Source organism: Chlorocebus sabaeus, chromosome 4 (genome assembly GCF_047675955.1).
Source record: "Chlorocebus sabaeus isolate Y175 chromosome 4, mChlSab1.0.hap1, whole genome shotgun sequence".
Lineage (NCBI taxonomy): Eukaryota > Metazoa > Chordata > Mammalia > Primates > Cercopithecidae > Chlorocebus > Chlorocebus sabaeus.
The window spans coordinates 84,180,175-84,251,789 of record NC_132907.1 but is presented as its reverse complement, the minus strand read 5'-3'; the positions used below and the strand labels follow the sequence as shown (position 1 = coordinate 84,251,789).

The 71,615-nt window shown below is 43.4% G+C and overlaps 2 protein-coding genes and 1 pseudogene across 6 annotated transcripts; 1 reads left to right on the top strand and 2 right to left on the bottom strand.

Annotated features, from left to right (window-relative positions):
- Nucleotides 1-23,250: 23,250 nt before the first annotated feature.
- On the bottom strand, nucleotides 23,251-24,482 carry LOC103215001 (ferritin heavy chain pseudogene; annotated as a pseudogene).
- ATPSCKMT (ATP synthase c subunit lysine N-methyltransferase) lies at nucleotides 23,251-47,359 on the bottom strand. Of its 5 annotated transcripts, none has more exons than XM_073014838.1 (5): nucleotides 47,273-47,359; nucleotides 36,462-36,751; nucleotides 33,873-34,010; nucleotides 32,589-32,639; nucleotides 23,251-24,676 (listed from the first exon to the last, which is right to left on the bottom strand). In XM_073014838.1, the coding sequence occupies exons 2-5, from the start codon at nucleotides 36,516-36,518 to the stop codon at nucleotides 24,506-24,508; spliced, it is 417 nt and encodes a 138-aa protein (XP_072870939.1). In that variant the 5' UTR covers nucleotides 36,519-36,751; nucleotides 47,273-47,359; the 3' UTR covers nucleotides 23,251-24,505. The 5 variants fall into 5 exon arrangements, with proteins under 5 accessions (XP_072870939.1, XP_072870938.1, XP_007959394.3 ...); XM_073014837.1 differs by lacking the exon at nucleotides 47,273-47,359 and adding an exon at nucleotides 43,661-43,984; XM_007961203.3 differs by lacking the exon at nucleotides 47,273-47,359 and adding an exon at nucleotides 47,196-47,226 and having other exon boundaries at nucleotides 24,546-24,692.
- Nucleotides 47,360-47,568: 209 nt separating this feature from the next.
- CCT5 (chaperonin containing TCP1 subunit 5) lies at nucleotides 47,569-62,662 on the top strand. Its single transcript, XM_007961197.3, has 11 exons — nucleotides 47,569-47,763; nucleotides 51,513-51,573; nucleotides 52,039-52,203; nucleotides 53,327-53,525; nucleotides 55,770-55,962; nucleotides 56,045-56,194; nucleotides 58,411-58,530; nucleotides 59,179-59,364; nucleotides 60,073-60,210; nucleotides 60,728-60,908; nucleotides 62,242-62,662. Exons 1-11 carry the CDS (start codon nucleotides 47,659-47,661, stop codon nucleotides 62,367-62,369), a joined length of 1,626 nt encoding a protein of 541 aa, XP_007959388.1. The 5' UTR covers nucleotides 47,569-47,658; the 3' UTR covers nucleotides 62,370-62,662.
- Nucleotides 62,663-71,615: the final 8,953 nt, after the last annotated feature.

The following is a 71,615-nucleotide window of genomic DNA, read 5'->3' as shown; positions in this document are numbered from 1 at the left end:
ACAGATTTTAATTTCATCAAAAGCATCAGGTACCCAAATAGCTTCATTGGTAAAAACTACCAAATGTTTAAAGAAGAATTAACATCAATCCTTCACAAACTCTAAAATAAACTTCAAAAAATTGGAAAGGAGGGACACTCCTGAACTCATAAGCCCAGTATTACTCTGATTCCAAAAACAGGTAAAAAAAAAAGTCACAGGAAAAGAAAACTACAGATGAATATCCTTTATGAGTCTAGGCATAAAAATCCTCAACAAAATACAAGAAAACTAAGTCCAGCAACATATAAAAAATTATTTACCACAACCAAATGGGCTTTATCTTACGAGTATGAGTTGCTTCAATATATAAAAATCAATGTATTAAAAACACACCGTACTACTTAATTGAAGAAAAAAACACAATATGATCTTCTAACAGAAACAGAAAAAGTATTTGACAAAATCTAACACCCTTTTACAATAATGATGTCCCATAAATCAGGAATAGAAGATAACTTCCTCATCCTCTTACCACTTCTATTCAACATTGTATAGGAAGTTCTAGCCAAGGCAATTAGACAAGAAAAAGAAAAGAAGACTCCAGATTAGATGATATTATAGGAAATCCTAAGATATCTACAAATAAACTATTAGATCTAATAAATGCGTTTATAAAGGTTACAGGATGGGGCATGGTAGCCTGAGCCTATAATCCCAGCACTTTGAGAGGTTGAGGTGGGAGGATCGCCTGAGCCCAGGAGTTTGAGACCAGCCTGAGCAACATGGTGAGACCCTATCTCTATAAAATATAAAATAAAATAATTAGTCACACATGGTGGCACACGCCTATGGTCCCAGCTACTCAAGAGGCTGAGGCAGAATTGCTTGAGCCAGGGGCTCAAGGTTCCAATGAGCTATGACTACGCCACTGCACCCAAGCTAGGGTGACAGAGCAAGACCCTATCTCAAAAAGAAAAAAGAAAGGTTACAGAATGCAAGATCAATATGCAAATTGCATTTCTATACACTAGCAATGAACAATCTGGAAAAGCAATTAGGAAAATAATTTATAACAGTACATATTTAGGAATAAACTGAACAAAAGAAGTGGGAGATTTGTATGTGGAAAACTATAAAACATTGTTGAAAGAAATTAAAGACCTAAATAAAGGGAACAACATCCCATTTTTATGAAGCATAAGACTTAATATTGTGAAAATCTGGTTATGTTTAAAAAAGTGTGTAGGTTACAGCAGTCAAGCAAAGATGAAAATGAAAACTCTAAAAATCATACTTTGATTAAAGTCACATCTATTTTACTTAGGGAAACAATTTTTATCATCACTTTTCTATATCATACAGTGTTAACATAAAAATCTATCACATCAAAGCTACATTTCTGTAGGGTAATGGCTAATAAAATGACCCCAAATATCATTCTATCTTCCTCTTTTGTTAGGATAATTATAATAAAATATTCTGCAATTATTTGTTTCATTAGTAGGTAAATCACATTCTTTCGTTATTATTATTATCATTATTACTATATTATGTAGAGACACGGTCTCACTCTGTCACGCAGGCTGGAGTACAGTGGTATAATCACAGGTCACTGCAACCTCAAACTCCTGAGCTCAAGTAATCCTCCCACCTGAGCCTCTCAAGTAGCTGGGACTACAGGCACACAACAACATGCCCAGGTAGATTTTTTTTTTTTAGAAATAGGATCTCACTAAGCCCTCCAGATTGATCTTGAACTCCTGGCCTCAAGCGATTAATTTTGCCCCACTGACTCCCTTTTCTCAGCAAGCTTTACCATCTTACAAAATATTAATATTTGATCAGTGATGTTTAAATAATGTACCAGCCATAGTTATGACAGTATCTTCAGAGACGGAGGTCTTTTCTTCAGTTTCTGCATCTTACATCTATTTACTGACTCATTGAAAATTTTACACATTTTACAAATTTTACTATTTACACATACTGTGTGTGTATGTATGTGCTTAATTTTGGAAAAACAATTACAATCAGGTCAAGGAAATAACTGTAATCTAATGTTCATTAAAGTGAAGATCAATCTCAAAAGATAATAATAAAAATACAGCTTAATTCTCTCATAACCTCAGATGTACAAATTGATCTACAAATCTAAAGACCAATCTGTTATTCTTCCCCAAATGGCAGTGAAAAAGACTAAAGAGGCTCCTGAAGATTTAAAACACTGGAGGATAAAATTTCCATTATGTTTAATATCATTCTAGCAGTGATACTCTGGGTCTCTGATAGATTTTAGAGGGCACTGAACATATTGGATTTGAATTATAATGATCAAATCTATCAATCATTATCATAATAGGTTTCTTAATTAAAATACATTATAACTATAATGGTTATAATACCTTTCTTATAAGAAGCTTGCTTTTCAGACTTCCTTCACTAATCCATGTAAAAGGAGGGAGGCAACAGATACTATTAATAATATCTCCATTTCATATTTTAAATAGACAGAAATGAAATGCTTAGCACAATGTCACCTGACATGACAAACATTTTTAACACTAGGCCAAAGGAGAGAGAAAATAAGCTTAACAAACTAAGCATTTGGCACCTGTAATTTAGAGACTAAAAATTTCTACTCTAGGTCAAAGATTTTACAGGTTGAATGTGAACATAACAGTATTAAAGCTCATACAAGTATCTCTGAATTGGAATGACATTTAGATGTTACTAATACAAATGGGATAAAAACACTGAAAATGTCCTCTTTGAAACAACAGCAATGAAAAACATAACAGTTCCTACGAAGTTTAAGAAAGTTGTTCATAAGGGCCAGGCATAGTGGCTCAAGCCTGTAATCCCAGCACTTTGGGAGGCCGAGGGAATTCAAGACCAGCCTGACCAACGTGGAGAAACCCCATCTCTACTAAAAATACAAAATTAGCCGGGCATGGTGGCGCATGCTTGTAATCCCAGCTACTTGGGAGGCTGAGGCAGGAGAATTGCTTGAACCCATGAGGCGGAGGTTGCGGTGAGCAGAGATGGCGCCATTGCACTCCAGCCTGGGCAGCAAGAGCAAAACTCCATCTCAAAAAAAAAAAAGAAAGAAAGTTGTTCATAAAGATTTTAAGTTGTCAACAGGAGAATTTTTTGAAAATAAAGGAGATAAAGAAAAAAATATTTAGAGCTAGCACATCCCTACTTATTTTCTCACCATCCCACTATCTAGCATACAGAGAGCTTTTTTCTGCAAATGGAAAATTTGACATGAATAAGGCAAATTGGAAACCTAATTCAGTGATGACACTATTTTCGCACTTTTTTAATTTCTTATGGTATTGATAAAAGATATATTTATTCTAGTAGGTGTCTTTATATATTAATAGTGCCTTTACATACCTTTCTTCTTACCACTTTACTATCTGCTTTTCAGTCTTCACTGGAATGCTTTGACTGACACATATTAGCTATATAACAAGAAATGGTCTTTTACCATTTTCCCTTTTCTCTCTTTTTTCCTATATCTTAATAACATTTTTTCAACTTTATCAGAACCTATGACTTTTGCATGTTTTTTTTACTTACATTTCCACTCTAGTTTTAGTCTTAATTCTACAATAAAATACATTAAATTGCCATCATTAGTCCTTTTGCTAAAATTTCCCTAGTTGTTTGTAAGTTTGATGAAGCTCCTCTTCTGGTAGATACCTCAGAAAAGATTCCTGAGTACAGTATTATTCCCTGAGTTCCTGTACATGTAGAATTATTTTTATATAGCTTTGATTCTTAATGAACAGCTTAACTGAATGTAAAATTCTTGGTTTGCACTTTCTTTCTTTGAGCTTCTTAAAAATGTTGCTTCACTGTTACTTTGCTTTGTACATTGTTATTGAGAAAGCTAATGCCAGCCTAATTTCCTTACCCTTCTAAGTAATACTGTCTTTTTGCATGGAGGCCCTGGGGAAGTTTTTCTTTGTCTTTAAAATCTAAAAATTTTACTATACTATTATAACCTAGAGTTGATTACCCCATTCCATTGTTCCAGGCATATCATAGGCCATTTCAATATTTAGATTAAGGTTTTCTCTTATTTCCAGAAAGTTTTCTTGAAATATAGTTTTAAGCTTTAGATCTGTTTCATTGTTTTATTTTTCTTCTTCTTCAAATATACTTTCATTTATTCTTCTTTCTTGAAACATAGTTTTAATATTAGTTCTGGTCCATGGGTGGTAGTAAATCTTCTCTTTCTCCTCCTTGGCCGCCTCCTCCTCCTTCTTCCTCATTATCATCTTCTTCATCTTCATTGTCGTCTTCGCCTTCCCTCGCTCTTCCTCTTCTTCAGTTTTACAAATGTTAGATCTGCTTTGCCTCTCTTCCAATTCAATCACTTTCTATCTGACCCTTTTACTCCTGTCTTTCTCTCATTGTTATATTCTTGGTTGTTTGCCTACCTTTATTTAATAGTTTTATTAAAATTTCCAGGTACAAATGGCTTCACTAATAAATTTTACCACCGCTTAAAGAAGGAATAATAGCATTTATGTGTCTAATTCTACATAAACTCTAGCAGAAAAGAGAAAATAAGGAAACACTCCTGAACTCAAATGGCCAGCACTGCCCTGATACTAAAACCCAAAAAAGACCTTTGCAAGAAAAGAAAACTAACGATCACTATTCTTTATGAATATAAGATACAAAATTTATCACCAAAATATTAGCAAATGAAATCAAGTAATCACAAGAAAGATTATTCATTATAACCAAGTGCAATTTATCTGTGCAGTATGCAGCTAGTTCAGCATTCAAAAGTCTATTAATGTCATTCATCATGTCAGCAGACTAAAAAAGAAAACACGCGATCATCTTGACAGAAACAGAAAAAGCATTTTGAGGAATGCTTTTAATCAAATGATTGACATCAATTCATTATTTGTAAAACCTCAGCAAACTAAGAATATAATAGAACTTTCTCAAGCAGATAAAGATCATGCTCAAAAAAGCTACAGCTAAAGCTAACATAAAGCTTCATGGTGAAAGACTGAATACTTTCTTCCTAACACACAATAAAAGGCATGAACGTCTTCTTTCCCCACTCTTATACAACATCAAAGTGAAGATTTTCACCATGGCAATAAGGAAAAAAAAAAGGCATACAGATTAGAGAGGAAGAAATAAAACTGTTCCAATTTGTAAACAAAATTGTGTACACTAAAAATCACAAAGACAGCTTGGCCATTGTGGCAAAACTCCATCTCTACCAAAAAATACAAAAAATTAGCTTGGTGGCATGTGCCTGTAGTCCCAGCTACTTGGGAGGCTGAGGTAGGAGAATCACTTGAACCCAGGGACTGAGGTTCCACTGAACTGAGATCACACCACTGTACTCCAGCCTGGGTGACAGAGTGAGACCTTGTCTCAAAAAAAAAAAATCATAAAGAATCTACAAAGGAACTACTAGTAAGCTTAGCAAAGTCATGGTCAATATATAAAAATATATAAATATATAAGTATGTAAAAATCAGTTGTAATTCTATGTACAAGCAATAAAACAATTCTAATCATAAGCTGAAGTTTTTTAAATACCATTCACAATAGTGCCCAAAATATAAAATACTTGGGTACAAATCCAAAAAAAAATGTGCAAGATTTATATACTGAAAACTATAAAACACTGATGAAAAATTTTAAAGACCTAAATAAATGTGAGATAGACCACGTTTATAGATTAGAAGACTCAATATTGTTCAGATATTAATTCTCCCAATTTAATAGATTTAATGTAAACCCTTTCAAAGTCCCAAAGACTTTCTGGTAGAAATCGATAAGAAATGCCAATGAAAAGACAAAGCAATTTCAATATCCAAAACAATGTTTAAAAGGAACAAAGTTGGAGATGCACCATCCAATTACAAAATGTACTATAAAGTTGCAATACTTAAGACTGCATAGTATTGAATAAAGGATGGACACATAAATCAGTGGTACAAAATACACAGTTCAGAAATAGACTCACATTTACTTTGGCCAATTAATTTTCAACACAGATGTAATGGCAATTCAATGGAGAAAGAATAGTCTTTTGAACAAATAGTACTGTACTAATTCGAACAAATAGTACTGTACAGTACTAATAGTACTGTAGCCACATGCAAAGAAATAAACCTTAATTCATACCTTACCCCATAAAAACTAACCCAAAACAAATCATAGACCTAAACTATAAAACCTAAAACTATAAAACTTCTAAAATTACACATAGAAGAAAATCTTTGTGACTGTAGCAAAGATTTCTTAGATATGACACCAAAACACAATTCATAAAAGAAAAGATTGATTAAATTGGACTTCATCAAAATTAAGGACTTCTGCTTTGCAAAAGACACTATTAAGTGAACGAAAAGAAAAACTAGGCTGGGCACCATGGCTCATACCTGTAATCCCAACACTTTGGGAGGCCGAGGCAGGAGGGTTGCTTCAAGCTGGGAGTTCAAAACCAGCCTGGGCAACAAAGCATGACCCCAGTCTCTATTTTGAAAAGAGAAAGGAAGAAGGGGGGGAAAAAAAAAAAGAAAGAAAAGCCCACAAACTAGGAGAAAATATCAGCAAAACACATTGGACCAGGCGTGGTGGCTCACGCCCAGCACTTTGGGAGGCTGATGCGAGCGGATCACCTAAGGTCAGAAATTTGAGACTAGTCTGGGCCAACATGGTGAAACCTCATCTCTACCAAAAAAAAAATTTATATATACAAAAATTATCAGGGCGTGGTGGTACACACCTGTAGTCCCAGCTACTCAGGACACTGAGGCAGGAGAATTGCTTAAACCTGGGGGGTGGAGGTTGCAGTGAGGCAAGATCGGGCCACTGCACTCCAGCCTGGGCGACAGAGTGAGATTCCATCTCCAAAAAAAAAAAAAAACATGTCTGATAAAGGATTTGTGTCCTAAATACATAAGGAATTATCAAAACTCAACAGTAAGTAAACAAACAACCCAATTTTTAAAATAGTCAAAACATTTGAACAGACACCTCACCAAGGAAGATGCATAGGCAGCAAGCAAGCATACAAAAAGATGCTCCACAGAGTACATCATTAGGAAAATGAAAAATGAGACCCTAATAAGAAACCAGTACAGCAGGACAGAAGGGAGAAAACTAAGAAAACCAAGAGGTGATGAGGAAGCAGAGCAACTTGAGCTGTCACACGCTGCAGGTGAGAATGTCAAATGGAACAGCACACTCAGGCAGCTTGGTGGGCCAGGCCCAGGGGCCCCCTGCTCTGTGCAGCCTGGGGTGGAATTATACGGTTTGGCTGTGTCTTCACCCAAAATCTCATCTTGAATGGTAATCCCCATAATCCCCACATGTCAAGGGTGGGACCAGGCAGAGGTAATTGGATCATGGAGGCAGTTTCCCCTATACTGTTCCAGTGATCATGAGTCTCATGAGATCTGATGGTCTTATAAGCGTCTGGTATTTCCCTTGCTTGTACTCTGTCTCTCCTGCCCTGTGAAGAAGGTACCACTTCTTTTTTGCTTCCTGCATGATTGTAAGTTTCCTGAGGCCACCCCATCAATGTGAAACTGTGAGTCAATTAAACCTCTTTACTTTATAAGTTACCCAGTCTCGGGTATTCTACATAGCAGTGAGAGTGCGGACTAATACAGGTAGCAAGCAAGCATATGAAAAGATGCTCCACATAGTATGTCATGAGGAAAACACAAAATGAAAGCCTAATAAGAAACCAGCACATTAGGATAGAAGGAAGAAAACTAAGAAAACAAAGTGCTGATGAGAATGCAGAGCAACTGGACTGTCACACACTGTGGGTGAGAATGCCAAAGGGTACAGCACACTCAGGCAGCTTCTCATAACGTTCAAATACAACCCCACTTACTTACCCAACATCAACAAAAACTCATGTTCACAACAGAAAATCTCCATGCAAATGTTTATAGCGACCTTATCCATAATCATCAAAACTGGGGAAAACCCAAATGTTTTTGGATTTTCCAAAACATCTAAACTGGTGAATGGATAAACAAACAGGTACATCCATACAATGGATCGCTACTCATTGATGAAAAGTAATAAACATGCAACAACGTGGATGAAACTCAAATGCATTATACTAAGGGAAAGAAGCTGGACTCAAAGGGCAATTACATTCTGTGTGAGTCCACCTACACAGCATTATAGAAAAGGCTAAACTAATTGCACTCTAGCCTGGGCAATAGAGTGAGACTCCATCTCAAAAAAAGAAAGAAAGAACGAAAAGGCTAAACTATAGGGACAGAAAACAGATCAGTGGTTACCAGGAAGTAGGAGCTAGAGAGGAGTGACTTCAGAGGACACAATGGAATTTTGTGGATAATGGAATTTTTCCACCTCTTGATTGTGGTGACAGCTATGTGACTGCATGAACTGTCAGAACTCACAGCACTGTAAACCAAAAAGGGTGAATTTGTCTCTATGTAAATCATACCTCAATTTCTTTAAGTGTATGACTTTCATATTCTTCCATTAACACCTGGAAACATTAAACTAAAACATTCCTACATAGCACTTACATAACTTATCATTATCAACCTACATGCAGAAGATATTTCTATTTTCTCAAGACAGAATATTGGTTTTTCTGAACGAAGGATTGAAAACTGAAAGAAAATACTATCAAGCCCACTTTGAAACTTTCTCCTGCTGTGGGGGAAAATTGCCTATAAATTGCAAATCACTGTCCATCATTTCCCTTCACACACAAATTGAGCAGTAAAATCCTCTTTCTTGTTTTAATTTCAGCAATAGTTCATTTGCTTCTGGGAAAGAATTTATCATAATCAATCTGATTATTTTCATGTTTGCTAGCAGGTTGTATGATTTGACCAATAGTCATATGGATAATTTGAAATATTTGTTTGTTCATATCAGTCTAAACATTATCCATTGTGTTCTGTAGCAAAGTAATTCTTTATGCCTGAAAAAAAAAAAAAAATCAGAATCATCTGTTTCAATGAAAACTCCCCTGATACAGGATAAAATTCCTGTCTCAAATGGCATTGAGTAAAACCAACCTGAAGAAATAATCACCAAACGACTGAAGACACAAAACACCTACACGTGAGCCAAACTGTGAAGCAGAATAAAATACAAATCTATCACGCACTTATCTCATCTCAGAGAACTGCTGAGCACTCAAGTGCTTCTTCTTTTTGCCTAAGTGGGTGGAAATGTTTTCCTTTCATTTGCTGGAAACAAAAGTGATGCCGCATCAGCAGATAGACTACAAAATGAAACATTTAAAAAAAAAAAAAAGGGTTGACGCCTAGTTAAATGTAAACAAGGCACACGACAGGAGACTCCATTAGGGCATGAATTTTGCAATCAAAAACTGTATTGGGGGCCGGGCTCAGTGGCTCACACCTGTAATCCCAGCACTTGGGGAGGCCGAGGCGGGCGGATCACCTGGGATCAGGAGTTCAAGACCATCCTGGCCAACATGGTGAAACCCCGTCTCTACTAAAAATACAAAAATTCGCCAGGCATAGTGGCACGTGCCTGTGGTCCCAGCTACTAGGGAGACTGAGGTAGGAGGATCACTTGAATCTAAGAAGTGGAGGTTGCAGTGAGTCAAGATCACACCACTGCACTCCAGCTTAAGTGACAGAGTGAGACCCTGTCTAAAAAAAAAATAAAAAATTGTATTGGGGAAAATGTAAATATGGAAGGAAAAGGCCAATGATCCTATCAAGGACAGAAAGAGCACACAGCACATGCCAGGACCCACAGGGCCCAAGAGGCAAGACAGATAGGACAGTCAAAAATACACCAAGTTAGCGGTGGAGCGAGGACAAGAGAAGTCAGCTCAGTCAACCAGTGAACAGGAAAAAACCAGTTAGTGGAAAAGAATTCATTAAATTGTAAATAAAATCAGAAATATGATCAATGTGAAATAAATAATTGTATTTTTGGAACACCCCCTCCCCAAAAGACATGTTTTGACATATCATAAATGACAAATGTTAGTAGAGTGAAATGTTCTCTCAATTAGTCATTATGCTAAGAGAAAATTTGCTATTAAAACTTCCAGTTTGGACTAATTGGACTTTAGGAAGGTCCTTATGGTCAAAACAGAGAAACAGAAGCTAGAAGAGAGCATCATTGAGTAGATTATCAGCTAAATCAACAATCAGCCAGGTGCGGTGGTCCCAGCCCTTTGGGTGCCCAAGACAGGTGGATCGCTTGAGCCCACGAGTTTGAGACCACCCATGGGCAATATGGAAAAACCTTGTCTCTACAAAAAAAAAAAAAAAAAAAAAAATGCAAAACTTAGCCAGGTGGTGTGGTGGTGTATGCCTATAAGTCCCACCTACCCAGGAGGCTGAGATGAGAGTATCAATTGAACCCAGGAGGTAGAGGCTGCAGTGAGCCATGATCACACCACTGCACTTCAGCCTGGGCAAGAGAGGGAGAGCTGTCTCAAAAAAATAAGTAAGTATATAAATGAACAATCTCCTAAGAGCGCTTAACAACAGCACAAATTAGATACAATTTGTCTGCTAGAGAGGTCTCAGGTGTCTGATCCCAGCCCTGTCTCAAAGTTTGTGTCTGTTCCTCTCAGACAACATAGACAAGAACACTGATCGCATGGTTATTAAAGTCGCATGTGGCATAAAGTACACAGAGATAACCAAATGATTGATTAAATTTACACCCAAAAAGCCCTAAATAACCCATAGCAATGGGGCAAATCTAACATGATGAAATTTAAAAAGGAATATATTTCAGGTTCCTCACTTGCTTCAAAAACATAAAACCCACTCAGGTCAAAAATAACTCCACTTACGTGGTTTATATAAGATATATTATGTAGTATATGTAGCTTAACAGAAGTATAAGCAAACGTTCCACAGAAGTTGAGAGTATGATGTTCCAGCCTCATTCAAAAGCAAGGAAATGGGTGGTCTGTTCTCTTCTGCACTAGGTGGGCCACACCAGTGGCTGTGTCTGGCTCTAGGAGCCACATTCCAGAAAGATGATTTACAACCTAGCTTCTGTTTAGGAGAGTTACCAGCCTAGGGGACCACTGGGTTACATAAAGAACTGTAAGAACAGAAGATTGACTGGGGAAACGAGAGACCTTCCGGTATTCCAAGTTTTAGCCCATAGTGAAAGTGTTAGATTTGCTCAGCGTGGTCCCCAGAGGGTGAAATTAGGGCCAGTGGGTGGCAAATGCTAGAGAGCCAGGTTTTAGCCAGGTATAGGAAGACATTTCCAAGGTAGGTGTGGTCCCTATAATCCCAGCACTTTGGGAGGCCAAGGTGGAAGGATCACGTGAGCCCAAGAGTTCAAGACCAGCTAGGCAACATAGTGAAATCCCTTCTCTATAAAAACATTTTTTTTTAATTAGCCAGGTGTGGTGGTGCATTCCTGTAGTCCCAGCTACTCAAGAGGCCGAGGCAGGAGGATCTCTTGAGCCCAGGAGGTCAAGGCTGCAGTGATTGCACCACTGCTCTCTAGCCTGGGTGACAGAGCAAGACCCTTTCTCCAAAAAAATAAAAAAGAAAAGAAAAGCGAAAAGAGAAAGACATTCTGACAGGGGTGCCTCAAGGTAAAACAGGCTGCCTTAAGAATTGGGAGCAAATGGCCTGTTTCTGGACACATTTCTGCAGGGACTCCAAAACCACAAAAGAAATATTTTAGATGAGGACTGATGGTCATTTGGGGTTAGGAACCTAAAGGTTCCTCTCCGTGCTGTTTGTGTGCATCATGTGCTCTTCACGCAATATGTCCTCTTTTAGACAATACAAACAGCAGAAGAGAACTTGTGTTGGCTTCTATCCTGCTGTCAAAATCTGGTGCGGGACATAACCAGTTCTAAAAGGTAGCACTAAACTTTCAGAGAAGTCAAGAAAGGACAATGGGGGCCAAGGGCAGAGGGAGGGCCGCTGGAGACCAGGCATCACCCACCGCAGCCAGGGGATGGGAAGGACCCACCCAGAAGGGGGGTTCTGCCCAAGGCTGCTCCCTTGCTCCTCCAGGCTGAGTCCGACGGCCTTTCGCTGCCCACCCTCTGTCTGCCTCTTGCTAACTTTTTTGGTTCTTTAAGCTGTTGGCCTAAATCTCACAAATAGTATGTTTCTGTCTTTTTCTTTTATTATAAAAACATAACAGAAAGAAAAGGGGGAAAGACACAGAAGCTAAAAAAAAATCACATCAGGAACTAACACTATTTACCCAATGCAAGTCATCTGAAATTCCCTTCTCCATCTTCAGGAAAGCTTCACTCTGAATGCTAATGGATTTGTCCTGAAGTACCCTGGCTCTGATTTCCGGAGCATTATTTACTACTGTACATGGTCAGGATAGTTCAGTCTATTTCAGTCCCACAGCGTCGCTGAGTATTTCTCTCTTCCATACCTGCTTTAAAAAGTTGTATCTCGGCCGGGCGTGGTGGCTCACGCCTGTAATCCCAGCACTTTGGGCAGCTGAGGCAGGTGGATCACGAGGTCAGGAAATCGAGACCATCCTGGCTAGCACGGTGAAACCCCATCTCTACTAAGAATACAAAAAATTAGCCGGGCGTGGTGGCGGGCACCTGTAGTCCCAGCTACTCAGGAGGCTGAGGCAGGAGAATGATGGGAACCTGGGAGGCGGAGCTTGCAGTAAGCCGAGATCGTGCCACTGCACCCCAGCCTGGGCGACACAGCGAGACTCCATATCAAAAAAAAAAGTTGCATCTCATACGTGAATCAAAGCTAATCTTCTATTCAAATGTGCAAGTCTTCAAAAATTTTTATTTGAAAAGTCATAGTTAAACACAGTAAAAAATGCAAAAATCATTTTAAAATATATAATGAAGAAGAAGTCTTCCTCTCGGGTCCCAATCCCCATCCACCTTCCCCACAGGCACAAGTGATGACCAATTTCCTGTATTAATCTATGCATAGATTATTCCTTTATTTATTTTTGTTCATTTTGAGATGAAGTTTTGCTCTTTTACCCAGGCTGGAGTGCAGTGGCACAATCTCGGCTTACTGCAACCTCCACCCCTCAGGTTCAAGCGATTCTCCTGCCTCAGCTGCCTGAGTAGCTGGGATTATAGGCGCCCACCACCACACTTGGCTAATTTTTGCACTTTTAGTAGAGATGGGGTTTTGCCATGTTGGCCAGGATGGTCTCGAACTCCTGACCTCAGGTGATCCGACCGCCTCGGCCTCCCAAAGTGCTAGGATTACAGGCGTGAGCCACCACACCCAGCCTGCACAGATTATTTCTAACACGATATGCAAGTGCATGTGTATGCTCACACAAGCACACATATACGTGTGCATGCATCAACATGTGAACACTCTTCTTCACATAAATGGAAGAAACTCTTACACTGTTCTGCTCTTGTTTTTGCACTCAAGGTCTGCTGTGCTACAGCTGTCACTATAACACCAATTAACACACACCACTGGCAGGCAGAGGAATGATGTCAGAGTAACCTGAAAGTTGTGTTGGTTCACAGGCAATTTTTCCTAGGCAAGGGGAGCTTAGCTTTGAATTACAAGAGTAGAATTAGAACCTTCAGCAAGAAAGGAAATGGCTCTCCACATGAAGATCTTTCAGTAGTGTCTTAAGAAAACGTAAAAGGAGTGCCTGCACGGCCCCAGAGAGGGGCACCCCACCTTGCCAGTCCTCACCTTGTCGGTCCTGGGCTTGCAACGAGGTGTAAATCCTTCAGTGCTCACGTGCCTGTCATCCCCAAAGCAGCATCCCCACGCCATTTATCATTAGTAGTACTATCATCCCCTCAAGCAGTTTCAGCTCCCCTCAGCTACCCGCCTGGACTGCCCAAGTTACCTCCCTATGTACCAGGATCGCTTCTGTCAGTGCTCAGGTTTGGAAGTTGCACGTGTCTTGAGAGGGGTCCCAATAACACTGCCTTGTCTGTAAAGCTGGTTACATTTAACCTGTGCCGGGCAGAGTGCATGTGATAGCAGAGAAGGCTGCATCTGGGGAATCCCCCATGAACTGGTGCAGGTCACTGGACAGTCTTCCTCACAGCTGCTCCATAAACTAGCAATGTACTTCAATAGTCTCCAACCAATACCCGTCTAGGCTGCATGCAGTGACTTACTAATTAAATGATGCTGTAATTAACCTAGGAAGGTGTGGTTACGAACTGAATTGTGTTCCCCTCCAGCATTCATATGCTGAAGTTTTAACTCCCAGTACTTCAGATCGTGACTGTATTTGGAGACAAGGCCTTTAAAGATATAACGACGGGGCTGGGTGCGGTGGCTCACACCTGTAATCCCAGCACTTTGGGAGGCCGAAGCTGGTGGATCACCTGAGGTCAGGAGTTCAAGACCAGCCTGGCCAACGTGATGAAACCCTGTGTCCACTAAAAATACAAAAAATTTTGCCAGGCATGGTGGCGGGCACCTGTAATCCCAGCTATTTGAGAGGCTGAGGCACGAGAATTGCTTGAACCTCGGAAGTGGAGGTTACAGTGAGCTGACATTGTGCCACTGCACTCCAGCCTGGGCGACAGAGTGAGACTCTGTCCCACAAAAAATAAAAATAAAATAATAAAGATATAATTAATATAATATATAAAATATAATAAATAAAAATAGCAATATGTAATCTAACACTTAAATCAAAGATCAGTGGGCACGTGAAAAAAAAAAAGCCATGTGATAAAATCACGAAGGGTAAGTGCCTGAGATGAGGCGTAGGAAAGCAGAAAGGGAAAATCCCCTGCAAGGTGGAAGCTTTACCTGCCTCACAATCCTGCTAACTGCTAGCTGTGCTTTACCTAGATTCAGCCTAATGCATCATGTCACCCTGTCCCTCCTTTAACTCTCACAGTCCACACGAGAAACACTACAAAGCCATTTCACAGCAAACCCTATCAGACCGTGCCACTTTCATGTACCACCCAGTGTGGGATACATGTGCATTTTGTGGAATTATTCTGACATTTGGATTCTTTTAAAAAAGAATTGTGTGGCCCACTTTTTCATCCCACAATATTACAGAAAAGAAAACTAACTTGATTCCTCCCTTCCAGCTTCAAATTAAACCTAGCGATCAATGAACTATTGTTTTATCAATCCTTCCTGGATAATGTTCACACCATAATATTAAATTAGAAAAAGAAGACATCTAATTTCCCTCACCTATAAAAGTTATATGATCTTTCCGCTCATGTTCAATTTGCATCAGTCCATTGAGTCACAAGTGTTCCAACTCCAATATAATCGTAATGTGTCATTACTACAGGAGCACCTCATTCTGAAGGAATAAGGTGTTCTGCCTAAGAGGAGTCCCAGATAACTCAAGTTTGCTATTTGAGCACAGGAACCTTACTGTGTTATTTAAATGCAGCTATTCTTACATGTATATAAATGTACATTTTTCTATTTAAATATATAGCCCGCATGGTCTTTGGGGGATAATAAGTTCTTTGTGTTTAATAATTGCCGTGGCAAGTGGTATTTCCATTCATCATAAAATCACTTATTTCGTAAGTGGAGTTCTTCCAGGAACATGACACTCAATGGAATCAGATGAGGAGACAGGCGGAGACATTCTGAGGTTCAGCAGCAGCTCTGCTCCTGCTGAACTCACGGCCCAAGGCCCCACTGGCCAGTGGATGGAGTGAGCCCCTGGCATGGTCCTACCCCTCAGGACAGTGGCCTGCTCCCTGGACTCAGAGAAAAGCCTGACTGTTCTTCCCCATCTCTCTCACAGCCATTGTCATTCCTCTGGCCTCAGTCTCATGACGTTAATTCTATGTGCCCAATCTTTCTGTTCCCTAAATTCTCAACATGGAAGCTGCCATCTCATCTCTTCCTGCCGGCCACTTTGCTGGCCAGCCTACAGCCTGGCTTGCTTTGGCTCACAGGCCCAGCACTGATCCCATCTGTTGGGAAAGGGCTGGGAAGGGGCAAGGGTTGGTCCTCATAAGGCTGCTCCCTTGGCAATGAAGCAGTGTCACTTAAAAGAGGATGAGACACCACTAGTGACATATTCCCACCAGGGGCTTCAAGAACAGTCCCCCAGTTCTAATTGGCATGGAGTAAGCATCATTGTGTTAGCTCCAGCTGAACCCTCTGGGATCTGACAGACTCCAGCTTTCTCTTCTGAGCATCCACACTTCTGGCTGGATTCGGATACCGTTTATCTTCATCCATCACCTTTGCCAATATTTTGGCTACTTTGTTAGGCAATACCAGAGTGGAAAACTGCCACAGTCCCCTCGTGTTTAGGGGGATGCTAGGTTTAGACAGAGTTACGTGACACATTTTTATTGCCAAATGTTGCTTTAGTGCCTCACAGACCTGCGTGGAGGTCTGCTGAAAGGATTCAGGTGGCCCTGCTCAGACTGGAAAACTCCTCGTGGTTCAGGGTCATTTTAGGACTCCATGCCTGCCTGTGGATGGATCCCTTCTACAACATCCCCACCAAGTGGCTGTCCAGACTCCACTCCACATCTCCGGGAAGAAGGAACTATGCCCACAGGCAACACATTCTAACTTTTAATGACTTTGTTAAGACGGTACTTTGTATTGAGTTTAAACTGAGCTTAAACTTTATGTCCCTTCAACATCCACCCAATGACCCTACTTTGCTCCCCAAAGCCAAGCAGAACAGGTTTTCTTCCAGGGAAGCAACTGAGTGTAAGAAAGATCCAGTGCTCCTGTGTCTGGCTGTGACTCTGAGCAAGTTAACTACCCTTGGTTTAAAAAGAAAAAAAAAAAAAAAAAAAAGGCCAGGCACGGTGGCTCAAGCCTGTAATCCCAGCACTTTGGGAGGCCAAGGCAGGCGGATCATGAGGTCAGAAGATCAAGACCATCCTGGCTAACATGGTGAAACTCCATCTCTACTAAAAATACAAAAAAAAAAAAAAAAAAAAAAAAATTAGCTGGGCGAGGTGGCAGGCGCCTGTAGTCCCAGCTACTCAGGAGGCTGAGGCAGGAGAATGGCGTGAAACCGGGACTGAAAATATCTGTCATGCTGCCTCCAAACATTCTCTCGTCCAGAGTAAACATTCACGGCCTCTTTAATTGTGCCACCTAGGATATGTTTTCAAGGCACTGACCATCCGGAATGTATTTCTGTTGATCAGTGTGACTTCTGTTCCTTTTTTCTATTTCTAGTTTTTTATCTCATCCATTCTAAACTATTGTTAGTTTAGGGACAGGCCACACCAAAGGCATCCCCCATTGTGAACCAGGAAGGGGAGGCTCAGAGGAGACCCTGCCCAAGAAGACCTCCCCATGGAGGGATGGTGCCAACTGTATCCCCAGTACAGGGGGTACAGGGACAGTGGAATTTCTGGAGCCTGTTTAGCCAACCAGCTGGACTGTCATGCTAGAGGTATGGTTGGCCTGTTCCCGGCCATCCCACTGGAGAATCCTTTGGAAGTACGGCTCCCTCCACATCCCTTCCTAATAAGGACTAAGGAGATGATGGCTAGAGCTGGGAGAAGAGTGGATAGTGACAGGGCTTGGGACTGGGGGTGGCTCTTCTAAGTTACCAGCTCCTATATTTGGTAACCCCATCTGCCAAGAAGAGCAGTTGGAAAGTGACCTTGGTTTCCCTAATTCCTTTCTAATCCTGAGAAGTAGTCTCTTCCCCTATAAAGCTCCCTGTGGTGTGAGGATATGGCTGAGGCTATGCTGTGGCTTGCCCATACCCCTAAGAACAGGACGCCCTCCTGGGGGGACTGGTGTTCCTCAGGAGCCGTCTGATCACCTGGCAAGTCTGGTCCAAACGCACAGCCCTCTTGACTAGGTGGAGTTCCCCCAGACACCACTCCTAGGAGGAGCTACTCTGTGAGTGGGGCTCCCTGCCCCTGGGAAGTCTCCATCCCTCACATGCTCTGGACACACCTTCCAGTCCTCTAGTCCTCTCCAGGTGAAGAGAGTAGCCTCACCAAGCCTGCACTGCACACTGTCGGCTCCCCTTGCCCCAGATTAGCCTTACAAGCCTCCTTCCTCCTTCAGGATGATGTAGGGTGCAAATAACACAACATCCATGTAAAAGCAACTTATAACAACATGGGCTTATTACTTCACATAACAAGACATCTCGCATTAGGAGGCTCAGGGTCAGTGCAGCAGCTCAGCAGCATCCCCAAGACTCAGGATCGTTCCATCTGTCTGCTCCACCAGCCTCGGCATCTTGGCTTCCATCTTCCTTTTTCCCCATATGGTTACAGAGTGGCTGCTAAAGCTCCAGGCATTACCGTCTTACACAGCATGTTCAAAAACAGGAAGGATGCTTGCTCCTCATGTAACTCCTTCTATTAGCAACAAAAGCCTTTCCCAAAGCTCCTAGCAGACTTCCCTTCAAATCTCATTGGTAGGAACCAGGTCACATGCCCACAGCCCACCCCAACACCCATGACAAAGGAGAATGGAATTGGGTAATTGATAGGGCCTCTCTTCCCTGAGCACATCGATCCTGACATCTGAGAAACGGAGGGTTCTGCTAGCAAGACAGAGAGGCAGGGGTAGGAGGCAGGCAGTGTCTGCACACCACCTTCCGGACCCCCTAGCATCCCTACTCCAGGACAGGCGAGCTGGGTCAGAGGCCTGCATGTTACTGCACAGCCAGGTGAGAACAGCTCCATGGTCCAGGTGACTTCCGGTGCCTTAATGAAAGGCTGGTCACACTAAGGCACATAGGGCCCCAAGGGTACTTCTTGTTCTTCTGTTTGTTGACCTCAGTAGACTCCTGAAGTATGCACTGCAACGACTACGAAGCTTTTCCCAGAATGTGCTCAGCCAGGGATAAGCTAAGAAATAAATGCAACGGCACAAGCTTGGAAGCTCCTGGACTTCAGAACACTTATTTCTTCACAGTCAGGTCTTTAACACCTTTGGCCACCAAGAAAAGTACTTTGGCAGAGGAATGGAATCCAGCTGCGTGGCTTAAATGTCAAAAACCTTGCATTTCTTCTATTCTGTTGAGCTGCAATGTATGTTGTGCACACTATCTCCCAGCAATGGTGAACACAGTGTATCTGGAAGAAAATCTCATTTCTTAACTCTTTTGACCTTGATCTCACGTGCACTTAATGGAGCTAAGCATCTGACAGAGTCTGAACACCAGAACTAACCGAGGGTCTGAGGAGTCCACCTGAGACACCTGGGAAACACAGGATTGCGTTCCTGGGGGTCATGCTTTTGGAGGAAGATGCATTCAGATGGGAGTTTGCTTAAGTAATCAGCCCAAGTGTTCATGGAAATCCCCATCTCTGTTTATCACAGGTCCTGTTAGGCTATATCACCCCTAAACTATACTTCTTTTGTTTTCAATTTTATCAAGTTAGCATTGGCCCCGATTTCAATCTGTACCTGCATTTATAAAACCTACTTTTGACAGCCAACATAGTAGCTCTCATTCCCTAATTCGTGTCAGGTACAAATTTGATCGATGTCCTTAATCTAATAACTGATAAAAATTTAAACCAGCCAGTTAGAGAAGCCACACTAACCTCTGCAGGAAAATCCTTACTGTACAGTTTACTTAACAAGCCACAATTTCAAAAAGCCATTAAAGACCCTGCAGACTCCAAATCACAACGCTTCCATAAAACAGCCCGTTTGAGGTTGAGAGACAAGCATCATCTAATTCTTGTGAAACTAAGGGAGATACTCCAAATATGCTAAGTTATTAATAACTCTGCACATAGCCTGATGCCTGTATTAGTCTGTTTTCATGCTGCTGACAAAGATATACCTGAGACTGGGCAATTTACAAAATAAAGGGGTTTAATTGGACTTACAGTTCCATATGGCTAGGGAAGCCTCACAATCAAGGCAAGGAGGGACGTCACATCTTACGTGGATAGCAGCAGTCAAAAAGAGCTTGTGCAGGAAACTCGCCCTTACAATAACCATCAGAACTCGTCAGACTTACTATCATAAGAACAGCATGGGAAAGACCTGCCCCCATGATTCAATTACCTCCCACCGGGTCCTTCCCACAACACATGGGAATTCAAGACGAGATTTGGGTGGGGACACAGCCAAACCATATCATTCCGTCCCTGGCCCCTCCCAAATCTCATGCCCTCACATTTCAAAACCAATCGTACCTTCCCAACAGTCCTCCACAGTCTTATCTCATTTCAGCATTAGCTCAAAAGTCCACAATCCAAAGCCTCATGTGAGACAAGGCAATCCCTTCCACCTGTGAGCCTATAAAATCAAAAGCAAGTTAGTCACTTTCTAGATATAAAGGGGGTACAGGCATTGGATAAATACAGCCATTCCAAATGTGAGACATGGGCCAAAACAAAGGGGCTACAGGCCCCATGCAAGTCCAAAATCCAGCAGGGTGGCAAATCTTAAAGCTCCAAAATGATCTCCTTTGACTCCATGTCTCACATCCTGGTCACACTGATGCAGAAGGCGGGTTCCCATGGTCTTGGGCAGCTCCACCCCTGTGGCTTTGCAGAGTATAGCCTCCCTCCTGGCTGCTTTCATGGGCTGGTGTTGAGTGTTTGTGGCTTTTCCAGGTGCATAGTGCAAGCTGTTAGTGGATCTACCATTCTGGGGTAGGCCCTCTTCTCACAGCTCCACTAGGTGGTGCCCCAGTAAGGACTGTGTGTGGGGGCTCTGACCCCACATTTCCCTTCCGCACTGCCCTAGCAGTCCTCACTGCCCATGAGTGCCCCGTCCCTGAAGTAAACTTTTGCCTGGGCATCCAGGTATTTCCATACATCTTCTGAAATCTAGGCAGAGGTTCCCAAACCTCAATTCTTGACTTCGGTGCACCCACAGGCTCAACACCACACAGAAGCTGCCAAGACTTGGGGCTTCCACCCTCTGAAGCAACAGCCCAAGCTTTACCTTGGCCCCTTTTAGTCATGACTGGAGTGGCTGGGACACAGGGCACCAAGTCCATAGACTGCACACAGCACAGTGACCCTGGGCATGGACCACAAAACCATTTTCTCATAGGCCTTCAGGCCTGTGATGGGAGGGGCTGCCATGAAGACCTCTGACATGCCCTGGAGACATTTTCCCCATCGTCTTGGGGATTGACATTCAGCTCTTTGTTACTTATGCAAATTTCTGCATTCAGCTTCAATTTCCCCTCAGAAAATGTGTTTTTCTTTTCTATCACATTGTCATGCTGCAAACTCTCCGAACTTTTATGCTCTGCTTCTCTTATAAAACTGAATGCCTCTAACAGCATCCAAGTCACCTCCTGAATGCTTTGCTGCTTAGAAATTTCTTCTGCCAGATACCCTCAATCATCTCTCTCAAGTTCAAAGTTCCACAAATCTCTAGGGCTGAGGCAAAATGTCACCAGTCTCTTTGCTAAAACATAACAAGACTCACCTTTGCTCCAGTTCCCAACAAGTTCCTCATCTCCATCTGAGACCACCTCAGCCTGGACCTTACTGTCCCTATTTCTATCAGGCTTTTGGTCAAAGCCATTCAACAAGTCTCAAGGAAGTTCCAAACTTTCCCATATTTTCCTGTCTTCTTCTGAGACCTTCAAACTGTTCGAACCTCTGTCTGTTATCCAGTTCCAAAGCTGCTTCCACATTTTCAGGTATCTTTTCCGTAACATACCACTCCTAGCACCAATTTACTATATTAGTCTGTTTTCACGCTGCTGACAAAGACATACCTGAGACTGGGCAATTTACAAAAGAAAGAGGTTTAACTGGACTTAAGTTCCATGTGGCTAAATATCTTATGTGAATGATAGCAGGCAAAAAGAGCTTTTGCAGGAAAATACCCCCTTACAATAACCATCAGATCTCATGAGACTTACTCACTTTCACGAGAACAGCAAGGGAAAGACTTGCCCCCATAATTCAATTACCTCCCACCGGGTCCTTCCCACAACATGTGGGAATTCAAGATGACATTTGGGTGGGGACACAGCCAAACCATATCAATGCCTCTATAAATCCACCAGGAACACTTCTGGAAAATGTTGAACACCTCCAAGGCCCCACAAAACCCTCCTCTACCCACATCTTCATGGCAAGGAGCTACCATGGATCCCCCTCCGAGTGTGCCCAGACCAGTTACAGGACTGGCTACAACGGAAGGCAACTGAGAGACACAGAGCAAGAGCTGCCCTCCTACCAAAGCCACACGCCACAGAAAGAACTCATTCTTCATAAGGAAACTGAAGCTAGTGGAAAAGGGACAGACAGTAGCTGCCAAAAACCTGGCTGAAGTCCACAACATCCCATCCCCTCATCTCAGACTCACACGGGTGCTCGCTACACCATCACACTGTTTATTTTTCAGAGAACTCCACACACACTAAGATTCACTCGTTTATTTGTTTGTCTCTCCTTTCCAGAATAGGAATTCCATGAGGCCAGGAGCTTTGCATGTCTATCTATTCACGCAGAATCTCAGAGATTCTTCTACAGTAGATACTGAATATATATCTGTTGAAAGAATGAATGAATGTGTCCCCAGATGTTTCTCATTTAAGTGAAAATTATCAAACTGACCATATTTTTATAAGTTTAGTTAAAGATGTGACCATCTTACTTCATTACATCTCCATTAAGACAGTTTGGTATTTCAGTTACAGGTTTATGACTGGGAGTTCAATTCTTCTCTGTGATAAGCACAAATGACTCAGGCTACCATTCAATATTCATTTTACAGATATATGAAGCTTGTCTACTCACATTCAAAGGTTTTCGTTAATTCGTCTTTTATCTAAATCAGTCAAGTCTTTTCTCATAAATGAGAAATATTAAGTGGTAGCTCTCAAGAAATAAAAAAGTGACTAGCAGAAATAATCTGCAACTTCTGTGAATAAGCTTTTTCTCAGTGTCTAAAATAACAAACACCATTTATGGACCAAAGACTAGGTGTCATGAGTTTTAGAAATTGGTACCCAGTCCGCTGTTACATGTACCATTATCCCAATGGCAAAGATACACAGAAAGCCAAGGCTCAGAGGCAGTAAGTTATAGGTTCAAGGCCTCTTGCTGATGACAAAACCGGAGTCTGAACCCACGTCGGGCTTACATTTACGCATACATGTATACAAATGTACATATATACAGCTTAGATTCAATGAAATACAGTAATCTAGTGATGGAACAAATTATTTCTAATAAATGTTATGAAATATAAATGCCTCTCTGAATCCTTCAGAAAATTAATTTTGCCACGAAGTACAAAAAGGAAAGAGATAAAACTTAAGTATGAACAAAGTTATAGGAGACTGCAAACATTTGGTAATATGCACTCTTTTTTTTGGGGGGGGGGGTGTACCAAATTTCTTTATTTGAAGGAATGGTACAAATCAAAGAATTTAAGTGGATGTTTTGGTACAACTTATAGAAAAGGTAAAGGAAACCCCAACATGCATGCACTGCCTTGGTGACCAGGGAAGTCACCCCATGGCTACGGGGAAATTAGCCTGAGGCTTAGCTTTCATTATCACTGTCTCCCAGGGTGTGCTTGTCAAAGAGATACTCTGCCAAGTCGGATTCGGGTGCTCCCATCTTGCGCAAGTTGGTCACATGGTCACCCAATTCTTTGATGGCTTTCACCTGCTCATTCAGGTAATGTGTCTCAATGAAGTCACACAAATGGGGGTCATTTTTGTCAGTGGCCAGTTTGTGCAGTTCCAGTAGTGACCGATTCACATTTATTCAGTCCGCTCTCTCAGTCGTCATAGTCTGGTTTCTTGACATCCTGAAGGAAGATTCGGCCACCTCCTTGGTTCTGCAGCTTCATCAGTTTCTCGGCATGTTCCCTTTCCTCATGAGATTGGTGAAGACAGTATTTGGCAAAGTTCTTCAAAGCCACATCATCGCAGTCAAAGTAGTAAGACATGGACAGGTAAACGTAGGAAGCCTAGAGTTACAGGTTGACGTGGCGGTTGACGGCGGCCTCTGAGTCCTGGTGGTAGTTCTGGTGCACCTGCGAGGTGGACACAGTCGTCATGGCGGAGGCTAAGGACAGGCGGCGGCGCTGGAGCGGCGGCAGGGGCCTTCGGGCGGTCCCAGGGTGCGGTGAGGAAGTGAGGGAGGGCTGGCTATGGGCGGCCAGCAGGGATGGGGTCGAGTGCCGGGTTCCGTCTAAGCACTGTTGAAGCAGGAAACCCTGACTACTCTCGGCGAAGAACGTCTGCACTGTCTTTAAAAATCATTTGTCCTTATTGAGGCATTAAGCCATACTTTTTATGATGTGAAGAGCTGTTGGCATCTTTCCTGCCCATAACCATGACCATCACTTATTCATCTTTTCATGCATCCAGGTGCATGAAAAGGCAGTAAGTACATTTTTTAAGAAAATAGCATCAAAAGCAGATTTTAAATCTACCTGTTTTTCTTGTTTGTTTCCTCCAACAGTTAAGGAAACTAATGGTAATTTCTCATGCCAAACCAAAGACAATTACGCTCCTTTCTAAGGACACAGCTATAAGTCTCTACAGGATCGGGGAAGACTAAGACATTTCAGAAAAGCACTCTCAGTAAAGTTTATGCTTGAATGGGCAGCTGGAAATGCATCGATGTTCAGGGTCTCTTTTCACGGCCTCTAAACGTGCTCGCGTCATATGCCCACACTGTGTCTATCCCCTCCCCAGTGACATGGTCTGGAGTCCAGTGTGGGAAGGGAAACCGGCAAGCAATGACTCGTGCATCATCGTCAAGTTCAAGTTCAAGTTTCTTCTCCAACTGCAGCATCTGTGGGGAGTAACAGCTATTATTTTAGTGAGCAGTGAGTCAGAGGAAATGATCCCAAAATTTCTTCTGTACTTAAGAGTCCCTGAAAATACCTGAGCAAAAATTACTACTTGTTAAAAAGAGCACTCTGGGACACAAACACATGAACAAACAATCCACTAAAATACAGAATACACTGTACAGCAGATGTAAGAACATCTTCTAGTATTAATTATAAAATGTGCCATTTTTAGCAGATGTCTATCATAGATTTATAGTTTTCTCAATAAAATCAAGATGTGGCAGCAATTATAAGCAGCAGCAGTTTTAAATAATTTAGTTCAACACTTCAATATACCTTGCCTCCTATATTTAAGACATTATTTTTCCACAATTTTAAAGAGATGGGGGTCTTGCTATGTTGTCCAGGCTGGTCTCAAACTCCTGGGCTCAAGCAATCCGCCCACCTCAGCCTCCCAAAGTGCTGGGATTACAGGCATAAGCCACTGCACCTACATTTTTCCACATTTTTAACATCTCTGAAATCAGGACACATCACACAACACTGTCTTAGAATTATAATTAGCAATTTTTTTTTGTTTCTCAATAGCAATGGTGCATCCTAAAATCAAGATCTACAGTCAATGAAATGTAGTATAGTTAGACCATGAAAAAACATACACAATTCTACCAACTGGAAATACCATGAAATATTTCATAATTTTTTTAAATGTACCCATAATGTACTAATAATGGATTTCTTAAAAGTTAGCCTAACTTATACCATTGTTGTACCATTTTGTTGTCAATCTACCAACAAAGAAAAGAGTTTTTATTATTCGCTAAACGTACTGATATTTTAATTACATCAACAAATTAACAACTACTTAAAAATGTATCTGCAGGTCCTAAAAATTTATTACCACCTTCACATCCTAAAAATACTTTTTTTCTACTTTCTTCTTTTAACTTGTTATTTTGGGATAATGTCAAACTTCCAGAAAAGTTGCAATAACAGAACAAAGAAGAACAAAGAACTCCTGTATACCTATACCCAGGTTCAATAACTTTTTTTTTTTTTTTTTTTTGAGACAAGGTCTATCACCCAGGCTGAACTGCATTGGTGCGATCTTGGCTCAATGCAACCTCCGCCTCCTGGACTCAAACCATCCTCCCACCTCAACCTCCTAATTTTGTAGAGACGGGGTTTCGCCATGTTGCCTGGGCTGGTCCTCAACTCATGAGCTCAAGCCATCTGCCCGCCTCAGCCTGTCGCAGTGTTGGGACTACAGGCGTGAGCCACTGCACCTGGCCTATGGGTTTACCAATTTTCAACATTTTGTCACATTTGTTCTCTCCCTCTCTCTTTGAACATTTTTTTTCCTAAACCATTGGAGAAAAGGTTGCATACAATATGCTCCTTTACTCCCTTAATACTTCAGTGTGTATTTTCTAAGAAAAATATTTTCATACATAATCCCAGCAGTTATCTTCAGGAAATTTAACATTGTATTCCAATATAATAATTCCAAATAACACTGCAATTCTGTCATTGTCCCAGTAATGTTCTGTATAACATTTCCCAAAGGTATGATCCTGTCCAGGATCACTTTTGCATTTAGCCATAGCATTCCTTTGGTCTCCTTAGAGGGAAAACAGCTCCTCAGTCTTTCTTCGGTTTCTGTGACAATAACATTCTTCAGTTATTGGACCGAGCGGCCCTGGCGGTGGGTCCTCTGATGTATGCTCATGAGCAGTGCAGTGTGTGGTCTTTGGCAACACCCCACCTGCGAGGTTGTGAACTTAGCAGGGCTCCAGACACCCAGGAGGCCCTTCTGCTCTTGATGATGGCATCAGTCACACAGTGAAGGTGGAATCCGGTGTCTCCACTGTGCAGTTGCTATTTTTCCTTTTATAATGAGTAGTTTGTGAGGAGATGCTTCGGGTTGATGTGAATCCTGTTACTCATCAGACAGTCCCCACACTTGGAGTAGCACTCACGGACAATTCTGGCCTGAATCAATCTGCTAATTCTGTGGTTTCTTCTAGACGTATAGTTGGCACTCTACCATAAGGAAGGACTTTCCCCTCACCTGCTCTGCCTCTCTCTCTTCTTGTCTACCAATCTGCTGTAAGGACAAATACCTATATTCTTATTTCATTTGATAGGTTACAATCCATTACTGTCCTTGTGTATTCGAATGCTCGAATTGTCCTAATTTGGCCACTGGGAGGCTCTTGCCGCTGGCTTCGCTGTCCTTTGGACATGCTGTTATCAAATACTGTGAGCACTTCCTTACATTCTGGCTCAATAAAATGTTCCTGGCTTTTGTATCTTCCTTCCACAGCCCTGATTCAGCCTTTTTCTCAAAGATTCCTGATTCCTCTTAGTGAGAAGTGATATTTAGAAAACAAGATCTAAGCAAAAATTACTCCTCTAAAAAAAACAGATTAAATCAAGACGAGATTGATAGGGCTTCTATGATGGTTTTAGTCCTGACCTAAATCTTATACAAGTGCTTAGAAAAACTCTTCTACACGACCTATGGCTGGAATGAGCCAAATTCTAATTGTTCATCAGAATCAATGCCAAGATAACACAGAATAAATTCCATTAAGGATGGAGGAATTTCTATTCTTTCAATAGCCAGTATAGGATTTAAAAAAAAAAAAAAAGTTGTGTTCCTTGAGGGAAAAATTAAATAAGCAAAGAATGAAACAATATGTGTTTTTCCAAAATATCAGAGATTTCTTATGGTAATTTTGTTCATAAAAAGGATAATTGTAAACTTATTCATGATGCTATTATTCTTTTCTCTTTTATAGTTTCTTTTATTTCCAAATGATTGTCATATGCTAAGTCAAGATAAACCTAAAAATGAAAGGAGCTATTTCCATCATAAGAAATTTACTGACTAAATTACACATAAATATGCAACGAATCTGGTGCTTGATATCACACACAAAGAGAAGCTGTGATGTGTCATGTCTGCCTAATGGAATTCAAAATTATTCATACAATTATAGGTTTCAAAGTGACATGAACTCATCCTATTCTAATTATGTCTACAAAATTTTAAACATAGTTCTCAAAGGTATAAGATAACCTGGCCCTGCCATACACACACCCCACCCCCCAGGAACCCCGGTTTCACTGGACCACCAGGGTAACTCACTCTGGCACTTCCTCCTCCCCAGGCTCCCCTCTCCGAGTCCTACTGGTTGCCCCTCATTTCCCAGACCTCTAATGCCAGGGTCCAGAGCTCAGGTCTTCAACGGCTCATGCTCGTGCTCCCCAGGGAATCTCAGCTACTCCCAGGCTTCATCTGTGCTGATACCCAACAAACGTACATCTCCAGCCCGTTCTCTGGCCCGAACCCCAGACTCCTTCTCACCCACCACTGCCAGCCTGATGTCATGCACACCCAAACATCACATGCACATGCTGACTTTCCCAGTCAGCTCCGCTTGCACCTTCCCCAGCATAGTTCAAGGCAACGCCAAGCATGTGGCAGGATGGCCCAGTGGTCTAAGGTGCTAGACACAAGCTTCCACTTCCCAAGGCAACTCCAAACTTCGAGTAACTTGGGCCAACACCCCGGGGCTACCTGCGACCCTGCCTTTGTCTCTCTCCCCATGTTAGATCTGCCAGCTAGTCCTGTGGATTCTACCTTCACGATGCACACAGAATTTGATGCTTCTCACCAGTTACTCCATGGCCTGGACATCTGCAAGAGTTTATAACCTGTCTCCCAGCTTGTACCCACCCCTGCCTCCACATGGCAGCCTGTGACCCTTCTCCAGCCCAGCCAGCCCTGCATGCATTCCTCTCTGCTCACCAAGGCTTCTGTCCTTCCAAGGGCTGGTGTCCTTCCCATCCTGCTTCCTCTCTGACCTCCCCACGCACACTCACGCCATACCTGCCTGCTTGCCGCACTGCCCCCCACCCTGTCCGAGGCGCTTTTCCCTGCAAGCCCCCTCCCTAACCTCAAAGGTAACCTTTGCAGGGATCCTGTCCCTGCCCCACCCCGCCCTTGCTTTGCTTTGCCCCACAGCACTTTTGCTTCTGCTGTATGATGCATCTTCTACAGGCGTCTCATGTAGTATCTGCTCTCCCCACTAGCATATGAGCACCTGGGGCAGGCGTGTTTTCTCTCGTACTCACTGAAATATTCCAAGTGATGAGAACAGGGCTTGCTATAGTGGCCATGCTTGTCAAATGAACGAGGGAAGGAAGGAAGAAAAAGTTATTCAGCTATGAGTTATTTTTCTTTATTAGAACATAATGATAACATTTTTGTTCATCAATTCATAACAGCCAAGCATAGTGGCTCATGCCTGTAATCCCAACACTTTGGGAGTCTGCAGCAGGAGGAATGCTTGAGCCCAGGAGTTCGAGACCAGCCTGGGCAACATAGTGAGACTCCGTCCCTACAAAAACTAAAACAATTAGCCGGACATGGTGGCACACGCCTGTATTCCCAGTGACTTGGCAGGCTGAGACAGGTGATCGCTTGAGTCCAGGAGGCTGGGGCTGCAGTGAGCCAAGATCACACATGACTGCACTACAGCCTGGGCAACAGAGTGAGACTCTGTCTCAAAAAAAAAAAAGAAAAAAAATTCAGAACAGAATTTGTAACTAAAATTAAATTAGTCATTCTTTGAAGTTATGAAAGTAGATAGCTTTCTGGGAAAAGTATAAATACTGGGTATACTCAGACCACATTCATTCATTCAACGACCGTTTACCAAGCAATGCCTGTGCCAGTGCTGCAGTGCTGGAGGCCTGGGCCAGCTGGAAGAGGACAGGTCTGCTCCCTACCCCCGAGCTGATGGTGCAGTGCACACAGCAAGCACTGTCGAAACCTTCAGACAAAGAAATGCACAATAACCCGTCTAAGGACAGGGCAACAAGGTACTATGTGAGTGCAAAGCAGGCCACTGGAGCTCGCCTCATTGGCATCAAGGACTGCCTTGCAGAGGCCGGGCACAGTGGCTCACGCCTGTAATCCCAGCACTTTGGGAGGCCGAGGCGGGCAGATCATGAGGTCAGGAGATCGAGACCATCCTGGCTAACATGGTGAAACCCTGTCTCTACTAAAAAAATACAAAAAATTAGCTGGGCGTGGTGGCAGGTGCCTGTAGTCCCAGCTACTCGGGAGGCGGAGGCAGGAGAATGGCATGAACCTGGGAGGCGGAGCTTGCAGTGAGTTGAGATGCGCCACTGCACTCAAGCCTAGGCGACAGAGTGAGACTCTGCTGTCCCGGGAAAAAAAAAAAAAAAATTGCCTTGCAGAGGAAAAGACAGCTGGCCCATAAGTTGTCAGTGCTATTCACCAACGAAGTCCAGAGCCAGGGAGACCACAGTTAGAGGGAAGGACACAGCCCCAGGCTCTGGGAAGAGCAGCAATGGTGAGGTCCAAGGGGCCAAGAGAAGGACGGAGGACTGGTACAGAGAGCTGAGGGCAGCATGGCCCAGAGGAAGCTGGAAGGGAGCAACGGCCACTGCACGCCAGCCTCAGGGCCACAGTGTTTGGACCTTATCCCTAAAAACAGCAAGAAGTCACAGAAGCGTTTTCACGAGCACAAGATTGATCTGCTCTGCACTTTGAAAAGATGTTCTTGGTGTATAAGCTCGTGTTAAACGTGGATGTTTACAACCCCAGGAATGACTTGACCAGATCCAAATGGGATTCTTGCTCCTTTTCAGTTAGATACACACTTGTGTGGAACTGCTACAGCACCTCTGATTTTGAGCTACAACTGCACAGAGCTGTTAGGGATCATCAGTCTGGTATCAGAAACAGGGGTGAGGATTTACAGCCCCAGGGATTCCTGGCTCTGGACCTCCCCAAGGCTCCCCTGGCTCACTGAGTATCTATCTGGGCGTCAGCTGCCATGGGACGCTGGCAGCTGCCATGGCACGCTGGCTTTGTGGAGTCACCCAGCCGCAGCTGGCCATGGTTCACTGGCACAGCACACGCCCCGCCCCCTCATGGCCTCTGCTGAGACACAGCTTAATGAAGGTTGAAAGTGGGGCCCTCTGCACACAAAACTCCGCCTTCCAAACCAACAGAAGTCATCCCGGCCTCCGCACCCCTGACCAACCCACCAGCATGGAGACGGCGAGCTGGCCAAATCTCTGTTATGACAGGGAGCGTGGACACTTTGTGTCTTTCAGCTGCTTCCCTTTTTCCTTGGGAATAGTGAAATGCTACATGTTCCTTATTTCAGATTTCTCTACATACAGAAGAATGGACATTAATCACAAAAGTATTCGTAAATAGTAAGACTCTTATTTCCCCTGACTGAACAGCTCCAAAAAGTGAGTCAGTCTACTTCAAACATGGTAAGAAGCACCCGGAGTCGGCTCCATAGGTCCTGGAGTGACGATGACTACCAAAGGCCACTGCTGCCCCCCGCTGGGACAAGTAACCCTGGTTTCATCATCCTGCCTCTCCACACAGCACGGAATTTCCAGTAAATGCTAACATTCTATCTTTATAAAGCACGGATTCAAATTAAAGTTACTTGTCTCCAAAAAGCGAACACATTCCATTTTAGAAGTAAAGCCCAAACATCACAGGTAATAAATCACCATCAAAATTACATATCAATCTATGATCCCAATCAGTTTTCTTAAAAATGACCAGGGAGTGTGCCCTTCTACCTCATTTCACTTCTATAAGAAAAGGCTGGATACCAAAGTTTGGTCTTAATTTTAGGCATAATGAGAATTATAAATGTACAGGATACTGTCACTTTCAAGAATATTTTACAAGACTGGGCACAACGGCTCACACCTGTAATCCTAGTACTTTGGGAGGCCGAGGCAGGCAGATTACTTGAGGTCAGGAATTCAAGACCAGCCTGGCCAACATGGCAAAACCCCACCTCTACTAAAAATAAAAAAATTAGCTGGGCATGGTGGCAAGTGCCTATAGTCCCAACTACTCAGCAGGCTGATGCAGGAGAATTGCTTGAACCAGGGAGGTAGAGGTTGTAGTGGGCCGAGATCATGCCACTGCACTCCAGCCTGGGCAACAGAGCAAGACCCTGGCTCAAAAAAAAAAAAGTATTTTACAAAAGCATTTCTAAATTATATGTTAAAATTAAAGTATATGGCATTATACTGAAGGTCTTAGTAGTAGAAATACATTTCTCAAGCACTGAAATGTCTTTTACAAAAATGCAGGCATTAATAAAAAAACAAAAAACAGTAAATTGTCTTTTTAAAAAATTAAAACCCTATCACAGCATTTTAGCAAACATCCAATTCTGCCAATTTTATGATGGCTACGATGACAGACTTTGACAAGTGAAAAGGGATTTCCTTCCATGGTCTGCGCACCAGCAATACAGTAAAAGCTTCCCACCATGACCATCTTTCCAAAGGCTAAGGAGGGCCATTTTCAGTGCAGTACTGTGGCATTTTCACTTTTGAAAGTACATAATCAAAGTTCAATATGCCATTCTTTAGCAAATCAGTAAACTGAGGCAAACTGAAACTACTCAATGCTCATCCACCCAGAAAATTATCTTCCTGCCAAATGGGAGGAATGATCAATTCAGAGGGAACATCCCATTAACTTTCCAGAGCGACTTCAGCCGAGTGGAAGTGAGTGGCTGTGAAAATTGCCAACTACATTAGACATGGGGACCTCAGAAAGCAGCTTCCAAACTGGAATGTTTAAGGCTTAGGTAAATCATTGAGAATTTCATCTGAAGCCAAAGTTTAAAAGTATGACTGAATCTTTTATGATTAAACTTCTAAGACTCTGAATTATTTTATTAAATCAATAAAATGAAATCCAGTGTTCCTTAAAATCTCTGGGAGGCCATCACCATCACACAGGTGAGTGGTGGTGTTGCGGCCGGAAGGGCCTTCAACATCATCTAACCCAAAAGAGAGAGCAGAAAAGTGCGTACTCACCATCTGAGGCACACCGAAAATAACAACGTTCGAGTACTGCGAAAAAGTAACCTGAACAAGGTGGGAAAACAATCGGTAGATTAAATGCAAAAAGCCAAATGTTAAGCTTAACTTGTTTCACAGAAATGGGTAGCAGTTTTCCGTTTTACCAAACGGTGGGTTTTGACAAATTCCTAAAAAGAGCGGCCCTCCTTAAGATTTCACAAGGAAAAGAATAATCCATTCATGCTCTCATTCATTTTAATTCAATCCATTACAGTTTTCCAAACACTTCCCTGTAAGTCATCCCATCTCATCCTCAGGGTGACTCCATGCAGGGCGCGCCCAAGTGGTCATGTGTCGGACAGCTAGTGACCACACTGTGACCCCACTGTGACCAGCTGGTGGCACCAGGGCCACATGTTCCTGCACCAGTCCACTCTACACCAAACCAGCTTCACCAGAACGTGAGAGACTTCAGAACCATCTGGGTTTTTTTTGTTGTTGTTGAACCATCCTTAAAATTTGAGTCCCCCTCCTCTTCTCTAAAATACTATGTGAAAAAAGTGCAATAAAATGGTCTTCAGTTGAAAAACCAGGGGGAAATGTGCTTTGCCAGTTAAAATTCTTATTGCCCAATAAAAGTCTTATTTACTCTATAGAGAGATCGTTTATGCGCATATGGCATAAAAAAACAATGCAAGCAAAACTCAAGTGAATTTTTGTAACCTACTGATGACAATATTACAATGGAAAATTCTTATTTAAGAAAAAGCATTTTATGGAACATTCCTAAAGCAAAATTACAGGGCATTTTTAGAGTTTTTAGAGTACAAATAAATTTGGAAGTATCTTATACTTTATGAGGATTAAAAATAACCATGACAGCATGATTCTCTAGCACCCATCTCTGTGTCTCTCTAAATATACGAATATGCATACACACACACACACACACACACGCACGCACACAAATGGAAAAGTCTAATATTTATCAATAATAATTTATAGAATTTCCAGATTAGATGAAAAATCTCATTATTTTGTAAGAAACAGAAATTAGAACACACTAATTTAGTAAATAAATTCTTGGAATTCACAAGACCTATACATAAAAACTTTAAGCTTCTCTCTAAAGGAGACTATTTGTAAAATGCATCAATTTTACACATTTCATTATGCCACAATATTCACTTGGATTTTAATTATTTTTCTTTTAATACATTTTTCAGTTCTCAGTCATACTAATTTTGAATAATAAACTTTCCCTTGGATTTCTCTAGGGCCATTCTCTGCCTGACATACCTTCCACAAATCCGAAATATAAAATTTGGCAGAACCATGCACACCTTCTCGCCAAGCGCGGTATCTGGAGTACCAAACTAGCCATGGGTTTAATTCATAACCAACTGCTGTGAACCCTTCCTTCGCAGCTGCTATGACCTGTGGAGAGAGGCAGGATTTATTCAAAATATGAAGAAAAAATGAACATATATGGTCAAACAATATGAATATCTCCTATTGATGGTTTAAACATCCAGTCAAAAAGTGCCTCCTGTGACTAAGACATCATTTAAAAATGTGTCTCTAAAGTGATACAGCTTTGTGGACAAGGTAATAGTCAACCTATGTAACTTAGTTTTCTTGATTGGTTAAAGATTTCACCTCAAGTATCAGAATAGACATTCAGGTTCACTTTGAACACCTCCATAATTGATTCTAGGTCAGCCAACCCCCGGGGAGGTCGAACAAAATATTGCCGAAAATCCACTACATCTCTCCATCAGTGGGCTAGCACAGCAGCAGTGAAATGAATGTGTCGGGGAGGATGATTTTGTGAACAAGTAATAATGTGCAATAAAAATAACCTGTCAATGAAAAATCTGCAATTAGTTACATATTTCCTTTGTCGTTAATGACTATTCACTCAAAACTGAAAACAGGTAAAATAAAATGAAATTAATCCGAATAAAGTCAACTGTGGAATCCCACCAGCCTCCGGAGAGTGGGAGGGATGTGGGGCAGTCCTGGGTTCTCTCTGCCCGTCCTGTCCTGCCCCATTATTTAAAGGAGCATCCCTTGACTCAGTTGTTCCACCAAAGAGAGTTCCCAAGTAACTAGAGTGCTACAAGAAAACATTTTCTCAGAAACCACAAAGATACCGTTCAAATACATAAAGCATTCAAATATGGATTTTAAAACTTTCTCTTTGATTTCTTGATATTGTTTGCCTCTGTGTCCCCACCGAGATCTCATCTTGAATTCCCATGTGTTGTGGGAGGGACCTGGCAGGAGGTAACTGAATAATGGGGGCAGGTCTTTCCCATGCTATTCTCATGATAGTGAGTAAGTCTCACAAGATCTGGTTTTATAAAGGGGAGTTTCCCTGCACAAGCTCTCTCCTTGCTTGCCACCATCCATGTAAGACATGACTTGCTCCTCCTTGTCTTTCACCTTCCACCATGATTGTGAGGCCTCCCCAGCCATGTTAAACTGTAAGTCCAATCAACCTCTTTCTTTTGTAAACTGCCCAGTCTCGGGTACATCTTTATCAGCAGCATGAAAACAGACCAATACTTTTTTTTTTTTTTTTTTTGAGATGGAGTCTCGCTCTGTCACCCAGGCTGGAGTGCAGTGGCATGATCTTGGCCCAGTGCAACCTCCACCTCCCGAGTTAAAGCGATTCTACTGCCTCAGCCTCCTTAGCAGCTGGGGTTATAGGTGTGTGCCACCACACCTGGCTAATTTTTGTATTTTTAGTAGAGAAGGGGTTTCACCATGTTGGTCAGGCTGGTCTTGAACTCCTGACCTCGTGATCCACCCACCTCAGCCTCCCAAAATGCTAGGATTACAGGCATGAGCCACTGCACCTGGCCACTAACACATTTCTTAGAAATAAATAGTGGCTCCCAGAGGGTGAGGGGAGGAGGGGAATAGAAAGTTATTATTTAATTGGGCCAGAGTTTCAGTTTTGCAAGATGGAAGGAGTTCTGGAGATGGGTGGTGGTGACGGTGGCACGGCAAGGTGAATGTGCTTCCCACCCTGAACCGTACACCAGCACATGGTTAAGATGGTAAACACTACGGTATGTGTATCTTAACACGATTTTAAAAGTAAAAAAAAAAATTAAATTAAAAATATCTTAACTTTCTAACCTCCTCCTGAATATTCTAGCTCAGAATCACAAAATCAGTCTCTATGTCTGTAGGAGCTGGTGAAAGGTGAGAGTCCTGCTGGCCTTCACACTAAATGCTTCCGTAGCACCAGCCTTTCTCACTGCTGCTGGAACTTTTCAGCTCATCACTGTGATAAGGCTAAGGACGGTGCCACCCTGCCCACAGAGGAACCTGCTCTGAGACACCCACTTGTCCATCAGTGGCCTTTTGTCTTTATTTATAGGTGCCCAACTGGGGTCAAGTGAGAGAAGTTCGCTAAAAAAGTCTGATCTTCGGCTTAGTGAGGGTTAATCACTGGCTCTTTCTTATTTTAACTCTGTATTACCCCACACGAATTATTACTTATACATGGATAAATACAGACAAATGTAGAAGCAAACAACTATGGGGTTGTTTGCATGATTTAACATGTTTCTTCTCATTATGCCACCTCTGTCGGCCCAAGTATTTAACAGACAATTTAATAATTACCAGTTAACCGTTCTTTTTCCCCTGGCATGTCAACAGTGCACTTCCTCCTTTAAGAACAAATTACATCTGGGAAAAATGAATTCCAAACATGCTGGTAGTTTAATAGTTTGGTCAAACAAACACAAAATGAAATGAGCACTCTTTCGAGCTGTCAGATTTAGTAAGTCTTTGTGTAAGCCTTACTAAATGTAAAGCAGAAATTTTAAATTCTCGTTCCAAACCTTAAAATGTTTTAGCAGAACTCACAATGCGTCCGTCGCCACTACCGATGTCTACAAGGGATCCTCTTCTGCATCGCAACATTTTCACAACATTTTCAATCTGCTTCGTAGTTGCAGGTACAAACGGCAAACAGACTTTTCGAAGGGCTGGCGTTATAAATGGTGTGGCTACAGCATACACGGCCACCAGGGTCCCACCCACAAGCCCAGTAAGAAAGAACCCCCAGTTGCTTTTCTGCAAACTGTTGGCTTCAAAACTTGCAGGTAGAACATGTCTTGACTGACTTTCTTCTGTAAGTGTTTCTAGGGGTATACCTGGAATGAAAGCAAGCAGAAAAGACACACATAGCACCAAATCTGAAATCCAAGAGAGTATTTTTTCCTACAATTCTCATTGACAAATAAACTGATGCTTTTTAAAGGATAATTCAGCTAAATACAAGCTAAATGCCAAGTGTAGGATCCCATAATATATCCTATTAAGATATTTTGGAAAACATTATTCAATACCATGAGAAGACTAAAATCTTTTCTTTCCAACATGTTGATTTTTTGTGTGTTTAGGAGTCATCCTTAGAAAACAATGTACTCAAACTTATCAAGCAATTTATTAATTTAATATCCATTAGTACAAGTTTTAATCATGCACTACATATTTTTATGTTCTGAGCTAACATATGTTTATTTGTTCATTGTTGTCTTATTTTTAAAACAAATAAACATAAAGATGTCTAGTTATTACCCAATTTCAAGTAGAATTAAAGGATTCCACATCAAATTTGGTCTGGCATCTACAATCTGGTTTCACCAACACAATTTTAAAGTAACAGAAGAGACAAAAATCAGATTTTACCAAATATCTCAAATAAGTATGGTAATAAAGAGAATTTTACAGCAGATCCAAAAAGAATAAAAAATAAGATCATTTTAGTACTATCACAAACATAAAATAATGCAGACCCCAATCACTGATTACAAAGAAATGAATGGTACCTTAAATATCCTCTTGAGATTTGTCCTTTAAAATGCATTTAAATGGGATCTCAGGGTTTTGAAATTAATATTGACTTGAAATTGATTTTAAAATTGATTAACGAGGAGCACAGTACAGGAGGTAAAAGCAGGACTCCTCCAGAGCCAGCCAAAGTTAGGATCCCAGCTCTGCCACCTCATTAATGAGGGGACCCTGAATCCCTTGTCCTTGCTGAACCTGTTTTCTCATCTGTAAAGTGGGGTCACAGGGATATTGTGAGGATGAAATGAGTGGATGGAGCTAAAGCACTTAGAACAGAGTTGAATGCAATTATAGGTTTCCTATAACTGCTGTAAGAAGTTGCCACAAAATTAATGGCTTAAAATAACACCATTTATGGCCAGGCGCAGTGGCTCATGCCTGTAATCCCAGCACTCTGGGAGGCCAAGGCGGGCGTCCCAAAATACAAAATTAGCCAGGCGTGGTGGTGCACGCCTGTAATCCCAGATACTTGGGAAGCTGAGGCAGGAGAATCACTTGAGCCCGGGAGGCAGAGGTTGCAGTGAGCCAAGATCGCACCATTGCACTCCAGCCTGGGCAACAAGAGTGAAACTCCATCTCAAAAAAAAAAAAAAAGAGAAAATCACCATTTATTATCATACAGTTCTGGAGGTCAGTCTGAAATGAACTGGCAGGCCTGCGTTCCTTCTCGGGGCCCTCAGGCAGGTTTTCTTGTCTCTTCCTGCTTCCAGAGGCTGCCCACATTCCTAGGCTCTTGATCCCACATCACTCCAATCTCTGCTTCCGTCCTGACATCACCTTCTCTCACATGCCTGGCTCCCTCTTAATTTATAGGAACCCTCGTGATAACACTGGGCCCACATAACTAATCCAAAATAATCTCCCATCTCAAGCCCATTGATTACATCTGTACAGGTGCAGGAATTAGAATGTGGACATTTCTGGAGAGGACATTTTTCTTCCCACCACATCCATGAACTATGGCAATCTATTCCGGTGCAGTACAAATTTGAACCCAAGACACACAGAAAGCTGGCAAACAGCAGCGGGTCACCCTCAGGGCAGCCAGCCAATCACCAGTATCCCCCACTCAGGGCGGCTTTGTTCTTGATTCCTGAAGACCCTTAAAATGAGTTGTAAAACTGATTTCATAGTGGAAAACCAACTGGGTCGGGGGAGAGGGCAGTGGGAGGAAGAATGCTACTAGTACTAGTGCTAGTGCTAATGCTAGTGACGGTGGTAAAGAAAATTGACTTTAAGAAGGTGATGGCATTTGATAGAAAGCCAAAGCTTTAACTAATTTCAGTTATAATTTTGGCATTTTAGGGAGGAACTTACAGGCATACCTTGGAGATACTTAGTTCCAGACCACTACAATAAAGTAGATATTGCAATAAAGCAAGTTACACAAATATTTTTGGTTTCCCACTGTATATAAAAGTTATGTTTACGCTATACTGGAGTCTATTAAGGGTGCAATAGCACTGTTCAAAAACCAATGTATGTAACTTAATTTTAAAATCCTTTATTGTTTGACATTTTGGTCTGGTTTATCTTCAAAAAATTGTTTAATTTTTAAAAAATAGTTTATTGCTAAGAAATTCTAACGATCATCTGAGCCTTCAGTGAGTCAAAATCTTTTCATGGGCGTAGGATCCGGCCTTGACGTTAACAGTTGCTCACTGACGAGGGTGGTGGTTGCTGAAGGTTGGGGTGGTTGCGGCAATTTTTAAAAATAAGACAACAATGAAGTTTGCTGCATTGATAGACTCTTTCCTTCACGAAAGATTGCTCTGTGGCATGTGATGCTGTTTGACAGCATTTTACCCACAGCAGAACTTCCTTCAAATTTAGTCAATTTTCTCAAACTCTGCCACTACTTTACCAACTAAGTTCATAAAATATTCTAAATTCTTTGTCATCGTTTCAACAATGTTTACAGCATCCTCACCAGTAGTAGATTCCATCTCAAGAAACAACTTCCCTTGCTCATCCATCAAAAGTGACTCCTCATCACTGCTATTTTATCATGGGGTTGTAGCAATTCAGTCTCATCTTCAGGCTCCACTTCTAATTCTCTTGCTATTTCGACCACATCTGTAGTTACTTCCTCCACTTAAGTCTCAAAGTCATCCATAAGGACTGAAATCAACTTCTTCCAATCTCTTATTAATGTTGATACTTTGACCTCCTCGCATGGATCATGAATGTTATTAATGGCATCTAGAATGGTGAATCCTTTCCTGAAGGTTCTGAATCGACTTTAACCAGATCCATCAGTGTGATCACTATCTATGGCGCCTCTAGCCTTATGAAATGTATTTCTTAAATACAAGACTTAAAAGTCAAAATTACCCCCTTGATCCTCGGGCTACAAAATGAATGCTGTGTTGACAGGCATGAAAACAACATTCGTGTCCTTGTATACGGCCACCAGAGCTCTTTAGTAGTAACTAGGTGTGGTATCAATGAGCAGTAATATTTTGAAAGGAATCCTTTTTCTGATCAGTAGGTTTCAACAGTGGGCTTAAAATAGTCAAAAATCATGCTGTAAAGAAAGGTGCTGTCATCCAGGCTTTGTTGTCCCATTTACAGAGCAAGGCAGAGTAGATTTGGCATCATTCCTAAGAGCTCTATGATTTTCTTTTTTTTTTTTTTTTTTTTTTTTTTTGAGACGGAGTCTCGCTCTGTCGCCCAAGCTGGAGTGCAGTGGCCAGATCTCAGCTCACTGCAAGCTCCGCCTCCTGGGTTCCCGCCATTCTCCTGCCTCAGCCTCCCGAGTAGCTGGGACTACAGCCGCCTGCTACCTCGCCCAGCTAGGTTTTTTTTTTTTTGTATTTTTTAGTAGAGACGGGGTTTCACCGTGTTAGCCAGGATGGTCTTCATCTCCTGACCTCGTGATCCGCCCGTCTTGGCCTCCCAAAGTGCTGGGATTACAGGCTTGAGCCACCGCACCCGGCCAAGAGCTCTATGATTTTCAGAACGGCCAGTGGGCATTGGCTTCAACTTAAGATCACCAGCTGCATTCACCCCTAACAAGAGAGTCAGCTTATTCTTTGAAGCTTTGAAACCAGGCATTGATTTCTCTCTAGCTTCCAAGAGAAGGTTGTTTCATCCATACCAAAAATCTGTTGGCCAGGTGCGGTGGCTAAGGCCTGTAATCTCAACACTTTGGGAGGCTGAGGCGGGCAGATCACAAGGTCAGGAGCTCAAGACCAGCCTGACCAACATGGTGAAACCCCGTCTCTGCTAAAAATACAAAAATTAGCCAGGCGTGGTGGCACATGCCTGTAATCCCAGCTACTCAGGAGGCTGAGGCAGGAGAATCATTTGAACCCGGGAAGCAGAGGTTGCAGTGAGCCAAGATCAGGCCACTGCACTCCAGCCTGGGTGACAGAGCGAGACTCCACCTCAAAAGAAAAAAAAGAAAAGAAAAAAAAGAAAATCTGTTTAGTGCAGCAACCATCATTAACAATCTTAGCTAGATCTTCTGGATAACTTGCTGCGGCTTCTCCATCAGCACTTGCTGCTTCACCTTGCATTTTTATGCTCAGGAGATGGCTGCTCTTTCCTTAAACCTAATGAACCTACCGCTGCTAGCTTCAAACTTTTCTTCTGCACCTTCCTCACTTCTCTCAGCTTTCAGAGAACTGAAGAGAGTTAGGGCCTTGCTCTAGATTAGGCTTTGGCTTAAGGATATGCTGTGGCTGGTCTGATTTTCTATCCAGACCACTCAAACTTTCTCCATATCAGCAATAAAGCTTTTTCACTTTCTTATCATTTGCGTGTTCACTGGAGTAGCACTTTTAATCTCCCTCAAGAACTTTTTCGTTGCATTCACAACTTGGCTGTTTGATGCCACAGGCTTAATTTTCAGTCTATTTCCATTTTCCACTGCCTTCTTCACTAAGCCTAATAATTTCTAGCTTTTGATGTAAAGTGGGAGAAGTGTGATTCATTCACTTGAACACTTGGAGCCCACTGTAGGGTTATTAATCAGCCTAATTCAATGTTGCTGTGTCTCAGGAAATAGGAGGGCCCAAGGAGATGGAGAGAGATGGAGGAATGGCCGGTGCAGCAGTAAGAACACACACACATTTATTGATTAAGTTCACTCTTATGTGGGCATGGTCTGTGGAGCCCCAAAACATTTACAATAGAAACACCAAAAATCCCTGATCATGGATCACCATAATAGATAAAAAATAGCGGGCCGGGCGCGGTGGCTCACTCCTGTAATCCCAGCACTTTGGGAGGCCGAGGCGGGTGGATCATGAGGTCGGGAGATTGAGACCATCCTGGCTAGCACGGTGAAACCCCGTCTCTACTAAAAATACAAAAAATTAGCCGGGCGAGGTGGTGGGCGCCTGTAGTCCCAGCTACGCGGAGGCTGAGGCAGAAGAATGGCGTGAACCCGGGAGGCGGAGCTTGCAGTGAGCCGAGATTGCGCCACTGCACTCCAGCCTGGGCGATAAAGTGAGACTCCGTCTCAAAAAAAAAAAAAAAAAAATAGCGGAAAATTTGAAATATTGCAAGAATTACCAAAATGTAAGAGACAAAAAGTGAGCACGATGCTGTTGAAAAAATGGTGCCAACAGACTTGTAGCGCTGCATAAACCTTCCATTTGTAAGAAGCACACTACTGAATGGGGCATGTTGGTTCATACCTGTAATCTCAGCTACTCAGGACGCTGAGGCCAGAAGATCACTTGAGCCCGGGAGTTTGAGACTAGCCTGGGCAATAATAGCAAAATCCTATCTCTAACAACAATAAAAAAGTGCATTATCTGCAAAGTGCAATAAAACAAGATATGCCTCTACTTGCTAAAATGGTAGTCACGCATTTAATTATTTAAGAAAAGTTGGCCAGGCACAGTGGTTCATGCATATAATCCCAGCACTTTGGAAGGCCGAGGTAGGAGGGCTGCTTGAGGCCAGGAGTTCAAGACCAGCCAGGGCAATACAGCAAGACCCCATCTCTACAAAAAATAAATTAGCCATGTGTGGTGGCATGCACTTGCAGTCCCAGCTTTTTGGGAGGCTGAAACAGAAGGCTCACTTAGGCCCAGGAGGCTGAGGCTGCAGTGAGCCATGATCACACCACTACGTTCCAGCCTGGACGACTGAGCAATACCCTGGTATTAAAAAAAAAAAAAGGAAAAGAAAAGTCAAGGCACATTTGTCACGCCCTCTATAAAGAACTTATCCTGTGGACATTCCAATTGTACAGTACAGCAGTTAAGGGGATTTGGGTCACACAGTTCTGGAGTCTCAGAACTTAATTACTTGTTTAACACAAGGTAAGTTGTTACTAAGGCATGGTTTTCTCCTCAGTAAAATTTAGAAATAATTTGTTTAAACACAATTCAAAATTGGCCAGACATAGCGGCTCACGCATGTAATCCCAGCACTTTGGGAGGCTGAGGTGGGTGGATCACCTGAGCTCAGGAGTTCAAGACCAGCCTGCGCAACATGCCAATACCTCATCTCTACCAAAAATACAAAAAATTAGCCAGGACTTGTGGTGCACACCTGTGGTCCCTGCTACTTGGGAGGCTGAGGTTGGAGGATTTCTTGAGCCTGGGAGGTGGAGGTTGCACTGAGCCGAGATCGTGCTACTGTACTCCAACCTGGATGACAGAGTGAGACCTCATCTCAAAAAAAAAAAAAAAAAAAAAGCTTTTGCAATAATACTATCCTCATAGGATTCTTGGAACAGGTAAATAATGTATACAAAGCATTTAGCATAAGCCTAAGAGGCTAAGTAATGATTATTAATGCTATTATTATTCTCAATACTACCATTTGCAGGGAGGGGCTCAATTCTTAACAGCTTTGAGATATAATTCATATATATACAATTTGCCCACTTAAAGTACACAATTTAGTGTTTCTTTTTATATTCAGATATATGCAACCAACACTACGGTCAATTTTTGAACATTTTCATTACCTCAAAAGGAAACCCCTTATCCTTTAGCTACCACTCCCGCATCCACCCTCTATCCCCCAGGACTAAGCAACCACTAATCTACTTTTTGTCTCAAGAATCCCCTCTTCTGGGGCCCGGTACGGTGGCTCCCATCTGTAATCCCAGCACTTTGGGAGGCCTAGGTGGGCAGATCATTTGAGGTCAGGAGTTCAGGACCAGCCTGGCCAATATCATGAAACAACATCTCTACTCAAAATACAAAAAAAAAAAAAAATTAGCCAGGCATGGTGGCACACACCTGTAATCCCAGCTACTTGGGAGGCTGGGGCAAGAGAATCGCTTGAACCAGGGAGGCAGAGGTTACAGTGAACCGAGGAGCCAAGATCGCACCATTGCACTCCAGCCTGGGAGACAGAGCAAGACACTGTGAAAAAAAAAAAAAAAAAAAGAATCTCCTATTCTGGACTTAAAGGAATGGAATTGTATAGTGTGTGGATTTCTGCAACTGACTTTTTTCACTTAGCATGTCTTCAAGATTCATCCATGTTGCAACTTGTATCAGTTCTTTATTTCTTTTTATGGCTTAATAATATTCCATTGTATGGATATGCTATATTTTTGTTTGCGCATCTGTTCACCAAGTTTATTAAACAACCATAAGTCAGATGACCCAAATTTAATTTCACCTGTGTAGATATGTACCTTTCAATTCAACCAGCAAAAGATACAATAAAAAGTTCCTGTTTTTCACAGCCTTCCATCTAGGCAGATGAGAGGTGGGGTCCAGGACAGGCAGACACATGTCAGGTTGTGAGAAATGCTATAGCACAAACAAAACGATACAGGCATACAAGAGAGGTGGAGAAAAAGACTGATTCCAACAATAGGACCAGTAAGGTGTTGGCAGAGAGAATATTTCAGCTGGAGCCAAAAGCAGCAAGCCTTGGAACCAAGGTGTGGAAGGCAGGGAAAGCCTTTCTGGAGCACAGAATGAGAGAGAAACAGGAAGGCACGCCTCTGAATGCCAGGCTTAATGTGTATTTTATTCTATGCGCACTGTGATGAAACGTTCTGAGCAAAGTCACTATAATATTTGTGTTTTTAAGAAAGGCAACACAGGGGCAATGAGTCTCTTGATGAAATCGTTCTATTTTCTGTCCCAAGTTTTCATGCCTGCAAGTCTTGCAACGTCACAAACATTTGCATGGGGAAATCAAGATCCATACCCACTGCTGGAGCTCTGGAAGAAGTTACTATGTACATCCAATATAGGACTACATCCAACATAGGACTACATTGTTAGCTCCAATCAGCAAAAACAATTCATTCCTTTCTGAGATGGAGTCTCACTCTGTCGTCCAGGCCGGAGTGCAGTAGCACAATCACAGCTCACCACAGCCTTGACCTCTCAGGCTCAAGCAATCCTCCCACTTCAGCCTCCCAAGTAGCTGGGACTACAAGCACATGCCACCACACCCAACTAATGTTTTCAATTTTTTTTTAAAGACAGGGTCTCCCTATGTTGCCCAAGCTGGTCTCAAACTCCTGGGCTCAAGCAATTCTCTCGCCTCAGCCTCCCAAAGTGCCTCCATGCCAGGCCCTGTATTCATTCTTACCAGTGAAAATCAGGCCCTGAATATTCACAACTAAAATCAAGACTCTTTCTACAAATCCTGCTAACGGAACGTGTTCAGACTCCCAGACTATCCAATATACATAAATGGCAAGAACTTTCTGTCAGGTGTTCTTTGGAACAAGGAGCCATTCTATTAAATAACGGCGGCAGTGGCCACTGGCTACTTTCTCTGAGCACTTAGTAGGACTCCATCCTTGAAAATCAAACACAGGATGAGGTTAACTTCTACTGTGTCCAGGCCCTGCTTGCTTATTGACTTCTAACATTGGTTGAAAACTTCAATTTTCAGTGGCAGATTTGGATCAGCTGAAGCTAGAGGCAGTGACAGATGTACAATAAGGTACCCAAGGTTCTTATCCAAGTTCAAGCCAAAAGAAAAAGGTCAGGAAGAGAGAAGGCGCCTGTTTGGAATAGTAACCAGCCACATGTCTAAAGCGGGCTTATATCGGAATGTCACAACTTGTAAGGACTGTTCATTGTGCACTTGTATATGCATACCTGTTTAATAACTACAACATATGTTATGTCCCTTTAGCATATATTCTTATGTCCTTATAAAGCCTTTCTTATACTAGTCTAATGTCATTTGTGTCCTTTTGACATACATGAGCTATTGATACTAGGAAAAATCCCCTCTTGCTCCCCAGTATTTTGACAGGAAATAAACTACATAGAGGATGCCATAAGACATTCTATTTTTCACAACAATCGAATGAGCCAAATGAATTGCAGAAGCCACCATTTTTAATGAGGAAACACTGAATTGGCAAAGCTAACGTGAAATAACGTGTCCTTGAAGATGTCTAGCGCGTTTAAGTATGCCAAGCATTAAGAGTTAACTGATCACCAACCATCCAATGACAAAGGCAGTCCTCCCTGTTTTGTTTTAGAGACAGAATCTCGCTCTGTCGCCCACGAAGGAGTGCAGTGGAGGATTATAGCTCACTGTAAACTGAACTCCTGGGCTCCACCCATCCTCCTGCCTCAGCCCCCGGAGTAGGTGAGAACACAGGCCCCAAGTCAGTTCTTGACTTTCAGGCCAGGGTCAAATGTTATAGTGCATGTATTCATTTCAACATTTACTGAGTACCTAATAAAGTCTGGGAATAATACAACTTTATTAGCTAAGTCCCTGCCTACGGCAGTAGCGGAGAAGTAAGGCTGGAACCCCTCAACAAATAAATCTAAACCTATCAAATATCAAGTCATGATCTTGGAGGGCGCAGGGGAAGGCAGCATAAGAGATTTAGAGGACAGCTGCGGTTACCTAGATCTTTCTGAGGCAGCATAATACAGGGCTTAAGAGTGGGACCCACAGGGCACTGCGGTTGCTCATGCCCAGCACTTCGGAAGACCTAGACGGGCACATCACTTGAGGTCAGGAGTTCGAGACCAGCCTGGCCACTATGGCAAAACGCCGTCTCTACTAAAAATACAAAAGTTAGCGAGCTTGGTGACCTGTGCCTATAGTCCCAGCTGCCTATAGAGGCTGAGGCACGAGAATCGCTTGAATCCGGGAAGCGGAGGCTGCAGTGAGCCAAGACCGCGCCACTGCACTCCAGCCTGGGCTACAGTCTTGTCTCCAAAAAAAAAGTGTGGCACCCATTGCATCAGGCTGTGCAACTCTGTTTCTTACTAGCTGTAAAACCGTGGCAAGTTACTGGGTCATTTGTGCAAAATGTTAATTGATTTACCAACACTTAAACATAGCTTGCTAAAGGCCAGGCACCGTTCTCCTTGAATCTCACAGCAGCCCTGTAAGGTAGGCACTACTGTTACCACCGTCACTTTGCAGACAGGGAAACCGAGCGATAAAGAAGTTAAGGGATTTCCCCAAAGCCACAGCTAGAAGAGCAGCAGAACTGCGATTCCAATCCATCAGTGTTCCTCCACTATCCCCATTCCTTAACATCGTGCTAAAGGCTGAGTCACTAGCCCTAAGGAGCCCACAACAGTCTCTGGCAGAGAGGAATTCGCACCGGGAAACGCGCCGGCCGCCAACGATCCCCAGAACCGGCGCGGGCACGGCGCGGCGGCCACGAGCTCTGGGCACCGAACGCCAGGCTGGAGGCCAGGGCAGCCGCCTGCCCGGCCACCGGCTGGACAGTGGAGACCTCAGCTGACCGCGAGCCCCCAGCCAGCCCGCCCGCACCCCTTCTCACGCCCACAGGGGCCCGCCACGCCTTTGCCGCCTCACCTCCTCCTCCCTCCATCGCGAGATTTGCAAGTGGTTTTGGGAAAAAAAAAAAAAAAAAAAAAGGAAATGGGTCCTACCATCTTCTCGGAGCCGGAGTTGGAAGAAATGAAGAAATAATGCTTTAAGTCAATGAATTCCTCCTTGGTACCCACTATCAGAAACTCTCAATGGTAAAATTTTAAAAACTGACAAATTCAATCTGCTCTTGACTTGTGTGTCCTAGGATTTCCACTAAGTGTCTTCAAACCTCCCCCCACGGCTTCCTGGATAATAGAAGTTCCCGAAGGCCGCCGATTCCAGAAGCTACTGTCTGGCGTGAAATTAGTCTCAGTTAAAATATAAGTCCCGCGCGTCTTGTGCTGCGCGTGCGCAAGCTTTTGGGTCCTCCCGCGAGAGAAAAGTGCGTTCTCGCTTCCGTAGCGGTCTCCGCCGGTTTGGGTAAAGTAACTCCGGCTGCTCCACCATGGCGTCTATGGGGACCCTCGCCTTCGATGAATATGGGCGCCCTTTTCTCATCATCAAGGATCAGGACCGCAAGTCCCGTCTTATGGGACTTGAGGCCCTTAAGGTAATGGCACAGGGACCTGTTCGCGGTGGGCTGAGGGGAGGTGGCAGAGGCCGTGGCTCTGCGCCTGCGCGAGCTTAGGAGCCGCTATGCCATGTGCTCCCCGGAAAGGTCGAGAATCCCCGTCTCCCGGCGGTGCACCCGGCTCACTGAGCTCGGGAGAGGCTATCGCCTAATCCTGGGCTCGGAATGTGGGGGCCAGCCAGGCTGGGCCGCCAGCGCCCTTCGGAGTTGGGCGGGGCCGCTCAGTCAGGTCGCCCGCGGGAGCGAAGCGGGACCGCCTCCCCGACCGGCCCCTCCAGCCTGACGGCCGCGTGGGGCTGCGCTCCCGTGGGAAGGCGCCGGGAAGATGCTCCGTCACCTGTTGGTTAAGGCACTGCGGCTTAACCCTGCGCTGGTCCACCCGCAACGGCGCTTCCGTTTTCTTTGTCACTCGTAAAGGTGTGGTCACTTACAGGGTATTTCATTTCTGAGTGCTTTTTTGCCCACCCTTGAGGAAAAATAGCGAAGAGTGAAAAACGGACTCACAAAATCGTAATGCAAGGCGGTGTGCGGTGAGAAGGACAGCTATGGAGAGAGTTCTGATAAGCGTAGTGCTGGAGGACAGCGTTAGATCAGGGGTAAGAGCATTCTAGGGAGAGGAAACGTAGAAGTAAAGGCTTGGGCAAGAATGCGCATGGCACTTTGTAGAGTGGAAGAGCCACCCGGTTTTAATGGAGCACTGAAGCTATTGAATGCCCAGGATGGAAAACACGACGTTATCCTTGGGGAAGAAGGAGAGCCACTGGGGGGGTTTGAGCAGAATTTAAGTAGAGCTGCACTTCAGGCAGCAACGCTTGAGATGGACCGAAGGGAATAAGGAAGACCAAAGGGGTTAAAGAAGCCAGGGTGGGGGTGCAGGTAAGAAAGGGTCATCTGAGCACCAGATGTTGACAGAAAATGCAGAGGAAGGGACACTCCGAGAGGGCCTTCAGGGTTTGTTATAAAGTGAATTCCTAATAGACCATTCACCCAGGTCTCAGGTGTTCCTGTTCACATAATGTCTTGGAGGTTGACTTACACAAAGAAACAATACAGTTCCCCCATGGACTCTTTGACTTAGTGCAAGTTACACAACGTCTCGGAACCTCCTTTTCCAGTGGAGGTGATACGCCTCCATAAAGCTGAAGACTTGACAGTGATGTTCAATGGAGTGACTTAGAGGGGCTGCACAGTGGGTGATCCATGGCAGGCACTCAGTATTTGTTTCCTTTTTAGAAAGAAAAAAGTTTCAAGCCTCTTGTATTATGTATCCTATTTTATTTTTCACTTACAGGGACCTGCAGGGAAAGTAACATGCAGTACACACACGCGGTATAACAACATATCTAAAGCTGTAGGTGGTTTTGCATCAGCCATTTTGTTCTAACTGCATGCATTTGTGCCCAGAAGTCTCACACTCTGAGGTAGTTGTTATTTTTCCAAAACTGGGGACTTGGGCCCAGAGCAGTTGAGAAATTGTTCTAAAGAGCAATTGCAAGCAAAGATCAGCACCATGGTTCAAGGCCACCTCTCGGAGTCAAAGCCAGTGGTTAGAGCAGCATTCTCAAGCTTGACATTATTGACATTCGAGGTCGGATCATTCTTTGCTGTGGGAGCTCATTTGGCCAGTAACGTGGGTGTTTAAATCTCTTTGGATGCTATGGGTAGACATCCTTTGAGTGTTGAGGCTCAGCAGTGTAGGGATATACACTTGCTCCCTGACCTCCTAAAACGTCCAGCTAACTTGAAGAACCAAAATATATAGAAATTGAAGGCAACAGTGAAAGAAATGTATGGGCCATGACTTGAACGTTTTGATGGTAATGGTCACGGTCACGGTTCTTTTTCTCTGGTCATTTAGAGCCTTAAAGGTAATATGTATTTTGTTGAGATTCTTCAGTTGTTTAACACTTAACTGTATAATATTTCACCTTAAAAATGCAGGCATTGACCAGCGCGGTGGTTCAGGCCTGTAATCCCAGCACTTTGGGAGGCTGAGGCGGGTGGATCACAGGATCAGGAGTTCAAGACCAGCCTGACCAACATGGTGAAACCCCGTCTCTACTAAAAATACAAAAATTAGCCGGATGTAGTGGCATGCACCTGTAATCCCAGCTGCTTAGGAGGCTGAGGCAGAAGAATCGCTGGAACCTGGGAGGCGGAGGTTGCAGTGAGCCAAGATCATGCCACTGCTCTCCAGCCTGGGTGACAGAGCAGGACTGTGTCTCAAATAAAGAAAAAAAAAGTGCAGGCATTAGTTGGCTTAGGAAGGAATCATATTCTAAAACCATATAATCTAAAACAGAGCAGGCTAAGTTTCCAGGCCAGCCAGCATAATTCTGTTTTGTCCATAATATGTATTATGGCTTGATGTTTAGACTCTTCCCTCTGGAAACACACAGAACTAGCAGAAGGAAGAAAAAGGTTTTTTCCACTTTACCGTGCAGTAGAGCAAAATATATATCGGGATTTCGGGATCTCTCCTATTTGCCAAATTCTTTACATCCTTTTCTTTCTGCCTCTTGCTTTCTCCTAAAAAAAATAATAATAATAATAATTTCACTCAATTTGGTAGCTAAATGTGGAAAAAAAAACAGGTAACTTTTTTATTATCACTTTGACAGCTACTTCACCTTCCTTAAGAGGGCCAGTTGCGGGCCAGGCGTGGTGGCTCATGCCTGTAATCCCAACACTTTGGGCGGCCAAGGCGGGTGGATCACCTGAGGTCAGGAGTTCAAGACTAGCCTGGCCAACATGGCAAAATCCTGTCTCTACTAAAAATACAAAAAAAAAAAAAAAAAAAAAATGAGCCAGGTATGATGGCACATGCCTGTAATCCCAGCTACTGGGGGGCTGAGGCAGGAGCATTGCTTAAGCCTGGGAGGCGGAGGTTGCAGTGGGCCAAGATCATGCCACTGCACTACAGCCTGGGCAACAGAGCAAGACTCTGTCTCAACAACAACAACAAAAGCCAGTCACTAACTTTGATCTATAATTATTGGGATTTCAGGTGGGTGGAGGAAGATTTTTAAAGCAAGAACATTTTTTATTTTTATTTTATAACGGGGTCTCATCATGTTTCCCAGGCTGATCTCAAACTACTGGCCTCAAGCAATCCTGCCTCAGCCTCCCAAGTAGGTGGGGTTACAGGTTCTAGCCACCGCACCCAGCTCAAAAGATTATAACTCTGCAGTAAATCCAATAAATGGTAGTGTGACAATGAGGTGTTGTATGTTTACAGTTGGACTGTTTCTCATGAGTCCAGGCCCCTTCTTATCTGCAGATGTGGAACCCACAGATATAGAAGCCTGGATGCAAGGAACTTGAGCATCAGTAAATTTTGGTGTCCTCAGGGGTTCCTGGAACCAGTTCCCCATGGATGCTCAGGGAGGACTGTGTTGCACAGTGATCTTGCAAGGCCTGTAAGGTCATGGTCATACTGTCCCTGTTCTCAGCTGTAAATGAGCTGGTAAAAGAATCTGTCTCATTAATGTGTTGAAAATTCAGTGAGATAACACAAAGCTCTTAGTTGTTTTTCTTTTATATAAGAATTGCTTATTAAAACTGGAGTTATAAATGTTATAATACTTAGACCTGTCTGTTGCCCCTTAAATGTAGAAGCTTCTAGAAAACAGAAACTAAATCGTAAGTGATTTTTAATCATCAGATGTGTGCTTTTAACCATTAAAATTGTATGTAACAGTATTTGCTTTTTCTGTTTGTTTCATTAGTCTCATATAATGGCAGCAAAGGCTGTAGCAAATACAATGAGAACATCACTTGGACCAAATGGTAAGAGTCCACCATTCCATGTTTTTAGCAAAAGATTTAAATCATAAAACTGTCAATACAAACCTCTCTACAGAAAGGTGGAGTATTGAGGGCGGCATCTTACTTCCTTAACACAGCGAAAATTTTGTAGTGTATCTCAGGTTTCTCAAACATGGTTATAATCGCGTGTAGTTTTAGGTTGGGCCTTTTTCTTTTTTTTTTTTAACACGTTTAATATCATTTCATTAGCATTTTCCAAATCATAGTTGTCTTGAGATTAATACTATACTTAATGATGCTCCATAATTTTTTGCCATTTGCATTAGCCAATCTCAAAATGCCTTCATGCAGCTATTTTGTGTATGTTGAAATATTTGCATATAATAAATTGCATAGATAAGAGCTAGGTGCAGAGGTCTTTTTTTATAGTTTGTGATATTGGTTGCCAGTTGTTTGCCCAAAGCCTACTAAATGTTGTCTTTTTAGGGCTTGATAAGATGATGGTGGATAAGGATGGCGATGTGACTGTAACTAATGACGGGGCCACCATCTTAAGCATGATGGATGTTGATCATCAGATTGCCAAGCTGATGGTGGAACTGTCCAAGTCTCAGGATGATGAAATTGGAGATGGAACCACAGGAGTGGTTGGTAAGAAAAGACAAAACATCCTTCCTTTCTCTTTTAAGAGATGTCATTTAAGACCATAGGGCTAACATGCCTGCCGAGATTGTTGTCTCTGAATCAGAGCCTGAGGAGACAGACAAATCCAAGTTGAAGAACACACTACAAAACAAATGCCCGGGACTTTCAAAACTGACAGTGTTAAGAAAGAATAGAAAGAGGGCTGGGGATTGTTAGGCAAAGAGAAATCTATAATGATTGATTGGACGCTGATTTTGTCTGTCTTTTAAGCTGTAAAAGAGGTTTGGGAAAAGTGGAGGAATTTGATTATGGATCATGTACTACAATGCTGAGTTTCCTGAGCGTGACCGCTGTATTGCATATGTGTAGGAGAATACCCTTATTCTCAGCTGTATGCCTCAATACTTAGGAGTGACATGTCATGGTTTCTGCAACTGATTCTCAAATAGGTGAACAGAAACAGTATGTACATGTAGAGAAAATGTGGCAAAATGTTAATAAGTAAACTGGTACTCATTTTAGTATTGTACCTTGTTTTTTGTAGATTTGAAATCTTTAAAAAGTTGGGGAAATTGAAGACAAAATATCAGTAATGTTCTTTTTTGCAGATAAAATTTGAATTCATTCATTCAGCAAATATTTATTGGATACCATTGTATGCCAGGCACTGTTCTCGGTGCGCTTGGAGAGTGGTAGATTTAAACAAAATTCATCTATGTTGACCCTAAAATGAGGAGAAAGGAGGATGGGGGTGGGGGAATAAATAATAAACAAATGTTTTAGTCTTATCACCAGGATGAATTTCACTGAATAGACCTTGGCCCATGAAACATAATAGCTTTTTGCCTCTTAGAAAAATGTTCTTTTTACATTATATTCTTTAGTTACATTGTTTACATCACTGAGGGTTGAATGTTCGTCTATAAGGGGACATGTGTCCTATTAGACCTTTGCTAGAACCAAAACAAGAGGCTTTCTTTTAAAAATAGATAGCTTCTGCCTCTAAGATGACTTCCAGCTTAATTCTGGAAGCTTTTTCTTTCCATGGCAGCATCTAACTTGTGCTGATTATACTAAAAGTGAAGTTTTGTTGTTTTCCTAAACTGATTGTCTGCTGGTTTGTTTGCAGTCCTGGCTGGTGCCTTGTTAGAAGAAGCGGAGCAATTGCTAGACCGAGGCATTCACCCAATCAGAATAGCTGATGGCTATGAGCAGGCTGCCCGCGTTGCTATTGAACACCTGGACAAGATCAGTGATAGCGTCCTTGTTGACGTAAAGGACACCGAACCCCTGATTCAGACAGCAAAAACCACGCTGGGCTCCAAAGTGTACGTTTCAGTAGACGATACAATCACACATTTGTAGAGGCAGCTTGTTTGCCATCTCTTAAAGGCAGCACAAAATGACCACTGGTGGATTTGTGTTGATTTGATGATTTCTTTCAATTACTTGGTTTTGCTTTGTTTTTATTGTAGATGCAGATACATGCATTTTGTATTGTAGTTGAGAACTGAATTTCTAAGTTCATGCGTAAATCCCCTTGACAATATTTGCAAAATATAGTTATTTTAATTTAGCAGAATAGATTGTGTTAAAAATCAGTCAGGGCTGGGTGCAGTGGCTCCTACTTGTAATTTCAGCACTTTAGGAGGCCAAAGCAGTAGCCTGCTTGAGCTCAGGAATTCAAGACCAGCCAGGGCGATATAGTGGGACCCCATTGCTACAAAACATAAAAAACCAGCCAGGCATGATAGTGCACTCCAGAGGCTGAGGTGAGAGGTTGAGGCGCAGCAAGCCATGATCATACCACTGCACTTCAGTTTGAGCAACAGAGCGAGATCCTGTCTCCAAAAAAAAAAAAAAAACTAGAAAGGGTCCTACCTGGAAGATACGTGAATTTTCTTTTTTTTTTTTTGGGACGGAGTCTTGCTCTGTCGCCCAGGCTGGAGTGCAGTGGCGCAATCTCCACTCACTGCAAGCTCCACTTCCCGGGTTCACACCATTCTCCTGCCTCAGCCTCCCGTGTAGCTGGGGACTACAGGCGCCTGCCACCGCGCCCGGCTTTTTTTTTTTTTTAATGTATTTTTAGTAGAGACGGGTTTTCACCGTGTTAGCCAGGATGGTCTCGATCTCCTGACCTCATGATCCGCCCGTCTCGGCCTCCCAAAGTGCTGGGATTACAGGCGTGAACCACCACGCCCGGCCAGGATATGTGAATTTTCATAACACTTTCTATAATTTCTTTGCTGGGGAGCCACTGGCGTGGGTTCCCCTTTTTATTCAGCAAATTGCCAATCCAAAATTACAATTTAGTAAAGAGAGTCTTGAAAGTGACTTGTCTCTGGTGTTTTCAGTGTTTGCGTACTACCCATTTGCCAGGCTTACTGCCAGGTCTTTTGGGCACTGAGACACAGCTCTCCCCCAGGAGACTCTAGGCAACCTCAACCAAGGGGTGCACTGATGATGAACCATGACAAAGACTTGAGGTCTGTTGCCATAATGTAACAAAAATCCAGTGTAAGCTGCTTTATGGCATTATATTAAGTCAGTGAGGTTTTCAATTGTATGCTTGTGGTGGTTATAGCAAAAAGGAAGGAGGGGTCTTCTCAACTCAGAGTAATCAGAGAAAATGTAGGAAAAGTGTCTGCTTCTGTTGCCTTTTCCCCTGAGCAAAGCCTGTGTTAAGGCAGAAGCCTTCAGCAGTGCCTGCTGTCCTCCTCTAACCACAGATCTCAGCAGAGACTAGCTCCCTAGGCAAGAGTGAGTACTCTACGGGTAGCCTCTGTCATAAGTGTAACACTATTTTCTCATGAAAGGAGGACAGCATCATTACTTGAAGTGTACAAATCTATTTTCTTGTTGCTTTATAAGTTGGCCCCATTCTGTTTGCGAGTATTAAGTCATCTACTTAAGATAAAACATTTACTTTCATGGTTCTCTTTTATAGATAATCTACAATTTCAGACATTATTTCAAGTGCTAGGTTTCCCTAGTTGTTTTTCTTGACTCTAAAATGAATTTATTGAGCAGTCTATTCACATGTTTGAAAGCTTTCAAAAAGGTAACATCCTCCATCTGTAACAGATGTTGTGGTGAATTCTTAGAAAGTGAGCAGCCCTGTCCAGTCCTTTCACCTCCCAATTAGTGTTACGCTTCATTGATATAAGACTGACTTTTCCTGAGTGATTACTTACCTTTTCTCATTCTGTTCCGAACTTGTGAAATAGTAACAGTATTCTGTAGAAGTCGTGCATTCTAAGACCTTAGTTCATGCCAGACTACAGTGGTTTCTTGAGTACATTCATAATGGAAGGCAATAGTAAATTTCAGAGTTAGCAAAAATAAAGATGTAATTTTTTTCCCGTATAAGTATACGGTCCACTTTGGGGCTCATGGATCACAGGTTAAGAATCTCTGCCCCAGCCTGTTGAAAATGCAGGTTGAGATGGCATTCCCTTCTAGAAGACTCAAAATATCATTTGATTTATATCTTTGAGTAACATTGTATCATGTGGCCTGCTTTGGTTGTAGTAGTTGTGAAACCAGTGAAGTTTGTTTTGTGTTTTCATCAGGGTCAACAGTTGTCACCGACAGATGGCTGAGATTGCTGTGAATGCTGTCCTCACTGTAGCAGATATGGAGCGGAGAGATGTTGACTTTGAGCTTATCAAAGTAGAAGGCAAAGTGGGTGGCAGGCTGGAGGACACTAAATTGATTAAGGGCGTGATTGTGGACAAGGATTTCAGTCACCCACAGATGCCAAAAGTAAGCCATTGCATTTCACAGTTTTGCACTGTTGGTTAACTCTTAATTCCACCAATTAAAATGTCTTTATGTTCCCCCATAGAAAGTGGAAGATGCTAAGATTGCAATTCTCACATGTCCATTTGAACCACCCAAACCAAAAACAAAGCATAAGCTGGATGTGACGTCTGTTGAAGATTATAAAGCCCTTCAGAAATACGAAAAGGAGAAGTTTGAAGAGATGATTCAACAAGTAAGACTTAACAGAGTCCTCAGTGGAATTTAAACTCCCAAAGGGTACAATTAGTTAGGTTTGGTTAGTAAATATGTGTAGTCTTTCTTCAGTTCCAAAACATACACAGGAAAAAAATCACATAGAAAAGCATAAACAGGGAAGAATTCTGATTTTGTCTTAAAATGGTGGCGTGTTCAGGCAGGGTGTGGTGGCTCACGCCTGTAATCCCAGCACTTTGGGAGGCCAAGGCAGGCTGATCATGAGGTCATCGAGACCGTCCTGGCTAACACGGTGAAACCGCATCTCTACTAAAAATGCAAAAAATTAGCCAGGTGTGGTGGCAGGCACCTGTAGTCCCAGCTACTCGGGAGGCTGAGAAAGGTGAATCGCTTGAACCCAAGAGGCAGAGGTTGCAGCAAGCTGAGATTGCACCATTACACTCCAGCCTGGGTGACAGACCGAGACTCTATCTCGAAAGGTAGTATGTTCAGGGTCCTGAAAGAAGTGACCGTGTTACCTAAAGCCATGTTTTCAATTGTACATGTTATATTTGCTCTACTGGACAAATTGAATGTAGCTTACCTTAAGATTTCTGACTATACCTTTTAGACAAGAGTTAACGAGTAACTGGAGTTAAACCCGAATGCACTTAGAGTAATCCCAGTTCTTCGCTCGGTTAAGTCTAGTTTGGGTTATGAATACCTTAGCATAGGTGTGCTTTCTCTCTGACCTACCAACTCCTCTTTGGGGGCTGTGTCCTTGGGAGTTGAAAACACCGGTACTCAAGAAGACAGGAGTGTGTTGGTTAGAGCATTATTTATCATAGCAAACCAACTAGAGACGATTTTCATGTCTGTACCTGGGAAAGTCATTGTACTTACTCATTGATGGTACAGTTCTTTGTGCCTACAACGTACCAGGCTCTGTTGTAGGCATTAAAGGTACAGCAGGGAATGAAGCCAAGCTTGTGCTCTTGAGGCACAAATAGGGGAAAGATGGGTACAGCTCCATTACAGACATTGGTCAGAGACATGACCTGTAAGGAGAGGCCAACATTGAGTGAGAGTAGCGCCCCTAGGGGAGGAGCATTCCAGGCTGAGGACAGAAGGGGATGCTGTTGAGCTAGGAACGTGTTGGCTTCTACAAGGAACAGCCACCCTCAGGGGTTGGAGCATGCTGGCAGGAGCTTATGCATGAAAGGCCATCAGTGGTCATGAGAATGGTGGCTCAGCTGCGCTGGCAGGTCAGAGATAAACTGAGAGGCCAGGGATGTTACTGGATCATGCTGGTGAGGCGCAGGTTGCTGAGAATGAGAAAGGAAGGGGGATGGGGCTAGATGCTAAAAATGTTAAAGAATGAGAGGCAGGGACCCAAAGAGGAACATTGTAGGTGACTGAGGAGCAAGAAGGACCCCTCTCCTGTTTTGAGCACGTGAGAGGGAAAGCAGCTGCCGTCTGAGGAGGGTTGCAGGTGCAGGCTGGTTTTCAGGGGTTGTATAAGGAGGCTGCTGTTCTGGACTGAGTTCAGAGGGTCAGGGAAGGAAGAGAGGGAGAGCCAGGCAGTAGCAGGTGGTCTGGGAGGCCTGATGGAGACGGGTAGGTGAGAGTTGTGGGGCGTGGCGTGGCAGTCCCAGGTGAGCACCAGAGGTGGGGTGGGCAGCCGGATCGTTGCCCTCCTATTTGGGAAAAGTCACTTTGCCCTTTGCAGGTCGGGGTGAGGGTGCTTCTTACGGGAAGCAGGGTCGCCTCTGTGGGCGCCTGATTTAGTTTGTATCTATGGATCCACTGAGGATTGTCCATCCAGGTGAGATGGGCAGGTTGCAAGTGGTTCATAACATTGTTTAAAACATACTCAGATGAAACTACTCCGTAGGTATTTGTGGACAGAGCTGTTAGCCATTTCCCCCGTGGTTGGGAAGGGTATTAGCTTTGTTTGTTGACATTTCTGTTGACTTCGCATCGTTTTAACAATAGGGTACAGCATGAATTACTGCTTGTGGTTTTTAAAGCATCTTTAAACAATGAGGTGATCCCCATTGATAAAATACTCACTATTTAGAATTTGGAACTGACAGAAAAGTGGACACTTGTCTATTTCCTTCCTTCTCTTTCCTTTGGTTTTGTGTTCAAGTGCACATGCCTTACACCCAATTGTGCCTCTCCTTTTTTCAAACATTATAGCGAAGAATAAATACCCACTTTCTCTTAATGTGATTGCGGTGTTTCTTTTCCCAGATTAAAGAGACTGGTGCTAACCTAGCAATTTGTCAGTGGGGTTTTGATGATGAAGCAAATCACTTACTTCTTCAGAACAACTTGCCTGCAGTTCGCTGGGTAGGAGGACCTGAAATTGAGGTAGGTTGCTCCACATGAAGAGACTTTGAGACGTAGGGGTTCAGCTTATGTATTGAGGGGTGTTTTGATAGCCTTGCCTTAAATAACTGCATCATACCAAGGCTGGGAGATGAGAGGAGGGTGAGCTGGGAGAGAGGAAAGTGCTGGAATCTTTGTTACTGTTTGGACAACAGTGCTGTGTGTTTCTGGTGTTCCCTGGCATTTTGAATTCTCTCCTGTGTTGTCTCACTTGGCCCTATCGTTGACTTACTAAGGCTGGAAGACCTGGTCTCATCCAGATACTAACGGTAGTCCCAGGCAATGCTGCCTCGGTGGTTCTCACTGCAGCACAGTGCAGGGAACATGCAGGCTGGGTTCCCAGAGAGAGGGAGGGCTGCGCAAAGGGGAGATGAGGGCATGAGCTTAGGGGACGGGCGCAGGGTGATAGATCCAGGCAGCACCAAACCCCAGATCAAGACGCCCAGCTCCTCAAGAGCCTTGTTACGTAACAAGGTGCTTTGGGTTGAACTGAAGATGTTTTGGTCAAAGTGGGGCAGCAGTTCTAGTGAACAAGGTGGTCTTAGATCAAGTTTTGCTCATTTGTGCCCGGTTTTGAAAGTTAACTTCACAAGTACTGTCTTCGTCCTTCTCTCTGACCACCCCGACTAGCTGATTGCCATCGCTACAGGAGGTCGCATCGTCCCCAGGTTCTCAGAGCTCACAGCAGAGAAGCTGGGCTTTGCTGGTCTTGTACAGGAGATCTCATTTGGGACAACTAAGGATAAAATGCTGGTCATCGAGCAGTGTAAGAACTCCAGAGCTGTAACCATTTTTATTAGAGGAGGAAATAAGATGGTGAGAATTCAACTATTTGTCCTATACTATTGCTTATTTTGCTTCATGGTCTGGTTTTTTTGCCTGTATATATTTAACAGAGACACAGTCACCCTAAGAAGAATAATCATGTTCCTCAAACAATAATGTAGCATGGTTAATTTCATGAGGCACATTTGCCTTTCTGCTGTCCCTTACAGTATACAATATACGCTATGAGAATTTTATATCTTTTTAAATACTTAAACACGGTTTAAATATTCAAGTCTTGGATTTTAGAATGTTGGGTACAATTACCTTAGGCGTTGGTTAAACTGCTAGTTCTAGCAACATAAGATTCATTTTAATAACAAATTACAATATGGTATTCCCAAGGATGACTTACATCTGTCCCTTAGGTAGAAAAAGGGAACCCAAGTGAATAACCATCGATGATCTCTGTTCTTTGAGAATGAGTTGTAGCACATTGTGATAAATCTTTGCGAGGTTTGTCAGTTTTTGACTCTTGCTTAACCGTGTGTCCTAGAATGAGTCACTGGCCACCTCTGCCTCTTGAATTTTATTAACTACGTTACAGGAAGGAAAGCTAGAAAGATACAGATCATCCGATAGTGGAGGCCATCTAAATATTAGAGCACAGCCTGTCTGTCTGTAAAAAGGTGCCAGATACTTGCCTCTAAATTGAATAGATCTTGATCACATTAATTTAGGCAAAACTGTTTTCCTTAGATCATTGAGGAGGCAAAACGATCCCTTCACGATGCATTGTGTGTTATCCGGAACCTCATCCGCGATAATCGTGTGGTGTATGGAGGAGGGGCTGCTGAGATATCCTGTGCCCTGGCAGTTAGCCAAGAGGCAGATAAGGTAAGGGATACGTGCAGACTTAGTGAAAGACTCGGGCCTAGCCGATAGTGGAGGCTGTGAGGCTGCAGAACAGCGAGGCGCTGGACGCAAAACGAACAAAAGCATCGTGAGCTGTGTGTAGGTGACAGGTGTTTTAATCTAAGTTAATTCCCATGTTCCTGTATTCAGATTCAGGTTACCATAAACTAGCATTTCTCAGCTGTTTTCAGCCAGTTCATTCTTAAAATAATAAATCTCTGGTCTTTTAATGTTATGTGAAATTCAAAATTAGTGGTATAACTTAAAGATAAGTCGTAAGAGCTGCTGTATTTTGAGACATCTCTCATGTATGTATACCCTCTGCCCGTATGCTGTAGTGACATTATAATATTCTGATAGATACAAAAATAGAGACAGCCTATTCTTAAAATTCGTTGTGAGCTGACTTTTCCAAGTATGTGATACAGTGTGTTTTCAAGGTGCTGCTGGGTTGTTTTGTTTTGCCAAGTGCACTTACCAGACCTCTGCACCTTTCCAGTGCCCCACTTTAGAACAGTACGCCATGAGAGCATTTGCCGACGCGCTGGAGGTCATCCCCATGGCCCTCTCTGAAAACAGTGGCATGAATCCCATCCAGACTATGACCGAAGTACGAGCCAGACAGGTGAAGGAGATGAACCCTGCTCTTGGCATCGACTGTTTGCACAAGGGGACAAATGGTGAGGAGCTGTCACACCTCTGCGTGGGGTGTCTGATTTAAACTGAATAATCATCCACTGTGTGTACTGTGAGATGATGGTATCTTTTTAAATATGTAAACCCACTTCAGGTGTTCAAATCCTGGATTTTAGAATGTTTGATTGATTGCCATAGGAATTGGTTAGACTACTAGACCTAGCAACATAAGACTCATTTTAATAACAGTAAACTACATATGGTACTATCACCAAAGATGACTTAGGTTTTAATCTCTGGTTTTTGGGAAGTAATGCCATATTGCTGTTTTTACACAAATGTCTGTCAGTGGACAGTGTATAAAACAGCTCTGAAGTGGGCTTTAGTTCACAGTTCACTGTGTGGTTAATCCAGCACACTGTGGAGTGTTTTCTAAATGTAATACTATAACCTCTGTAGCCCAGCTCCCAAAAAGATATGGTGGCTGTAGCTTGTTGAAACAGTGGTCCCAGGCATTTCTGTACTAAATCAGGCCATGTCTGTAATCCATCCACAGAATGTGACAGTTTGTTTTTGCTTAAAAGTATAGGTGGTACATTCTGCTTTCCATACTTATATCCCAAGAGTTTCAGTAATAGCAACTCTTTGTGAGGCAAATATTTAATGTTTCTAACTTGAATGCTTGGTTGTGCTCAAATTTAGCATTTCTAGGGCCGGGCTCAGTGATTCATGCCTGTAATCCCAGCACTTTAGGAGGCCAAGCTGGGTGGATCACCTGAGGTCAGGAGTTTGACACCAGCCTGACCAACATGGTGAAACACCATCTCTACTAAAATTGTAAAAATTAGCTGGGCCTGGTAGCGGATGCCTGTAATTCCAGCTACTCAGGAGGCTGAGGCAGGAGAATCGCTTGAGTCCGGGAGGCAGAGGTTGCAGTGAGCCAAGATCACACTATTGTACTCCAACCTGGGTGACACCTGTCTCCAAAAAAAAATTAGCATTTCTAGATCGTTCTTGGAAATATCTTACATTTCAGCTGTGGTCGGATTCACTTACTTTAGATTTCCTAAGTTAGGGTATGGTCACTTTGCGGGATAAGATGTTACTGAAGAATTTCACCCTGTAGCTAGTCATTGAAGAAAGCCCCCTCTCAACAGCTCTGTCTACCAGGTTCGAGTTCCAGAGTGTCCTTGGAAATAATGAAATTACATTCATCTGAAAATGAAATAGAACTGAAATTAGTGGCCTCCTGCTCGGCTTCCAGGAGCTTGTATTTCTTAGGTCTTACTGTGATTCCATAAACCAGAAAGTCAGAGCTGGTTATTGATAGTTTATTGTATGCTATTTTAGGATAATCAGTTTCCTTGTACTTTTCAGATATGAAGCAACAGCATGTCATAGAAACCTTGATTGGCAAAAAGCAACAGATATCTCTTGCAACACAAATGGTTAGAATGATTTTGAAGATTGATGACATTCGTAAGCCTGGAGAATCTGAAGAATGAAGACATTGAGAATACTATGTAGTAAGATCCACTTCTGTGATTAAGTAAATGGATGTGTTGTGATGTGTCTACAGTTATTTATTGTTACATCCTTTTCCAGACACTGTAGATGCTATAATAAAAATAGCTGTTTGGTCCATAGTTTCACTTGTTCAAAGCCGTGTAATTGGGGTACTATCTCAACATGCTTTTGTATTCATTGTATTAAAAGAATCTGTTTAAACAACCTTTATCTTCTCTTCAGGTTTAAGAAACATTTATTGTAACAGTAATTAAATGCTGCCTTAATTGAAGGGGTTTGGGTGGATTTTTTTTTTCCCCTCAAAATAAGCTGTAGCTTAAACATTTTAACAGCTTAAACATGAGCTCTCAAGATGCACTTTCGTATTGAGAGGAATATGGGCTTGATCCTCTTCCTATCTAAATGGGTGGGCCCTTTGTAGAGGGTCCACCACAGAATTATGGGATGCCTTAAGTGCTGTTACTAGGTTGCTCACAGCCTAACCGAGGATATTGTTTAGAGCTGATGGAGACCCATGTTAGCCTTTGCTTTCCTCTGGCCCTGGCCCCACCCTGAACACAGCTCATGTGCAGAATCAGAAGCGGCATGTGCAGAGCTGACCACCAGCACAGGCTTAGGGCAGTTCAGAACCCACTTGTTTTCCTATCAGAGGGACACGGTAAGTGGAGGTTAAAGTAAATTACAGGAAATAAGGGAGAAATCTTGCAGTTACCATGTTCAGATAGAGTGACTGAAATTAATTGTGCTTACTAACGTAGTACTAGCTAGCAGTGATGGGCCAAGACATGCTCCGAGAACTCTACCGGGGTTGTCTGTTCTCACAACCCAGTGAGGCAGATACCCTTTCCTACCGCTCACATCTTACAGGTGAGTACTAAGAATTTGCCAGCATCTCACCACCAGCAAGTAGTAGGGCCAGGTCAATCCCAGGCAGTCTGCCCCGGAGTGGCCCAGCTCATCCCCTACCCTATTCTGCTCTTTGCTTGTGATTCTCTAGATTTTCTAACATAGTGTTTCTTAAAGAGCATCGTGATGATAAAGCTCACCGTGATGAACTTTATCACTAGTTATGCCACCTTAACTAGTCAGATTCCCTAGAATTAGGAAATGGTGACTCTTGTCTAAATTTGCTTAATTAATTAATTTGGGTTACCTTCTCACGTGAACCTGGAGATTTCCGAGTCTTAACTATTGGGTCATTGTGTTTTCTCTGTACATTCATGCATTGGATGTTTTGTTAAATAACTCCTGTGGATTTAGGAATGTGTGCTAATAATTGCATTCTTCCTAATTTTCACATTTATATGGAACTGTGCAGTTAGTATTGAAAGCTTTAAACTGAGTTTATTTACAAGGACTGATTCTAGCCTACAGAGAACATACGGCAGCCTTCTTTGGACCAGAGTATTACCGAAGGGTCCGTGGTTGTATCAGAAGAGCCACTAAACCAGTCCCCCTTTCCAAAATTGAACCTCACAGACACTCCTGGTGTTTTTTTGTGGTTGAGAAACTGGTCAGTGAACAGAGAAACTTAGAGATGTTTTACAAGCCTTTCATGTTTAATGAGTTTCATTTGTTGATTTGTAATAAACCTCTTCCAGGTGATGTGTTTTATCTTTCACGTTCCAAATCACTCAAGTTTGATTTTGCTGGTACTTTGGCCACACCCTCTCCTTCCCCATGTGGAGCAAAAGCAACTTAGGGTGCCTGACCCAAAGGCTAGATTCCCATGTAAGTCCCCATGTTTTACTGCTGGTTCCCAATTTCTACACGTGCTGGATTCATTGGAGGTTTGTTAAATGTCGTGTTTTTAATTTCGGCCTACTCAATTTCCATGTGGGGGTGGTTCGAGGATGTCCTGCAGGTGCCACATTTCATGGATGCTCAAGTCCCTGATAAAAATAGTGTGGTATTTGCATATAACATACATCCTCCTGTATACTTTAAATCATCTCATTATTCATAATACCTAAGGTAAATGATGTATAAATATCATACTGAATTTAGGGAGTAATGACAAGAAAAATCTACATGTTCAGTACAGATGCAATTTTTTTCCCTGAGTGTTCTCAACCTGAGGTTGGTTGAATTCAGATGAGGGTCAACTCTGTAAGCAGCTGCTGTGAAGCATAAATGCCACTGGGAGGCCTGAGAGGCCCGTCTTTCTTTTACATGGGACTGAATTTCTTGAATCGCATTTTCTTTCTGTAGGTAAAACAGCTGCAACAGATTAGGGGTTGGGGGGCCAGAGGAAGGTGACATGGTAGTAATTGACTAATCAGTAATTTGTAAGCATGGAGAAGTTTCTCCAACCTAGGTGTTTCTTGCAGGCAGCCTTGGCAGGACGGGGTCATCTAAAAGCACCAGAAAAGTGGGGACCAAAGGCAAATGCCCGAGAAAGTGTTGCAGGGCAGGGAAAGTGGGGAAAATAGGACAAAGTAGTAAAGATGTAAATATGTGTGGCCTATCACTGCTCTAAACGGTTTATGTACATTAAAACTGGTTTTCAAAGTCTGCTCCGTGGATCCCTCGGGGTCCAGGACCCTTTCAAGGGGCCCAGGAGGTCAGATGTATTTTCCTACACTAAACTTACTGCCTTTTTCACTGTGTTGACATTTGCACTGATAGTGCAAAAGCAATGACCATTAAAACCACAGCTTAGTGTGAGTCAGGCAGCGACATCATACACTTTCAAAAAGAAAATCTTTTTTTGGCCAGGTGCAGTGGCTCGCGCCTGTAATCCCAGCACTTCGGGAGGCTGAGGCAAGAGGTTCACTCTAGCCCAGGAGTTAAGAGACCAGCCTGGGCAACATAGACCCTGTCTCTACCAAAAATAAGTTAGCTAGGCCTGGTGGCCTACTCGTGTGGTCCCAGCTACTTGGGAGACTAAAGTGGGAGGATCCTTTTGAGCCCAGGAGGTTGAGGGTGCAGTGAGCCATGATCACACCACTACAATCCAGCCTGAATGACAGAGCAAGACACTTTCTCAATAATAAAGGATGAATCTTTGACGTTGCATAATGAAATGTGTCAACAAATGGAAGACCTGCTCACTAGACCAATATTTGCCAAATATGCATATGATGTTACAGTGTCATGCACAGGTATAAGACCTTTTCAAAATGCAAGATGGACCAGTGTGACAGAAGAAAGTGTATTTAGTCTATCACTTGCTGGGTTTTGGTGTAATATTGAAAAATATCCAGTTTTGTGAAAGGCAATTAAAATACTACTCTTTTCCAACTACGTATCTGTGTGGCCAGATCTTCATATTCCAGAACATGCTGTGGCTAGGCACAGTGGGTCATGCCTGTAACCCCAGCATTTTGGGAGGCTGAGGCAGGAGTATCGCTTGAGCCTAGGAGTTCGAGACCAGTCTGGGCAACAAAGTGAGACTCTTGTCCCTACAAAAAAAAATTTTTAATTAGCAGGGTGTGGGGATGTGTGCCTATAGTCTTACCTACTTGGGAAGCTGAGGCAGGAGGATCTCTTGAGCCCAGGGGCTTGAGGCTTCAGTGAGCCATGACCATGGTGTTACTTGCATTGAATCTGTACGGGTCTGCAACAGCCTCAGTTCTTGCCTCCTCAGAAGAAAGAATTCGACTGAGGAGCGTAATGCAGAAGGAGAGACCAAGGCAAGTTTTAGAGGAGGAGTGAAGGTTGGTTAAAAAGCTTTAGGCCAGGCGCAGTGGCTCACACCTTTAATCCCAGCACTTTGGGAAGCCAAGGTGGGCAGATCACTTGAGATTAGGAGTTTGAAACCAGCCTGGCCAACATGGTGAAACCCTGTCTCTACTAAAAACGCAAAAAAATTAGCCGGGCGTAGTGGCACCAGCACTTTGGGAAGCCAAGGTGGGCAGATCACTTGAGATTAGGAGTTTGAAACCAGCCTGGCCAACATGGTGAAACCCTGTCTCTACTAAAAACGCAAAAAAATTAGCCGGGCGTAGTGGCAGGAGCCTGTAATCCCAGCTACTCGGGAGGCTGAGGCAAGAGAATCGCTTGAACCAGGGAGGCAGAGGTTGCAGTGAACCCAGATCACGTCGCTACACCCCAGCCTGGGTGACAGAGTAAGACTCCGTCTCAAAAACTAAAACTAAAAATAAGCTTTAGAGCAGGAATGAAAGAAAAGTGCACTTGGAGGAGGACCAAGCAGGCGACGAGAGCGCCAGTGAGGGCTGGGCCTTTAAACTTGCGGTTTTATATGTTGGCGTACTTCCAGGGTCCTGTGTTACTTCTCCCCTGATTATGCCCCTGGCGAGGGCTGTCGCATGCGCAGTGGCCTGCCTGCACTTGGGAGAGGAGCAGGGCAGTGTGTTCAGTAAACACACTGAGTTCTACACATGTTCACTTCAGGCCTTCTCTTACCAGTCTAGCATTCCGGTTAGATGACGCCATTTTGCCTCTTAATGCGCATGCTTGAGCCCACCTGCGCCACTCCTGAGATCTTGTCGGGAAGCGGCTCATCACCAGTTTCAGGTGTTTTCTATCTATTGGGAGCCTGCCCTTCCCTGGCACCAGCTGTGACCAACTATTATTTTAGGGTAACAGTTAACTGCCTGACCATCACCTGAGGGTCAGCTGGCATCACCTGAGGCGGCAAAGGGTTAGGGGCCGCTGTTTCTGCCCTGCTTATGCCTGACTAGCTACCTACTGTTAACACTGCCACTGCATTCCAGCCTGGTCAACAGAGTGAGACCCTGACTCAAAAAAAAAAAAAAGTGTAAAAGAATCCTGAAACCAAAACATTTGATCCTCATCGTAATCCTAGTCATTGACAAGTCCAAGAGACACTGCATAATTTGAATGGACCACTGCCTTATGGAAATAAACTTTTTAACTTTATAATAGTTTTCAGTATAAGCAGCTGAAAATGTCCACTTAGCAGGCTGTCTATTTATCACATGATCTTGACGCCTACTGCAAAAACACAACTGAGGCCAGCAGTGTGGACTTTCAGCTCGTCGGCGCCTACTTCGCTGGCAGCAGCTCATCCTCCCTCCTCTCCTGTGGGAGGCAGAATTCTAAAGCTGTGCTCCCAGGAGCCCATCTGGTTATTCCTTCAGGCACTGATCTAGATACTGGGAGAAGGGACTTTGCAGATTTCGTTAAGGTTGCCAGTCAGCTGACCTTAAAAGAGGGCAATGATCTGGGAGGGCCCAGCGTAGTCACACAAGCCCAGAGGGGCTCACGGATAAAGGTGAAAGATTCAGCAGGAGACTTGAGATGGCGGCCTTGGCCGGGCACAGGGGCCCGCACCTGTAAGCCCAGCACTTTGGAAGGCCGAGGCAGGTGGATCACTCGAGGACAGGAGTTCAAAACCAGCCTGGCCAACGTGGCAAAACCCCATCTCCACTCAAAATATAAAAATTTTCCAGGCATAGTGGCACATGCCTGTAATCCCAGTTACTCAGAGGCTGAGGCAGAAGCATCACTTGAACCCAGGAGGTGGAGGTTGCAGTGAGCTGAGATCACACCACCGCACTGGGTGACAGAGGGAGACTCTGTCAGAAAAAAAAAAAAAAAAAAAAGGATTCCACATGCCATTGCATGGTTTAAGTTGCTATGTTTGTGAAAATTTGTCACAGCAGCGATCAGAAACTCATACGCTTCTGTCTTGCCTCAGTGGGGGAGGGGAGAGGGAAGGGTCCCCTCCTTCTGCCCAAGACAATTCCAGTGTCGCGCTGATTCCATCTCTCAGAGCTTGTTTCCTCATTTCTGCATCTGAGAGTGTCTTTAATGCTCCTCAGGACACATTCTGGACTTTTAGTAGGATTGCACTGCCCAGATTCCTTGTGGTTGGATGGGGTTCTGTGACTGCTGAGGGTCTCAGAATACAACACCCCAAAATGAAGGCTTCAGAAGCAGCTCTCTCTGACGTCCTTCCCTCCTGTTTCTGGCTCTTCGTTCTGCCCTGAAGCTGAAAACTAGAATCCCTCTTCCCCTAGGTGGTCATAGAAACCAGAACCTCTTTCCCCCAAAGCCAGCCACAAAACCTGAAAGTATTACTTGAAAACCACCCCCTGTTGCCACTTCCCTGTAAAAACTGGCCATAAAGAAATTATCTGACCTATCTTGTTTGCCTGTAATTCATAAGACTCCCATTGCAGAGAGGGTCCTGTCTGATAACCAGGAGGAGGAAGTGCTGCCCTGAGAGGCCAAGAAGAGTCTCACCAGGCCTTGCTGGGGCTCCTACTCAGTCCACTGGCATTAGATTAGACCCTTTTTCTCCAATAGTTTTTCCACATGCTGCCCACACTTTATTGAACCTAAGCATAAAAATGGACAGTTTCGTGGCTCATGACTGTAATTCCAGCACTTTGAGAGGCTGAGGTGGGAGGATCACTGGACCCCAGGAACTCCAGACCAATCTGGGTAACATAATGAGACCTCATCTCTATAAAAAAAAAAAAAAAACATAAGCCGGTGTGGTGGCATGCACTGGCAGTCCCAGCAACTTGAAAGGCTGAGGCTGGAGGATTGCTTGAGCCCAGGAGTTGGAGGCTGCAGTAAGCCATGATCACACCACTTCACTGCAGCCTGGCTCTAAAACAATCGACCAATCAATAAAGTACAATTTCCCCTGTATCTTTTGGTCATCGTTCTGATGGCTCCCATGTCACCTAAAACTATGATCAAATAAATTTGTATGCCTTTTTTCCTTTTAATCTGCCTCTTGTCAGTGACTTTCAGAGGGTGATACGGAAGTTTTCACTTAACCCCTACACTACTGCAGACCGGTGCCCTGTGGCAGCAGCATGATTTCCAGGTTAGAGCATGTACATGCCAAGGCAAGACCCTCCGAGTCTCTTTCTTCTGAGCACACAGCACAGTGCACTATTCAAGGCAGTGCACTATTCAAGCCCCATCCGTGGGGGCTCCCTGGAGGAGGTGATGATGTAAGTCCTCTGCCAACACGCAAGGGACATGGAACATGGTGAGAATCCAGCTCTTTGCTGGTTTAGACCCTGAGAATAGGCTCCTCCTGTCTATAAATCTCTTACCTGCACACACAGCCTCCCCTCCTCTGTTAGCACTTTCCGGCATGAATCTCACCTTATAAAGCAAAAACCAGCTAGGCGCAGTGGCTCACACCTGTAATCCTAGCACTTTGAGAGTCTGAGGCAGGAGATCTCTTGAGTTCAGGAGTTCGAGACCAGCCTAGGCAACACAGTGAGACTCTGTCTCTTAAAAAAAAAAAAAAAAAAAAAAAAAAAATTGCCAGGTGTGGTGGTAGGTACCTGTAGTCCCTGCTACTCAGGAGGCTGAGGAGGGAGGTTTGCTTGGGCCTGGGAGACAGAGGTTGCAGTGAGCAGTGACTGGACTACTGCACTCCAGCCTGGGCAACACAGCCAGATCCTGTCTCAACAAAAAAAAAAAAAAAAAAGAAAAAAACCAAAGCATAGGAAAACAACACCCTTCAACTGTGTCCCCTGGACCCACTCCTTCCTGTTCACTCCGTTTCTCTGCGGCACTGTTGTCAGCACCCCTTCCTCTCCTGCCTTCCACCTTCTGCCCCCTCCACCCACAGTGATGGTCTGTGGACCCCGCCCTTCCTAGAAACCACCTGTGCTGCGATCACTGTGTCCTGCTGCTGCAAATCCCGGGGGTGCCCTCTGAGGTGGAGTCCTCTTTCTCACACACACAACCTTTTCCTTTCTTTTTTTTTAAAAAAAATTTTCTCTTCCTTTTTGAAGCTCCTCTGGTGGCTTTCCTGGAGCTCTGCCCTCTAGTTGCTCCTACATCCCTGGCTGCTCCCCACCTCTGGCTGTCCCCCTCTGCGGTTGCCACTTAATATGCATTGAGGGAGAACCACCCTGTATCCACCAGCATTTATTCAAGGGTGAGGCGTGCTGATGACATTTCACCTACTGTTACCAGTGTGAATCTGAAGGGTCTACATCAAATCAAATCCTTGCCTCCTCGAAGAAAAGAATTCAGCTGAGGGGCACAAGGCAGAGGGATAGACTGAGGCAAGTTTTAAAGGAGGAGTGAGAGTTTATCAAAAAGTTTTAGAGCAGGAATGAAAGGAAGCAAAGTACACTTGGAAGAGGGCCAAGTGCCCTGCTCAGTCTGTGACTTGGGGTTTTATACATTGGCATAGTTCCGAAGTTTGCATTTCTTTTCCCTTCCAAAGGAAGACTCAAACTCTTCCCTTGGGGCAGGCTGTCCACCATCTTGCCTCTCAGGGTGCATGCTCGGGCCTGCTTGCCCAAATCCTGAGATCTTACCAGGAAGCTGCTGATCACCAGCTTCAGGTGTTTCTATCTGTGGAGAGACTGCCTTTCCCTGGTGCTGGCTGTGACCAAGTATTATTTTAGAGAGCCAGTTTAACAACCACCTGACCGTCACCTGATGGCCACCTGACATTCCTGGGGAGGTGGACCTCTCCTGCCCTGCTCATGTCTTCCTGACTACCTACTCTAACAACGCGCCCCTGCAGAGTTATGTTATTTTACTCAGTTTATAGCTTTTACTGAGTCAGAGGGTCAGAGAAGTAAGTTGCCCAAATCCACAACAAGGTAAACATGGAATGTGGACACATCCAGCTCTTCCCTCCTGAACCTCCTCTTCTCACCCTCATCTTCCTCACACTCTCCCTCTGCCATGCCTGCCACAGCCACCTGATGGATGACTCCCAACGTGACACAGCCACATGAGCCTCATGCAACTGCCCCCCACAACAAGGCTCCACACTCCTCTTTGTAGCCCACCAAAGCCCAGCTGTGTCCAGAGGCAGCGCACCCACCTCTGGCTGAGTGAGTCAGGGTCTAATCCAATCCGGTCACCAACTCCCCTTCAGCTGATGTCCAGGTCCTCGGCCTCTCCCACAGCACAGGGGGCACACAGCTGGGGGATTTCCCTCCCTCGCTAAAACAGAGGTGCAGGAAAGAGCTCCTTCCTTCTCTCCCTTCCGGCTGTGGCTGGGATTTGTAAGGCCCTGGGCCCCAAAGAATGCAGGCACCAACCCCAGGTCCTGACACCAGGAAACCCCCAAACCACCTTGGACCTCTGGAGGACTGTGGGAGAGACACTTAAATGTTACTGTCTTAGCCACTGTCAGTCGGGTTTTCTGTTGTTTATAGCCCAAGAAAACTCAACTGATATTCCAGGCTGAACCAAAATTAAATTCTCTTTCCTCACAGCCCGCTTCTCTTCAGGATTCCTGCTGGATAATCATCTCTAAGCCAACCTCAGGGTCTTGCTTCTTGGTGTCTTCTCAG

Bases quoted from the DNA above. Each gene is read 5' to 3' on its own strand.
- ATPSCKMT (XM_007961203.3), bottom strand. The intron at 32,640-33,872 runs GTATGTCAGGCA...CACCTTGTTCAG, and splicing joins ATATTTCGGATTTGTGGAAG to GTTACTTTTTCGCAGTACTC. The intron at 24,693-32,588 runs GTGAGTACGCAC...CTAAAATAATAG, and splicing joins TTTTCGGTGTGCCTCAGATG to CTGTTACTCCCCACAGATGC.
- CCT5 (XM_007961197.3), top strand. From the start codon at position 47,659: ATGGCGTCTATGGGGACCCTCGCCTTCGATGAATATGGGCGCCCTTTT. The intron at 55,963-56,044 runs GTAAGCCATTGC...GTTCCCCCATAG, and splicing joins GTCACCCACAGATGCCAAAA to AAAGTGGAAGATGCTAAGAT. The intron at 56,195-58,410 runs GTAAGACTTAAC...TTCTTTTCCCAG, and splicing joins TTGAAGAGATGATTCAACAA to ATTAAAGAGACTGGTGCTAA.